Source organism: Scleropages formosus, chromosome 13, assembly GCF_900964775.1.
Source record: "Scleropages formosus chromosome 13, fSclFor1.1, whole genome shotgun sequence".
In the NCBI taxonomy this organism is placed as follows: domain Eukaryota; kingdom Metazoa; phylum Chordata; class Actinopteri; order Osteoglossiformes; family Osteoglossidae; genus Scleropages; species Scleropages formosus.
The window spans coordinates 28,123,360-28,184,883 of NC_041818.1; the positions used below are offsets into that span (position 1 = coordinate 28,123,360).

General features: G+C 49.9%; 1 protein-coding gene across 3 annotated transcripts; it reads left to right on the plus strand.

Annotated features, from left to right (window-relative positions):
- Window positions 1-14,713: 14,713 nt before the first annotated feature.
- On the plus strand, window positions 14,714-60,743 carry cplx2b (complexin 2b). Of its 3 annotated transcripts, none has more exons than XM_029257349.1 (4): window positions 14,714-14,836; window positions 38,858-39,014; window positions 51,788-51,963; window positions 54,332-60,743. In XM_029257349.1, exons 2-4 carry the CDS (start codon window positions 38,984-38,986, stop codon window positions 54,527-54,529), a joined length of 405 nt encoding a protein of 134 aa, XP_029113182.1. In that variant the 5' UTR covers window positions 14,714-14,836; window positions 38,858-38,983; the 3' UTR covers window positions 54,530-60,743. The 3 variants fall into 3 exon arrangements, with proteins under 3 accessions (XP_029113182.1, XP_029113181.1, XP_029113180.1); XM_029257348.1 differs by lacking the exon at window positions 14,714-14,836 and adding an exon at window positions 14,847-15,095; XM_029257347.1 differs by lacking the exon at window positions 14,714-14,836 and adding an exon at window positions 35,089-35,263.
- Window positions 60,744-61,524: the final 781 nt, after the last annotated feature.

The window sequence follows — 61,524 nt, forward strand, 5'->3', positions numbered from 1 at the left end:
GTTGCTCAACAAATGGAATTTTTTCCCACTTGTTCGCAATGGTTCAGTGAACTGAAAAATGCTGAAAACGCTTTTGGGTGAAAAACAAAAATAAATGGGGGGGTGGGGGGTGCAAAATGGGAATGACACTTGAGGAACTAAACAGTTCTGGCAGGAGGTGGCGTAGCGGTGAAGGCCTCTGCCGTAGACGAGAAAGAGCGAGGTTCAGATCCCACCTCCTGCAGCAGTTCTCGTGGGAGTTCAAGGTGCAAATGGCCCTGCTGTATGAATGCGTAAATCAGTGTAAGTCACAAAGTGTGAGCTAAATAAACAAAGGTCGATGTACGTGTAAAAGCTTCACTTCTGTGGCTTGATGGATTTGGATGCAAGATGCTATTTTGTGTTTGTGTGTTCTGTGGTCTGCGTGGCGATGAAGGTCCTGGGTTCGATGCCCTGCGATATATGGCCAGCAGGGGAGCAGTGCTGTACAGTGAGCTATGTGTTCTCAGTTCACACGGGAGCCTCTCCCTCTTGGATTTGCTCCGATTTGCACCCCCTGCTGCTGTTCCCCGATGGGATGCGAGACGTGACCTGCGGGAAGTGTGCGTGAGGATCTGGCCGACAGCAGCAGACTGTACCCTTCTTGTGTGTGTGTGTGTGTGTGTGTGTGTGTGTGTGTGGGGGGGGGGGGGGGTGTCACCAAGGGTGTCCCGGACCTGTCCCTCCGGCCCCACAGTGCTCCTCCAAAGTTGGACCTGTTACACTCCGCAGCTCACAAACACACACTGTAAGTGTGTGACGTGTGTGTTGTGCACAAGGATAAACAGCAAAACACACGTTCAGGTTGGATCTGGTTTCAGGTTCCATATTTGATCTTGGAGCAGAACAGTAAACCTGAACTGAGGAAAAACTGCACCTGCTGCAATGGGCTGTGTTTGGGAAGGTTTCAGTGGGGCCTGCGGGGGTGTATCACACTACAGGGACCTTAAAAAGTGTCGCGTCTGATGGTCTGATGGTTCCTCTGTTTCAAATCGGACAACGTGGTCTTGACATGAAATCTGATGAGCTCTGACCCCAGCGGGGGGTCAGGGGGAGCAGTCCAGCTTGGATCTCAATTCCTTCAGAGAATTTATGTCACAGCTGATGGGACAGCGAGGGGTTGTCGTCACCCCCCCCCCCATCCGTCCTTCTTCCTGCTGCCATCTCCAGTGGACGATGGACAGTTTTCCTTTGCCGCACTTTTCCGCCCCTCACGGACAGGAGTCAGGCAGCAACCTGCATCGTGCTCTCGCACCCTGAGCCGCTGCCTCCTTTGCTGGAATTCCTGCATTGCGGCCAATTCACTCTGGGCGTCATGCCACGCCACCCATGGAGGGAGGCGAACCTGACCCTTGTGGGACTGCGGTTCACCGAGGACATGCGCCACACCAGCAAACGGGGTCACTCTCCTGACACAGCCTAGCCTGAACCCCCCCAACCCCCACACTGCACCCCTGAGCAGCAAACACGTGTCACATGTTCAGAGCTCGCTCTCCCGGTCGACTCGTTCTGGGTCTTTCACACCATTTCAGCCCCAGCTAATTGTTCTGAACGCGTGTGACACTGTGTCACGGGACTAGAGACACGCGTGTGGTCATGACCCCGCGACCAGAGGATGGCCTACGGTGTAGCACCACTGCGTCCCGTCACCTGACGCTAGCGGCGACGTGGCGGCAGCTGCTTTACTGCACTGCACTGCACACGACCTCCTGTTTACCATGTTTACCCCGGGACACGCCAATGAGTCATGTGTCTCCACCCACGGCTCGTGTCAAAATCGCTGTGGGGACCTGGGTGCGATTCCCTCATGTGGATGGAAAGGAAGCTGCGAGAGGCCTAATTGGCCGGATCATTAGGCACCTGCTCGCCAGGCGGCCAATCAGGTGGCCACTTTGTTAGACTTTTCCCACCCATAGTGTGGGAAAGGGAAACACGGTAAATTACTGTGGGCTCTGTCTGTGGATTGTTGCTCTCAGAGGACATTTTGAAAGCAATTTCTTTGCGTCTGACACCTTGTCAAAGCTGAGCAGGAAGCCAGTAAACAGGCCCCTCCCATCACGAACACAGCTGGAGTTCTGTTCATAACTCAGTTTGTTCATAAATCAAAGGGCTCAATCAATAAGCCATCTCATTCAGTCACAATCAATAACAATTCCATAATATAGGAACCCCTCCTTTATTAACATGGTAAGCTTTTTGTAAAAGCCTCACATGTAAGTGGAGTAAATAAAACCTATTTTTTTAAATCCGTTTTATTAATTCTGAGCTACATGAAACTGTGGAGAAATTTTTAATTATTTAAAAATATGTCTCCACAAAGTAATATTCAACTCTGACCAGTTGATTGCACAATCATGTGCAACACTGTCCATATTTCAACAGAGCACCAGCAATCAGGGTGCCGGACAGCAGCTGTAAACACCGTGGAAGTGAATTGAAGTGGGGCGGTTTCTCCCCTTCCCTACTGCTATGGAGAACTTGCAGAGACGCAATTAAAGACTGGTGGCTCAGAAAGTAGCACCAGGGTGGTGCGAGAGGACGTGGGTTTGATCCCTGCTCCGTCTGTGTGGAGTTTGCATGTTCTCTGCGTGGGTTTCTTCTGGGTGCTCTGGTTTCCTCTCACACTCCAAAGACATGTTGTTCAGGTTCCCCTGTAGTGTGTGACTGACACTGAGAGAAAGTGTGTGTTCCACTGATGTATGGATGAGTGACCCAATGTAAGTAATGTATCTACCAGTGTAAGTCACTGTGGTGAATAAGGTGTATGGGCTGATAACACTACATAGAGTTTGTTGGAAGTTGCTTTGGAGAAAAGCGTCTGATGAATAAATGTAAATGTAACACAAATAAATAAACTGTAGAAAGTCTGCAGTCTCCAAAAACCTGTAGCTCAGCTCTTTGTACCGCAAGGAGCCGTGTGATTCCTCGTGGTGGAAACGGGCCAAAGCCGAGAGCCGCGTTCACCGGACCGCTCACGGAGGAGCTTTAGAGCCCATGTTAAACAAAGGGGGCGATGACTCAGACTGACAAACTTGAGCCTGACTTGGACGTCTGCCGTGGCTCTTCTCAGAAAGGGCAGTTTCAGGTTTGCGCCTGGGGACGTGACTCACGATCGGGCTGCTCAGGTCAGGAGCCGAGAGAAACTAACCTTCACGCTGCATAAAGGAGGGGAAACATGCGCGGTTAAAGCATCGCGCGTCTGAGCACCTCCTCCTGCACAGGTGCGACCTTAGTGGTCTTGGTCATCATCTCACCTCATCACCCGACTCACCTCCAGGTCCAGGTCTGGCGTTTCCTCCTCCCTTTGCCATCCGTGTGACGCCTCGAGCTCCCGAACCGCAGCCTCCTGCCTCTGGCGCGGGTGAAAACGAGCTTCCGTTGAGGATTCAGTCATCCGTGGGTGAGGTCATCACCCCGAGAGGTTCGCTCCGGGAGCTCCCGTTTCAGCAAGTCACCATTAACTGTTCAAACTTGCGATGAGCTCCTTTGTTCCCCCTGAAAACAGCACCTGGTCGTCGAGTCGGAGGACAATGAACCCACCTGCTTTTTTTACTCTGTTTGTTTGGGGTGGGGGAGGGGTTCATTAATTTAAGAGTGTTTATTGAATGGGGCTGTGGCGCTCGGTCTCTGATCGCTCGCAGCGATATACCGATATGTCAGTGATAAAGTTATGAACTTGCAAAGTCACTAAAGCTTTCCAGTTTATTTCTTTATTTTCTGCCACTTGTTTATCTTAACGCCTCTTTTTCCAACCTGTGTTTCCCCTCCCAGCCAACAGATGGCAGTAAAGTGCACCAAATGGAAGCAGGAGCGCAGAGCCGTCTCACAGAGTCTCTAACTATTTATCGTAGTTATTGATGAGATTTTCCGAGACCTCAACTCAACCGGCGAGTCTGGCGTTAGCGACGAAACAAGTTCTGAACACAACGTTCCTAAGCGACAAAAGCAGAGAACAAAGAGCTCTGTGACTCCTCTGTCCTGCGTAACAGGGAATTCCTTGGGCTCTAGAGGAACATTCTGGAACACATTTCAGCAACGGTCCAACAGAAAAGTCCAGTTGATGTGACCTCGTGTGGTTTGGAAAGCAGGTTCCGGGGGCCTTCTGTCCGTACTCCCTAAGTGCCAAGGCAGACTGTGTGTGTGTGTGTGTGTGTGTGTGTGTGTGTGTGTGTGTGTGTGTGTGTGTGTGTGTGTGCACATGCTAATTAGCACTTTCTTGGTCCCCCTCCTGGCCCGGCGTGGAGAGACTTGCACTCGCTCTCGTTCCACCAGGTGGCTTTGTGAACTGCGCCCGGCTGTGTGAGCGGGTCTGAGAAAGGAAAAACCACTTGGTAAGAGCCAAGTGCATCCAGGGTCACTGTCCAGTTGCAGATACAGCTTGATTACAGCCACCGTAACCATGGTAACAGAGCGCCGTATTACTGTACCTCCCTTATTTTTGCATCAGTGTAGTCAAGCAGTGACACACCTGATACTTGTGTCACTGGAGCAGTACTGTTCTTACCACTCTTCTCATCTTTGTTTCACACACTTTTTCCACATTCCTTGCTCAGTTTTTACATTTCCCACATTTTTATTGTTCACTCTTTATTACATTTATTCATTTTGTTGACACTTTTCTGTGAGGGGGCACGGTGGTGCAGTGGGTTGGACCGGGTCTTGCTCTCTAGTGGCTCTGGGGTTCGAGTCCCGCTTGGGGTGCCTTGCGACGGACTGGCGTCCCGTCCTTGTTGTGTTCCCTCCCCCTCCGGCCTTACGCCCTGCGTTGCCGGGTAGGCTCCGGTTCCCCGCGACCCCCGTATGGGGAAAGCGGTTCAGAAAGTGTGTGGGTGACACTTTTCTCTAAAGCATCTTACAATTACTTACATAGTTATACAGCTGGATAATTTTACAGGAGTAGGTTGGGGTAAGTACTTTGCTTAAGGGTACTACAGCCAGAGATAGGGATCGAACCTAAAACCTGCAGATTCAAAGACAGTAGCTGTAACCACTACACTACCAGCTACTAGCTCATCTCCCTTTACCTGGTCTCTATTTGTACACTATTATTTGATTCCTGGTGCCCCGCCGTTCCTTTGTGTCCCATGGACATTTCTAGAATGGCAAGTTTCTCTGTTCGGGAGGTCTTGGATGGTCTTCTGTGTCCTCAAGTAGACATGGAGCAGTTGGGGTGTGTAGGGACAGCTGAGGTGCGTAGGGACGGTGGGGGTGTGTAGGGATGATGGGGGTGTGTAAGGACAGTGGAAAAAGCGTCTGCGATCTGATAACATCTTGGGGGGGGCTCTGCAGAGCAGTAATAAACCATTTTTTTAATATTTTTTGTGCCTCGTTATTAAAACTCAGGAGACCTGAAACTGTGTGAAAAGACAGAAAGGTGTCCCTGGGTGAACACACTCGCCCCCGTTCCATCAGCTCTGACCACTGGCATCTTTCTTCCATCGGGGGGGTGCGGTACTGGTCCAGCGGTGGGGTTAGGGTTACGGTTACTGCTGGGTTTAGGGTTAGGGTTACGTTTGGGGTTAAGGTTGGGTTGGGGTTAGTCAATCACTTTACACACATATCTGACTCCAGAAATGGGTTCGCAGCTCGTTCTGTTTGTAACTCCAGAGTCGTATTTACCGCTAGGCTGCAATAATTAAAAGTTTGATGTCACATCCCTGCAGCTACTTACAGGTTTGGTTCTATAAAAGTATCATAAGAAAAAAAGCACCTTTATAGTAATTAAAGTGGAAAATGTTATACTGTCAAAATTTCATAACCAGCTGCCTGAAGCACGAGTGAACTTTGCGTACCTGCGGTGTGACGCTTCCGCCCAACTTGGCGCTCGCCATCGATCAATCCGCCGGGCAGCGCACGGCCATCGATCACTGTGAATGTGGAGCAGTCGGGTCACATGACTCCGAATGACCCGAAAACTCGCTCTCCTCTCCTGCTCTGCGTCACTTTCATTGATCTGGACCGATGAGCTCCAATAAGGCCCGTTCCGGAGGCGCGAATTAAACCTTAATCAGGATGGATTCATTCTCTCCGCCTTCACTCTGTGGATGAGGAATGAGGTGCAGCATCACCTGCCTGATGATCGAGAGCCCCGTCCCCCCCTTCGTCGGGCCGCGGGCTCACTTTCAGCCCCAGAATAGCAGCACTCTCTTGAGCCGTGCTGTGGCTGCTCAGCGGTGCCCCCTGCTGGACAGGACAATGATACAGGGGCCACCTGGTGTGACCCCCCCACCCCACCCACCGCTCTGCACAAGGCAGACAGGGACTGGCGGGTTTTGGACCAGCTGGAGGGAGCAAGCAAGCAAGCGGCAGAAGAGCGGTCAAAAATCTAGAAGCTCAACCAGAACGTAACTGGATCAAATCCCAGGAAAGAAGTCGGCTTTTGCGCCTCTGAGAAAAACAGAAGTACGACCCACTGAACACCAGTCAGACGCTGCCCAACGTGTGGGCTTTTTGTGAAGTGCTTCACACGATACGGTAAGAAGTGGCAGATTGTTCCATGATGGTTTGAACTGCTGCTTTTGGGCCCAGAAGGTTGCAAGTTCGAATCCCCCCCCCCTCCACCTTTGAGCAAGGTACTTACCCTAAATTGTTCCAGTAAAATTGCCCTGCTGCATAAACAGATGAATAAGTGTAAGTGTTTCTCATCAATAAGCATTTAAATGTTACGCAATATGTTCAGCCATGTTGTTTGATCATGTCCAAATATTGTGAGTTTTTTCCGGAACCTTCCCGCACACAGCATCCCAGGTGGCGCACTGGTGGAGCGCACGGTGCAAACAGCCTGCAGAGCGGTACAGACACGCTGCGGTGCGAGGGCCGCATAAATATGACTCGCATATGAATTATGAAATATGAAATATGCAGAGCTTCTCTCGGCTTTGTGCTCTAGTCAGACTGCAGAGCGAATGCAGGGCCTCATGTGACCTTAGTCTCTTTAGTGGTGGCTAAGTGGAGCCTTTGAGAGGAGGCGGGCTAATGCGACGGTGTGTGCGTGTGCGTGTGCGTGTGTGTGTGAGAAAAATACCAATCTACTGATGCAGGGTAAGTACCTTGACCAAAGGGACTACAGCAGGTGGTGGGATTTGAACCTGGCTATGTAGGCTCCAAAGCTGTAAGCGCTGTGCCACCTGCTGTCCTTATAAGGTATAAAGCACTTCATTTAACCCTTGGTACTAAGCAGCTTGTAGTGTAGTGTTAGGGCTGCTGCCTTTGCAGCCAAAAGTTGCAGGTTTAAATCCCACCTCCAGCTGTAGTACCCTAGAATAAGGTACTTACCATTAGTTGCTGCAGTAAAATTGCCCAGCTGTGTAAAGGAGTAAATAGGTACACCCCACCGATTCAGACCGCAGTACAGGGGACACGAACTCAACAGGAAGGAGGGTTTGGACCTCAACCACCCCATGTGGCTATAGAGATATTTACATTTGTTTGGCTGATGCAACTTACACTGACTGGCCCATTTATACAGCTGGGTAATTTTACTGGAGTAATTTAGGGTAAATGCCTTGCTCAAAGGTACTACATGCGGCAGGGGGATTTGAACCTGTCACATGGGAGTTTAAAGCCAGCAGCTCTAAACACGACACTACCACCCACCCCGGAAGATCAAGAGAATATCACTGTAATACAAGACCGAGTCCATTAGCAGTGGGCGCCGGTGTCCTGCGCGGTGCCCTTAACCGCGTCCTGCGGCGCCCCCTTTCCACCTGTCATGTGAGCGTGTTGTGGAAACTCACCTTTTACTGCGCTTTCCCCGGCGCCGAAGGCGGCCCGCTGGCCAGCTGCTCATGGCAATAAATCATTCATGTGGCCGCCTTTGTGTGAGTAAAGCAGCAGGGTAAAGATGCAGGGTAAATAGGAAACGCACCGGTGCTCCGCCCACCCGGGGCTCAGCCAATCACATGTGTTCTGCACACTGCTGTGTCCCGACTCTTTGTGCTACGTTAAAAAGGAGAAGCTACACAAATGACTCAGTTCTTAGTAAAAAAAAAAAAATACTTGGACTCTATCCTGTCCCCTCACTCACCCTTGGCCCGGTGACTCCAGGATAGGCTCCGGACCACCACGACCCCGAAAACAGATGGATTTATTCGGACTGAACTGAACTGAAAAAGGGACATGAAGACATTGCTCACAGAACACGAACGATACGCAATTTTCCGTCCGCAGGCTGTGATTTTACACCGTAAACATTACTAGTGTTCACAGTTCAGCAAAACTGTTAGAGTGAACTGAGGGCCGAAGGAAACCAGAGCAGAATAGCTCATAAAAAGCGTTAATTAACTGTTGAAAGTGCAGCAGAGCTGTGAGACCTTGGAAGAATGATGCTAATGCTAATGCTAGCAATGTGAGTGCGAATACTAGCTGTGGTCTATCTATCTATCTATCTATCTATCTATCTATCTATCTATCTATAGCTGTACACATATACAGTACATACACATATATCTAGATAAAAAAAACACTTCAGGGTGTCAAGGGGGGCATAAAGTTGTCTTGGTGAGAAAATATGAACATTATATAAAAAATAAATTCAACTAAAATAATAATGTATGTACTATAGTATATATATGTATATACACAGTATATAAATATACACACACACACACACATTTTCAGAACCGCTTGTCCCATACAGGGTCATGGAGAACCGGAGCCTACCTGGCAACACAGGGAGTAAGGCCAGAGGAGGAGGGGACACACCCGGACGGGACGCCAGTCCGTCGCAAGGCACCCCAAACGGGACTTGAACCCCAGACCCAATAGAGAGCAGGACCCGGTCCAACCCACTGCGCCACTGCACCCCCAACTGTAGATAGATAGATAGATAGATAGATAGATAGATAGATAGATAGATCTAAAAATGAATAAAACGACGAGCTCCGCAGTCCTGTGAACTCGCGCTGTGGTTCGAGAGAAGCCATTAGTGGCACTGCGGGGCGACCGGGGTCACGTAACAACAGCTCCGGCAGGCGAACAAACACGGCCCTCGGAGCCACGAAACAGGACACCGGGTCACGGCGATGTCTGCGTACCGGCTCTCCTGGAGCAGAGCAGCTGGGACGGGAATTAGACACCTGTAGGATGAGGTGACCTTCAACAGCGGAGGTAAAGGGAACGTGAAGGTCAGTCCCAGTGTATATTAATGTTTATACGCTGCATATTACATTTACGTTTATTTATTTATTCATCAGACACTTTCTTTCAAAGCGGCTTCCAATGAACTCTATATAGTGTTATCAGCCCACACACTTTATTCACCGCGGTGACTCACACTGCTAGATATACTACTTACACTGGGTCACTCATCCATACATCAATGGAACACACACACTCTCTCTGTCACTCAGGCACATATTAATGTCCTTACGCTGGTTTACGCATTTGTTCAGCACGGTTGTTTTTACTCTATGCGATCAGGTGAAGTACTTTGCTGAAGGGCACTAGAGATGGAGGTGGGATTCGAACCCAAGTCATTAGGCTGTAAGGTGACAACTGTAAGCGCAGCACCCCCCACGCAGGATCTGCTTGGCTGATGTTCCGAATGAAGAGTGACATATCAGCTGGGCGTCCGCGTCTGGGGGTTGGGGGGGGGGGGCAGGGTCCACCTACATTTGAACATCCCGTCACGCCGTCTGGGGAGGCTTTGCATCCTTACGATTGCCAGGGCTCCAGGTGCCCCGCCCACACGGCACGACAACCATTCACCCCCTCCCCCCCCCCCCCCCTGACCTCCTGTCCTCCACCTGCCAGGTGCAGCCGCCCCCCCCACAGCCCCCGGCCCACGTGCGCTCCGCTCCGGGGGAACGTCGAACCTAACGCAGACAGATTACCGCTGTCACCGGACGCCAAGCGCCTGGCGTGTCTCGGCCCGACATGATGGAAATATATAGGGCCGCGTTCCCACAATGCCGCAGGGGCCTCATTGCTTCTCCCCCGGCCAGTCGGGCTCCATTTGCCCTGGAAGGCCAGCGACGAGAGCGGGTCTCTTTCTGGAGCGTTTCGGGACCAAAATATCACTTCTCGTTAAGTTAATGAAAGGAGCCCGAATCTGCCCCGCGGATGAGAGTCGTCATTTCCTTCCTGTCGCACTCAAATAACTTTGGGCCTCCGGGACAGCTCCTCGTAATGTGAAGAGCTCCACTGGATACATACTGCAAGTGGCGACTTACATATAGATATACTGTATCTACAGTGGTTGCTCTCTGGTGAGTCTGGGGTTCGAGCCCCGCTTGGGGTCCCCGGTGATGGACTGGTGTCCCGTCCTGGGTGTGTCCCCTCCCCTCCAGCCCTATGCCCTGTGTTGCTGGGTTAGGCTCTGGTTCACCGAGACCCTGCCAGGGACAAGTGGTTGTAGACTGTATATACATATCTATTTGTATATATCTGCACGTATGTAAAAAGCACCTTGAATTTGTTACCTTTAAAACACCAGGACTGGCTGTACTTGAGATGTGTCTTGGATTTTTCTGAATAAACTCCAAAATCATTTTCGTTATATTCATCCTTAAAAATACCAGTTCAATTCAGTGGCCTTCGGTCGACAGTCGACAGTGTTCTTTGTGATGGCTGTGTACACTGACTCCTCGTTTATAAGCTTTCTAGTTACAATTTTCCGAAAAAGAAACATTTTCCAGTTTATTTGTGTTGTTTTTGTTTCGTTTCGCTGGAGCGGATTGAAAGCACCCTGTGTTTACCTGCCAGACCGATAGGTGGCGGTATAGAGCACCCAACCAGAGTAAGAATGTGGGACCACCTTTACTCAATTCACTTGCACGGTGTTTACAGCTCCTGTGCGGTGCTCTTCACGATCGGTGATGAACAATAAGATGAGGAACGTGTGAGGAATCGGTCAACAATGAGCTTTAGCTTAATTTCAGTCGTAATCAGTTGTCCTCAATGAAGCAAAAATGTAATTGAAAAATAAAATAAAAAGTCAGCATAGCTGTATCCAAGTTTTTTCTGGAAATTAAACACTCACTATGTCTCCGGTCACCTTTATTATCAGCCTTTTATTGACTGTGGCATCGCAGTAAAAGTGAATTTGGGGTTATGAACAAAACAAGTATGAATAGACTTCCAGTCTCAATTATGCTCATCAGCTGACAAGGCAGAATACCTGTAATTTTCAAAAGACATCCCCACCACCATGGTACGCTGGTAATTTTCACACTAGTGCAAATGCAATCAGCTGCTCTGAGGTATCAGAAGTGTGTGTCAGAGGCAGAGCGAGTGGACAAATGGCATCAGGTCTATATGCATGTAACCTTCATCTTTCAGTACAAACACACACACACGCGCGGACACACGCGGAGCGGCGCAAAGGAAAAAGCTGCAATAGGACACAAATATTGGATGTGGTGACCTTGAAACACACCCTGTGCTGTGAAATGATTGCACTGACATGTGGTCCATAATAAAGATTTTTTTTCCTCTTTCAGACGGGGGACAGAGATGAGATGGGTGGCGGGGGATGGGCTTTCCCTCGTTGGGGCCTTTCAGCCCTTCTCCTCAGAATTCAGCTCGCATTCAGTCTACGGTTGTGGCGCAGCAGCTCACAGACCAGGCGAATCCCCTCCTCTGTCAGCGATGTCGCGGAACAATATCGGTCAAACGTAGTGAATTAGAGGAGGTCGTGCCCCCGATGAGCATATTTTCACTGAGCAGTTCATCAGAGTATCTGTTGTTGATTAATAAATAACACATTGTCATCATGTGATTTATGTGGACCTACAGCGAACTCCCCAAAGTGTCAGGTCACCGAGCTGTTGTGCTATCAGTGATCCAAGTCCGCACGGGACTTCCTGGACCACTGGACTCAACATCGTCCGGTTTGAAGAGTAGCCGGGAGAGAGAGCTTCACTAAAAATGCATTGATCCGAATTCAACAGGAAGGATTCTGGCTGCAGGAGACATGAGGAACGACGCATCGGGGATCATTTCTGGCCTACTCTTCTCCCTCGATCGTGAGCACGCTCCACCAGGGACACACCACCCTTCCCTGTAGGCGCACTTTGAGATGACATGAGGAGAGTTGCATATTTTGGGAAGGTTTTGGGTCCTAGACAACCCAACACCACGGTTCTCAGTTCCGCTGCAAACGTCCTTTCAAAGCTCATGACATCGAGAGAGAAACAGGGTGAAGATTTTGGGGCGTTGGCTTATCCAGGAGGGACGGAGACTAGAGCGTCATTGTCCAGGGGCACGGGCTTCTCCTATTTAGTTGTCCAGGAAGTGCTGAGGTCTTGGATTTATTTGTTCAAGACGACTGAGGACTGAGGTTTGGTTGTTCAAGACGATTGAGGACTGAGGTTTGGTTGTTCAAGACAATTGAGGACTAAGGTGTGGTCATCCCAGAGTGTTGAGGACTGTGAATTAGTTCTCCTAAGGGGTTGAGGTCTTGGGGTTTAGTTGTGCAAGACGCTTGAAGCCTAGTATTTATTTCTCCAGAAGGTTGGCAAGAGTGTTGAGCTTTTCCTGTCCAGGAACTTTCGCGTTAGTCCTTCAGGCTGGTTGAGGGCTGAGCCTTGTGTCCAACTGTCTCCAGTTATGAATTATGGAAGTTGTTCTTTTGGTTGCTCTGAATGTTTAGTGTGAATGAGACATGTTGCAATATGAAACTCCGCCAGATGATTGAAAGACCAAATGTGTTCTGGGAAACGGAAACCCCGGTGAGGAGCTAAAGCGAAGAATTCCGAGCACCGTGTCAGAAGTTCCCACGACGCTGCGTAGAAGCTGTGGTGCGAGTGCAGACGGGCTCCCCGTCGTCCCCTTTCGTTGTCTGCGTCTGTCAACAAAAGCAAACGCTGCCAGAAAAACTATTCTTTGATATTGCAATGACAAATAAGCTTCTGTGCTGCTGCTGAAGGGCGTCCAAAGAGAGAGAGGCCTTGCCTCTCTCTCTTTGGACGCCCTTCAGCAGCAGAACAATTAACAAAGACAGTATAATAACATCGGCACAGATGGATTTGGGCTTTATTCCCGATGTGGCAGCTGCTGGCATGAACGATGCAAAAGCAGGATTCTGTGCGCACGTCATTATAAACACCAAAGTCGGCAGCAGACCGTCGACACACACGTTGTTCCAGTGCAGGAGAGAGAAGCGCAAGTTGGGAACGCGCGCGATACGAAGTCTAACCGAGTATGTGAGTCACGGCTCTGCTATTTGTGGCTCTGCTGTACAGGTGCTGCTGTGCAAAAACAGGGCCGCTCTCCTGCGGATGAGCCAGGAGGTTCCGCTCGTCGCTTGTGAGCAGAGTACTGCTCGCAAATACCCTGTACCGTGGTCATTATGTATCAGAACAGACCCCCCAGGGGTTGTGTATTAGTACACACGACAATCAATAATGTCATTTCTCGTTTACTCGGACAGCTAGTTACCGGAGCAGTTAGGCCTGTTGCCCCGGGATCGAACCCTGGCCGTAGCACAGTTGAGCAAAGCAGAGATAGAACCCGGTAGGTGTTGTTTAAGCGGGTCCTTCTTAGTGACCATGTTTCGCTAAACACACACAGTGCGCGTCACAAGAGGGGTCTATTCTACGGGAAAATTCGGCAGTGCACAAAAACCATTTCATCTACAATCCTTGCGTTTTGTAAAAGGTGCTTTTCCAAGAAAATGCTGTAGCGCTTTATGAAATAGCTGATATGGTTTCAGCCCACTAAGCGAGAGAGCAAGACTCACTTAAAGTGACAGTGCACCCTTAATAGCAAATATAATAGAGAAAAAAACAGAGCCCTTGGGAATAGAGCGCTCACATCTTAAAAATAAAGAAATTTGCTGAATGGGGGTTCACAAGCACACACAGTATATTTTACAGTACACCGCTGTCCCTGTTCTTTTCCCAGTCTCCCGTTCCCCGACATAACGCACATAGGCCTACAGCGCCCTCGACGACATGACCCAAATACAGTAACTGTTACCGGTTATTACATCACTAAAATACAGTAGTGATTTAGATAAGAAGAACGAGGTACATCTGGAATGTGTCTGATGTTTGGTCCCACGACAGAGCATCACTTTGCTCCATGCTTAATACTGGTGTCACAGCAGCACTGTGCTTTTCCACAGCACGACTCAACTCTTCATATTTCCTCCCTTCATTCCTGCCAGGTATTATAAAACGATGAGCAATCAGAAGGTGAGACCCCCCCACAGAGGAGCACGAGCTGGACAGGTGCGCGAGTTCATGCCCTCTGTTCATTGCGTCCCATCGGTCCGCATTGGCGGCGTTTCCCGCGATTCCTTACGGGAGAAACACACCTGTGTTACACGGCTGTTTCGCGATACGGTTCTTGAGTCCTGGGGTGCGAAGGGAATGACGTCACTCACGATATTTAACTACAGAAACAAGGGGGATTTTTTGACATAGTAAAGCTACAGGTGGCGAAGCCTCATTAACTTGAGAGTTTCACATCCATCTGTACGCGGGAGGTGTCCGTAGGACGAGTGTCCTCCCAGGCACGAGCTCGCGCTGCGTGGAACGTCCGCGCGAACCGCACGCGCGCCCGAGAATCCGCAGAAAGAAAGAAAGAAAGAAAGAAGCGAAGGCGCGCACGTGCCTTCCGCGTTATTTTTAGCACCTTCCTCCTGTGCGCGAGAAGTGGCGGAGAGCTGATGTTCCGGACGGGAGGAGGGAGTGGGGGGCGGAGCGAGAGGAGGGAGGGATGAGGGACGGAGGGAGGGCGGTTCGCCAGAGCTCGATGACAAGCAGGACCGCGCGCGAGCACAACGGACGGCTGCGGACCGCGCGCCCCCTCCGCCCACCAGCCGCCGCCCCGCCCCCCCCCTCCCCCCCTTGGACCGGCACGCTGTACCGAGGTGCGTACGAACCGGGCCGCCGCCTGCGTCTCATGGCGGATCCGTGGGCGTCGCTCGGGGGTGTCACATGCGTCTAAACACACACGCACCATCGCGCGCGCGCGCCCAGAACCCGCAGCCCTCGGCGCGTGGTGCAGAGCGCGGTGGGAGGGGAGGGGAGGGGGGTCTGGGGGCGTTGCGTTCGCGCTCGAGAACAGCAGGCGGTGCGGTGATGCGCTCCTTTCAGCACCACGGACAGCGGAGGTAAACCGCGGCTCAGGTAACCCGCAGTGCGCGCGCGCGCGCGCGCGTGTGTGTGTGTGTGTGTGTGTGTGTGTGTGTGTGTGTGTGTGTGTGTGTGTGAGAGAGAGAGAGAGCGTGTGCGTTTCCGTGGTTATATCGAACCGTGCGGTCGCCGGGGAGCGTACGCACACACACACGCGCACACACACCTGTGCTAGACGCATCCCCCCAACCCCGCTCCGTCCCCTGCTGCCGTGTGCACGCGCCGCGACACGCGTCGGGCCGCGCGCGCACGGGCGAGTCGATGGGGCGGCTGGACTCGGGTTCATTGGGAAGGTGGACGTGTCTTCCCGTGCGCCTTCCGGTCTCCTGCTCCACACACACTCTGCTCGCAAACGGACACGGGGCTCCTGTAGTGCTGCCTCTTCAACTGGTTCATCACGAAACATCCACGCGTGGCTTGTGTGTGTGTGTGTGTGTGTGTGTGTGTGTGTGTGTGCGTCTGTACGCTCCTGTTCACATTCAGAACTATGTATGTGTTCCACGCCTGTGATATAACCGGCATGGGAGGGGTTCCTGTGATCTTCTGCACTTCATGTCCACTGATAATATTCACTACAGACATATTCCCACAGTGGAGGCCTTGGGGGTGGGGGGGGGGGGCACTGCAGTCATGTTGTCTTTATCATATCCACTTGTGTGTTGTGACCAGGGGTCACTTTCGTGCTGCGCTGAAGAGATACGCGCTGTATTTTCACTGCCGCCCCCCCGCTCATATCCCCTCCTGCAAACACCTTCTGAGATGAAGAACAAATCAGCACGATCATCATTCTTCACCCTTTTCATCCTCTTTTGCCATCTTGTGGGGGGGGGTGCACAGTCTGGTCTTCGCAATGAATGCAAAATCTACATTATTAAGTGACTCAAAACTTCAAGAGAGGGAACGCCTTCCGTTCGAGTCCAGAAAGTTCAGGGCAGCTCGCCGGGAGGCCCACAGCTAAAACGAGTTCTTACAGATGTTGAGTTGACTGGGGCCTCTGCAGACCGGGGACCCTCGTCATAAACGTTCATATATATGTCGCAATATGAAAATAGGGGCCCTTCAGCTGTGCTGCTTGAAATGCAAAAGACAGGTTCTGTGCAGTAATTATTACCACAAATACAGTAAAAGATGCTGGAGTGGTCGTTTTATTGCTTGCGACATATTCATTTGGCGATTTTTAGGTGCGGTTTTTCCGGCCCATTTTTTCAGATGAGAAATGATGTTGAATTGACCTCCCATTCAAAAACACTGCCCTCCCCACCTCACAGGATGATTCCACAGAGCAAACTGGGCCCGTTAAGTGAGAAAAACCCAGATGTACAGGTATGTTAAGGGCTGCTTGAAAGTATGTGAACCCTTATGACCCTTACTTTTACCACGAAATGGGTATTTACTGAGAATCGGTGTTTCTCCTGTGACACAATATGGGTGTAATGATCAATTCCATGTGTTGTTTAGAGGAAATCGTGTGTTATGGAAACACACAACTAGTGTAAAGGTGTAAAAATAAGTGAAGCCCAAGTTTATTGGATAAACCAAGTAGGTAAGTAGAATCAGGGGTGTAAATCACAGTCTTTCATTCATTTTACACATTTATTTTAATTTAATACAAGAACAGTGGCCGTGCCTACAGGCTTCACATACTTTCAAGCACCACTCTACATTTATATTTCTCCCAGCTATTTTTTCGCTACGTAAGACTCAGCCTAAATAATTTACATAGAAGGGCTGTATAATGACTTATGCTTCACTGAAACTTTTGTGTAACTTTGGTGTAATTGTTTATATATAGTTATAATGATATGTGAGGCTGTAATTAGTGTAATCGCTCTGTCTGCCTTTGTGGAACAGTATGAATCACACGCCGGAGTTGTGCGTGGGGAAACGCCCTGAAGATAGAGCACTGAGCACGTTCGCTTTGCCGGGGTTCGCAGCCCCTCCTGTGGTCCCAGGGTCCAGGGACGCCTGATATGATAATGCCAAATAAGGACACGGTGGATGGGTGTGGAGCCCCCACAGGGTCCTCACACTGCATTTTAACAACACGCTATTATTTGTGGTCCACTTGTTCACATTGTGGAGTTGAGCTCATCGCACTGCTGGGGGGGCTGGGGGAGCAGCGCCGTTGAAGACTTTTAGTTCCGCGGAATATTCCCGTTCACGGTTCAATAGCCGCAGCAGGGAAAGTACGTGTTTACAGCAGACATGGGCATCTGTGGCACGTGCGAACAATGTTTCGGTGCGGTGGGTAGCGTATTGGTTAGAGCTGCTGTCGTGGACCCAAAGGTTGCAGGTTTGAATCCCACCTCCAGCTGTAGTACCACTGAGCAAGGTACTTACCCTAGAAATGCTCCTTTAAAGTTACCCAGCAGTGTAAATAACGGTCAGTTGCATTGGAGGGAAGTGTGAGCTGTATGAGTAAGTGTAGGTGTCGGAATATTATTTCCAGGAAGGGGGGGGGGACTCGGCGCCAACAGACAAACTGCCCCTTGGCATAAAGCTGCTTTTCCACCTCGGAAATTAGACTGATTAATAAATGACTAAAATGTGATTGCATTTGAATAGACAAGGTCATTGAGTAATTTGCTTGACAGTTTAATTGCTACAACAACCAGCTTTAATACGGTACCGCGGTAATATTTCCACAACACTTTCACGATGGCTTCGAAATGTTGTGCTGCGCCGTGTTCTTTCACCGCGTGCGTGAAGAAAAATCACATGTAAATCTCAGCGCGCACACCATCGGTGATGCAGCTTTGCCTGTGTGGTGTTTCTGCAACTGGCCGCATGCAGCTTGTTTACTGATTTCAAGGGCTGCGACTCCCAGAATTCCCTGATGCCTATTAATTTGTCCACTGAAACCACTCCGGCTGAAGTACAGCATTTCGTACAAATAAAACGTCACATTTCCATAAGCCTTTTGTATGGCAGTAGAAAAGCAGCCCGTGTGGTCATTTGTGACGAGCATTTGTGTCCTGGTGGTTGTTGGTTCGAGGCCCACTCCCTGTTACAGCGGTACAGTAATGGGGCTGAGCAAGATACTTACCTTAAATTACCACAGTAAACGGGTCGGATACTGCTTGTTGCTTTGGAGAAGAGCATCAGCTGAGCAGTGAATGATGAACGAGGAGCAATGAGCACAGTCCAGCACTGCTGCCACACGCTCATTGACCCTCCCCTGTCATACCTCAGATACGATAAGGGCCCTCTGATTGGTGGACGTAGTGGACCACAGGGGCTTGACCACACAGCCTCCCTGCGGAAGGTGGGGTCAGCACCCGACCCACCGTTCCTGAAAGGACGCAAAGCAACATTTTCTGCTTTGTATGCAGAGCTCATCCCTGCAGCCTCTAGTTCACAGGCGTCTCTCCATGGTCTGAGCCACTCAGCAGCCAGTTGTTCTCAGTTCTCTACCCACCGAAAGGTGGGATTTTCTGTGACAGCCCATGTTCAAGCACATCTACATTCACATGCTGTTCCTTCTGTAGCACAGAGCATGTTTGCCTGTACATTTACACTAATTTATCAGATGATTTTCTCTAAAGCAACTTCCCATCAACTCTATGTAGTGTTACCAGCCCACACACCTTATTCACCACAGTGACTTACACTGCTAGATACATTACTTACAATGGGTCACTCATCCATACATCAGTGGAACACACTCTCTCTCTCTGTCACTCACACACTCTGGTGAACCTAAACAGCAGGTCTTTGGACTGTGGGAGGAAACCAGAGCACCCAGAGGGACCCACACAGACACAGGGAGAACACACAAACTCCACACAGACTGAGCAGGGATCAAACCCATGTCCTCGTGCACCACCCAGCTGCTGTAAGACAGCAGCACTACTCGCTGTGCCACCGTGCCACCCCGCATACAATCTGTGTTGGCAATGTGGCAGCGTACAGGTGCAGCATGAGTAACTTCCGTTAACCAGATAAATATACAGTATATTCCTGCTAAATGTAAGAACTATGTTTCGTTGTTCAGGTCGACACCTGATTCTGTAAACGCAGATGATCCAAGCACTGAATTTTATTCCCCTAGAAAAATTAATATTTGCCCTGTGTGGAAACTCACGTGGGCTCGAGACGCCTCTTTGGACCGTGGACCTTTCGGACAACGGTACTCGTTCACACCTTTGCAACATTGCTCTTCTTTTGTAACCGCGGATGTATATGCAATTCCTCGTTTGTGCTCCAATGCTGCCGCGACCCACAGCTGCCGCTTTCGTTAAACAATAAATTTAAAAAAAAGACGGTGTAAAAATCGTCACGCGAGGAACGAACATTGCAGGGCTCTTCTGCAGCCGTGTGCCTGGTGCAGTTAAGGGTGTTTGGTCTGGACTGGGGTTGCTGAAGCTTCGCACCGACCTTCAGGGTGCTGCGTGTGTCATGTGCGCTGCGGCGAAGGAGCAGCAGAGCCGTCACCTTGCAATGTCAAGGATCTTGGGTCGAATCCCTGCCTCTTGCTGTTGGACCCTGAGTCAAGCTGCTTACCGTGGACTGATACGGTAAAAATTGTCCCGCTGTAGAACTGGGTGAATCAGCTCTTCTTCTTTAGAGGAAAGAATCAAAGAAATAAGTATCAATATTAATATTGAAGAACCTCCCTCCAGGTATTTCGCTTGGATGGAAACAAAACAAAGTCCTACAGGTAGGAGGGCGGTGGCGGTGGCAGTGGGGGCTCTCCTATCTGCCTTGTGTGTAATCGCACCAGATCCCTCGCCGAACCCGGTGCCACTTAGGGGTCACAGCTCCCCGATTCATTTAATCGAGGGTTTAAGTAACAGCAGCAGCAGCACAGCGTCTCCTCGGCATCTCCGCGGAGCCCCCCCCTTGTCTGTGTCTCACGCTCGTTGACCCGGACCTCAACAAAGCAGAGCCGAGGGCTCGGGGTCCAGCTGTGGACACGACCACCTCCAGCTGTGCGCTGTTGCCAAGCCTTGGGCTGTGTCTGACGCTGTGTGTTCCCACACACAACTGGTGCTCACTTCCAACACGGGACGTCTCGCTATAATTGTTCATATTCATAAAGTATTTATAACACAAGACCTCAACTAGTGTTGGTTCAGCTTTTTAACCAGCTTCTCTACTAGTTGTTATTACTAGTTCTGCACTTGGAATTGAGGGTCTATAGACATCATTTATCTGCAACGATGCCACTGTTCTGCTTGTGTGTGTGTGTGTGTGTGTGTGTGTGTGTGTGTGTGTGAAAAGTGTAAAACAGGAAAAAATGCCCTGCTGTACAAATGGATAAATCAGTGTAAGTCACTTTGGAGAAAAGTGTCCTCTGAATGAATAAGTGTAACTACACTGAGGGTTGCCTGTGTTACCAAGTTTTATTGATGGTGGCTTAGCGCTTAAAGTGAGTCACAAACACACACACACACACACACACACACACACACACACACACACACAGCCCTTCTCAGTGACAGTGGCTAATTAGACCTCACAGGGGAGCAGAGTCTTCTGTTAGACTCTGGGGAGTTCAGCTCACCTTCTCCTCAGCACCTTGCCGCCTCCACATTTCTGCCCCTGTGTGTGTGTCTGAGTAATAATAATAATAATAATAATAATAATAATAATAAGTAATGTTAATAATAATGTGTATCAGAGGTCTACCTGCTGAGGACATGTCAGCATGCGTGCTGCAGTCAGATGAGCTGCCGTGAGCATCCACAGGGGCTGAGGGCCACAGGTCAGAGAGGGGGTCGTCAGAGAGCCGCCAGCCCCAGCAGGCCCCTTGGAGCCCGCTGCTAAGCTCATTAGCGCAGGCCGGGGAGGCGACTACTCGCTCAGGGACCCAGGGGGCGCAGCGGCTCTGGATGGTCGCGCCATCGGCTGATCCCACGAGCCGCTTCCCCTCGCTGTCCTGCTACGTCCCATCTTAGAAAAGCCCGTCACTCCCAGGCCCGACGGCTCTCCCTTCTCGAACCGTCCCGGCCGAACATTTGGGCGCCCGCATGAGCCCCACGTGCCAGTTTGTAGTCAACATTTCAAAGCGCTTCTCATTTTTTCTGCATCCCGCTGACTTGTGGTCCAGTCAGGCATTCGCCTTGCTGCTGCCATGTGATGAAAGCCCCCCGCTGAAGCGAGCGCACCGCGACCACGACCTAACAAGCTGCTGCCTTTGCTGCTTGACGATCGGCACCTCGTCCATTGGCCGGGGGTCGTCTTCACCAGCCATGTGGCCCCTGAACGCACCTTAACCGCTTTGGATGTTTATTTGCAGAGGCTGCGAACCGCTGAGATCTTATCGGTGTATGTTGTGACGGTGACTCAGTGCTTATGACCCTTCCTCAGTGATCTATGACCACATTCTTACCATACTGCATGGTTGGTTGGGTGGGGGGGGAGGGGCTGAGCCATGAAGCTGCAGTAACGTCTTAAATAAATGTCAGTTTCGTCCGAACACTTGTCCATGCACCTCTAAAAGCAGGGAAATGTGGTAGTGTGGGTAGAGCTGCTGCCTTTAGGCCTTAAGGTTGTGGGTTTGAATCCTTCCTCCAGCCCTTGAGCAATGTACTGAACTTAAATGGCTCCAGCTGTATCAACGGGTGAAAAATTGTAAGTTGTTCTAGAGAAACGTGTCAATTAAGTATAAAGTTGAAAAAAAAAATCTGCTCTTTCTCTCTGTTTCCATCTTGGTTTAGCAGTGTGCACCCCGCCCTCGTGATCAGCGCCGTTAGTATCCCGGTGCCTCGTGTTACACATACAAACATTTTGCGTTTTATTTATTTGCATTTGGTTATCTGTTGTTTACTACCATGTGTCATTGTAGCTGAGAAAGCATGAGCTGCGTTTACCCGTCGGACCGCCTTCGTTCAACTCGCGTCCGCGGTGTTTACAGCCCTGTCTGATGCTGCAATGATAATGAGCAATGTTGCTCATGTTTCTGGGATGAATCAGCACTAAACAGGAGTTTGTGTTGGCGACATGTTTTTGTTTTCGGCCATTTCAAATTATTTTCAGTGTTAGTGAAGACTGAAGTCTCTAGAAATTTTACATTAAAAATATTTCAGAATATTTTTTTCATATTCATAGCTATATTCAGTATTTTCACAGAACCTAAGCTGTAAAGGATGTCTGGTTCTTGAGACTCTCATTCAGTTATTACTGACTGAACCAATTACTGCGTTTTTTTTTTTTTGTAACAGTGGAAACCAGAAGTCAGACCAGTGACGGTTACATGTCAGCAAACAGACTTATTAGAGCAGTGCCAGCCTGACCGCTCCCTGACCGCTATTTCTGTCCTTATTTGTACCTGCCGTCAGGGACTCCGTGTCACCAGTCTGCTGCCCTTTGCCTGACATTACAGGCTTGGTGGCAGGATCATGGTGAAATTCACCACAGCTATACCACAGTTACACCACAACTACCTGGCAGGACCACGATCACACGTGGAAATGATCGGGTGTATTTGCGTCGGACCGCAGCGATTTCAGGGTGGAGGTAGCGGAAGGAAATAAGCAACAGATCTGCAGCCGGTGTTTTAAGCACCTTTTATTCCATTGCTCACACCTTGGTCAGCAGTGGTCATCAGTTGTCCAGTCAACGGTGTTCACTGATGGTTTTCGTTGCCGGTCGTCAGTAGCCTTCGTCGAGTGGTCATCGGCTGTCCTCGGTGCTTGTGTTCATTGGCGGTCGTAATTGCTCATTGTTTGCCTGGGGGTGCGGACGGGTGCTGTATTTGCGGGTTTCGTTGTGGCTAAATGTTCCACCACACCTCGCCGTTTCCCTGGCTGGGAATATCCGGCCGTCGCGTCTCCGCGGCGCCATCGTAAAAACATACAGTCGTCTATCAGGACGAGTCTGGCCCCGCAGAAGGGTGCTGTTCAAGGTCAGCAATTCATCAGCTGCACGTGTCTCGTAATAACGTTTAGCTCCCCTACGTCATACGTGTTCAATTGCTGTTCCTTTTCATTGCCTTCCACCCAATTAATTAATGTGGGACAAATGGAACGCAAGAGGACCGCTCTGTTTAAAACAGCTTCTGCTGTGGAACTGGAACTCGAGTGAAATGAAAACTGGTGAAGCGCACAACCATTTCCTTATTTCATGTACACACGGGCTCCTCAGCTTACAGCAGAAAGTCAAGAAAGGAAGTCTGTTTGTAACTCGTTTTGTTTGTAACTATAAAGTTACTTTTACCATATAATGACAATCAGTAAAAGGGTAAAAATACAGAAATAACTCGGTATATTCATTCGCAAATTATTCATTGGCTGGGCTCAGTTAAAAAAAAAATTAAATAAAAAATAGATAGATTACATAAAATACTTTTATGTCAATATTGCTATTAACTTTGCACCATATTAAAATAAAAAATGAATTTTAAAGTTGACTGAAAAAAATAATTGTTTTCTGTTCAATTATTGACTGATAGCTGACAATAAAAATGCAGAATTCCTCACCATATTATTGATATCCATCCTTCCTGGGGGGGCAGTGGGCGGTTCGTCCCGCGAAATGAGCCAATCCTCAACGTGATTGGTGATTTTGCCACAACCGCCCTGTCACTCAAGGGTCAGTCAGCCAATCAGGGCACACATTTCCTAAAGCAAAATTTTAGACCCGGGAAGAGGAGGCGTTTGTGAAGCTACCTTCTGTCCTACCCGAGAGGAGGTGAGCCCACTGCTGGGACCCTGTGGAAGCTAAATAGCGCAAACATCCGTCATTATTGTGTAAAAAGGTAGGATTTAACAGTCATGACGGTTAAAAATCACTTTGACATGCTTGTATTCTAATATTTTTATTGATTCCAAGCTAAAATTAAAACAAAGTTAAACTGTGTGAAACGAAAAATACATTGTCTGCACAAACTCATATTCAGCATTTATTGTTGACCAGTTCATCCTACAAACAACGATCCTCAGCGACACTCAAGGACACCAGATGGGAGCGGTAAACACTGTGGCAGTGAGTTGAATGAAAGCGGTCCCTCACTCCTGTTCACCTTACATACTTCTTATTGCCTTTTACTGGCTTTTACTGGCATTGTGGGGGAAAACCGCTTGCCTTTGGTCAGCTACAAGCATTTCCACCGTACGAACTAATGTTCATCACACAAGTAGCTGCTTAAAACTCAGAATATCGACGATTCCTGGTCACCTTCCTAGTCTTTTTCTTTCAGCTCCATATAAACATTGACGTTACATTACAGGAGTAGCTGTGTAAAGGCATCGTTCGTGTTCTGGACCGAATTGGCACCGTTTGTCCCGCGATGGAGACGTTTCGCATTTCACTTACCCCACCGCCCCCATGTGCAGCGTCTCCGCCTGGCAACAGCAGCCCTGCGTCGTGCAAAAGCTCTGTTTGTCAGAGGGAGTCCACGCCAACACCGCCCGCGCTCCCCTCTTCTGCACGTGCAGCGGAGGAGGCATCAGTGCGCCCGCGCTGTCGAAAAAGACGAAGAAGTCGTGTGTGTGGCCTGTAAGCGTCGTGTCATCAGACGCAGCGAGAGCTCCAAAGACTCACTGTCTCAGCAAATCAGTTGCGAGCGAATCAATAAACGAATCGCACGTCGATGGCTCTTCCAGGAAGCGGTCAGGGAGCTTTCGTCCAGTAGCCCGGCGCACAGCCGTTGCCGCTCGGCTCCATTTTCTCGAACCCCGGCGGAGCTGCGCGGACCTCCGGTCTCCTGATCTCGTTATCAATTAGAGGCCTGCCCTGGCTGTCAGAGTCACTTTGCGAACAAAGCCGGGCTGTATTGAGCAGCGCTTCGCCGCAGCCCCCCCCACCCCATGCCGACGGGCCGTCTCCCGAAAGCAGCGTAGAGGAAGCCCTTCCGAAGAGCGGAGAACGATCGAGGAGTTCAGCGGAAGGGAGCTGCTGAGAGCGCCCCCTGGAGACTTTGGCCACTTTCTGCAATCATGCAGATGTCCTCACGTTCTTTTGATGAAAAAAATATGCAGGGAGCCCCAGCTGTTATCTTGAGCGAGGCAACAAGGAAACTCATACGATTAGATAAGCAATTAAATGCCACCGAACGAATTTAAGCTAGTTTCCGTGAGCGGTTCCGCCTCGGCCGTGAAGGTCAAAGGGGTCGGCGGCGGAACGGCTGCGTGATGAGCAGCTGCCTCTATTTGCCGCACTTATCTGAAGGCTTAGTGAGGGAGCTGGCTCGGAAAATGCCCGGGCGCTCGGATTAGTTTAGAGGCCTGCAGTGCCGGAGATAGCGGGTCCCTCGATGAACTTGTGCTGGTGTTGCAGAGAGACGGGGGCGTCCGTGTGGCAGCGGAGCAGCGCAAGGCCTGCCGCGTTCTTCCAGCTCGCAGTTCTGGTTGCTCTACGTCTCCGACAGAATGTCAGTAATACGGGCTTCTCTCGCCTAACGAGTGTCGTTCAGCCCCGAAGATCTGCGCGCAGCGTCAATCTGGTCTGAAAAGAACTCCTTGTTGCCCTTAATTTCAATGGAAATGGAGATTCCTGAGACGCAGAACCTGTTGAGACTGGAATTCGGAGCGCAGCTGCTCTCACACCTATGAGACACGGCGCCGGACCTTTTGAAGGAAAACCGGGGATTCTGGGTGATGTGGTTTATAGCAGCGCAATGAAAATTCATGTCTGCTGTAGCTTCCCTGTCCAGTTCGTGTGGGCTTACGCATCAAACGTGCTAAACCGCGGAGAAAATCCAGCTAGAATATCAAAACCGCTCTGGACACCTTTAAATCCAGACTTAAGACCTATATGTTTAAAATCACATACACGTAACACATGTTCTCCTTTTTATGGTTTAATTTAAGTCTCCTAAAGAGACAAATAATGTGAGTAACACTTACTGTTATACCCGCACCCCAATCTTGGCAGAATCAAAACGATCCTTTTTTCGCTATTGTACTTGGCGGTATTTGAAATGAGAAATACAAACAAGAGTTTTCCGCTTGCCTCTAGGAATTATTTTCCCTAATTGATGCGCTACTGAAGCGAAGGCTTTTTTTCGGCAGGTTATTTCTCCCCCGTGATTATGTCATCGCAAAACTCCACTTACTGTAAATGTCAGCTTTCATGTGCGGGCCTCTCGAGGCGGACGCCATTGTTTGCCGTAATTACATCTCTGTGCTTCGTCTGGGCGGATGCGGTGGGGATGTCAGCGCGGGCGCGTGAAGGGCTGCAGCCTGCCAGTCTGAAGACAATGGGGCCCGTGTGTGCGGAGGTGAGCTCTGGCCCCCGGCGTCCATCTGCGACCGCAGATCCCATTGTCCCGTGTCCGCCGGCTCTAACCCTTCCCGCGACCCAGAAAATTACACCGCTTTGCATTATTGAGCCCCTCGGCGGAGCCTTTTGTTGCGGTTTACAGTCGCACGCACCGACACAGCCGAAGCAGCTCGGGTTAAGTGCGTCGCTCAAGGGTACGACAGCAGGTCTTTGGGCGCAGGGGTACCAGCTGGCTGGGACCTGTGAAAGCGGGAGTGACTGGACCCCTGCAGTGTACCGTGAGACCGATCGGTGTAAAGCTTTGACCTGCCGCACTAGAGCTTCAGACTGCCTGTACGCTCAGACTCTTCCTTTAAAGCGTGTTTTGGGAAATGCTCCCAGAAACTGCCCTAAAGCCTTTTCTTCCAGGCTGGACGTTCCAGCAAGGAGCATAACATCTTCTTCTGAAACAGCCTTTTCTTTTCTTCAGGCTAAACCGCAGGGGATGGACAGAGAGGGGTCATTCCCCCTCTCTGTCCATCGACTTCCTGTAGCTGTCGTATCGTGTTTCTGCACCCTGGTTATGGCCTCCAAGACCAATAAACACCTGCTCCTCGAACCCTACAGGACCCGATCACTCCCTACACTCCAGCTGCTGATCTCCTCCACCTCTGGCTGCTTGGTGCTCCCACTCACAGAAGTCCATGATTTAGTCTGTAGATTCTCAGCTTTTGCTCCGGTGTGGTGGAACAAGCTTCCTGTGTCACTCAGAGCTGCTGAATCCCTCCCACGTTGAAGAAGTATCTTGAACCCGTCTCTTTGAGAGCCACATCTCTCCTGATGTCCTGACTGCTCCATAAATGAGTCCAACACCATCTGCTATGATCATCTATGTATTTGCTGTTTGAGTGTCACTTCTACAGGAGCTGCTGGAGCACATTCTGTGGTTCTGTGTTAAACACATAGATTCTGAACCACGTAGACATACCATGACTGGAAAACTGCCACACGGTCGTAGTTCATCTCAGGGTGGGTTTCCACCTGCTTTCTGAAATTTTGTTGTGAAGCTACCAATAATATGTCGCTGTGAATCGGCCAAAATGCTCCGTGTGACCTGGTGGAACAGAGGTTTCCACACCATGGCGCCCAGGACAGATGGTCCGGTTCGTCCTCCGGTTCGTCTCGCGAAGATGCAAGAAGAGCAGCAGAAAGGCCCTGTTTGGTCTGCTCTTCGTGAGCGGAGCACCTTTCTATCTGCTGCGAAGGAGCCGAACAAAACTGGCAGATATGTGACATATTAAGCGCTCAAAAAGCTGCTATTGTCACGTATACGGCTGAGTGCTGTCAAAGACGACAATGGAGAACACGAGGTCTGCTGTGACAGCAGATGGTCAGACCAATATGCCACCCCTCTGCCACCCCCACGCCCCCCACCGGTGCGTTGGCTCTGCGCAGAGCGGCACTTTCCAAGAGCTGCTGTTACGTCAGAGTGGAAACCAGTGGGACGGGAGACATGAAAGCTGTGATGTTCTTCAGCCGTCCCCACGGGCCCCAAGGGCAATTCCCCTGTGCACGTGACTCCTCCTGACTCCTGCGCTCGAGTCCCTCTTTGGCGCCGCACCGCAAACTCGGCCGTAGAAACAGAGACGCCTTTTCGTCCGTCCCGCTCAGAGGCCACGGCGCTTCCGGCGGCGCCATGACATTTATATTCACATTTACATGTATCCATTTATTCACCGTGCTCACGCTTTTCTCCAAGGCGGCGAGGAGCTCAGAGTAAACAAAAGTGCGTCAACGACAGACGACAGGTTTCGGATGCAGACACACGCACGCACGCACGCACGCCATTGTCGAAGCGGAAGTGCAGAACGAACGTGACATGTTGTTATGCAGATGCGTGGAGCTGTCAGGAGATCAGGAGAGAAGTGGCTCTCAAAGGGATAGGTTTGGAACCTTTCCTCAATGTGGGAGGGATTCAGCAGCTCTGAGGGACACAGGGAGCTCGTTCCACCACATCGGGGACGAAACTGAGAAACGGAAGACGGGGTTTGGGACCCTTGTCAGTGGGACCACCAAGAGGCCGGAGGTGGAGGGGCTCAGCGCTCTCGCTGGGCTGGGGGGGTCAGTTCACCTCCGTCGTTTGTCACGAAGAGCCATAATGATAAGTTATACTGAGCAGAGGAATGGCTGCCAGTGGGACGGATGGAATAAGAATACTGGACTTTACATTATTTGCATTATTCACTTGTATATTTCATGTATTTATGTGTTTAACCCCCCCCCAGCCTGCCTGCTGCAGGGGATTTAAACTATAATGTCAACTAAGCAGAAACTGGTATTTAATCCAAGGGTCGATGGAATGGAAAGACTGAGAAAAACACTGTTTTGTGGCTATGATGTTTTCCCAGTGACAGGTTATGTCTGTGCTTTTTGTTCATGTGAAAATCGTTGTTCTCTCACAAATGGCGTTAGTTACATTTTCCCCATTTATTAACTATTAGTCATCAATTAAAAATTAATACTGGAATTAATTGGAGCCCCAGTTTTCCAGACTCTCGCGTGAGGTAAAAGTACATGTACTTATTTAGCACACACTTTTGTCCAAAGCGACTTCCAGTGAACTCTATATAGCGTTATGAGCCCACACAGCTTATTCACCGTGGTGACTTACACTGCTAGATACACTACTTACACTGGGTCACTCATCCATACATCAGTGGAACACACACATACTCTCTGTCACTCGCACACTATGGGGAACCTGAAAAGCATGTCTTCAGAGTGTGGGAAGAAACCAGAGCACCCAGAGGACACCCACACAGACACAGGGAGAACATGTGAACTCCACACAGGCTGAGTGGGGATCGAACCCACATTCTCTTATACCACCAAGGTGCTGGAAGAGAGCAGCGCTACTCGCTGCGCCGCTGTGTCACCATGCCACCCAGGTAAAGGTAAAAGCCCAGGACCCGGGCTGAGTGCACACGGGTGCAGACATGCAGTATACATGGCCCATACGTGTCCTGCATGGTGACCAGCGCTGAGTGTCACGTCGCACAGGTGACTCTCCTCAGTCGTTAAGCTGCGGTCAGTAACAAACAGGTTGTCCCGGTTTGCACGTACAGGCGGCAGCACACACACACACACAGCACTTACAGTCTTCTGTTTTCGGTTTATTAGCAGATCAGAAGATAGCAAGACCCCCGAGGGACTTGAACCTGGTCCACATCCTTAACCACAATTAATAGCAAACCGTTACATGAACCTGCAGCCTTTTGGCTGTCCAGTTCTTTTACCACTCTGCTCTCTGGGAAGCTCTGAGAAAACAGGGGAACGAAGATAAGTGACAGCAACAGCATCCGCTGGCGTCACACAGGCCAAGCCTGGGGCACCAGACATGGTCACATGACCGCGATCGCCCTGGAGACGGTGTCGGGGACACGCCGGGGAGATTTCGCCCAACTCGGGCTGACTCCCTTTGCTGTCGCTAATTAGAGCGGCGCATCATTTGGCCGTGACTCACGCAAGTCCTGCAGCGATGGGATCGTCGAGCTGAGAAAAATCGTCCAGAGACGCTTGTTATTTCGGAGCCGTGGCCTCGTGTTTGTTCCAGCGAAACACGCCTCGCTGGGATGTGAACCGTGGGCTTTGCGCCAGTGTCGCTGAGCTCCGTCCCACATCTCCACACAGAGGGAGAGGCCGGCTGAGCAAAGGCAGCGCAGGTTTGGCGAAGCCACGCCCCTTTCGCCGACTCGCAGCCAATCAGGGCCGAGGGTTCCTTAATGAGCCTGCGTTCACCATTTTTAAATGCAAGGGAGAGGATAGAAATAATGTGTTTATCAGGAAAGTTCAGCAGTTTCTTTCCCAACTACTTGATGAGAAGTCGATAAGATTGAACTGTTTTGAAGGAACTACAACTAGAGGTGGGATTCAAACCCATGACCTTCAGAGACCTTCAGAGACACTAACCACTACACTACCAACAACGAACAGCTGACAGTGCAGCGGTCACAGCTGAGCAAGGTACTTACCCTAAATTGTTCAGATAAAATTACCCTGCTGCATAAATGGGTAAATAACAGTAAGTAGCTTAAAAGTGAATTAAAATTGTAAGAAAAGTGTCAGATAAATGCAAATAAGAGAGAAAAATAATAAATCTGATGAACTGGATCCACTTGAAGTGATATTTCAATCTTGTTTTCATGGAGCCCTTCTCCACAGCAGCACTGAACGAAGGATCCGACACAAACGCAAATAAAAAATAATCAAGTAGAAGTGTAGCTGTACGTTAACTTACTACAATAAACATGTAATTATTAAAACTGTAAGTATGCCTACTGGCCTCGGGGGAAAGGAACAAAAAAAAGTCCCAACCAGAAGGCAAGGCATAAAAAACTCTCGGGGGTCCAAGTGCCAGTGGCTGCCCCCCCACCCCCATAGGATATTCAACATGTAAATTAAAAAAAGACCTATCCATTTACTGCCATTTACGACATCATCGCTAAATTCTAATATTTATTTCATGTTTCTCAGCTACCAGATAGAGTTTCACAGAGAGGATGTGAAGGATGTGTTTCTGTCTGAGGGACGTTGAGGAATTAACCCTGTTTCTTACACTTTTTACCCCTCGTGTGCACAGAGCCAAAGGGCCTTTTCCTGTCTCTCTCTGCACCTGCCATTTGGACAGCTTTGCGTTATTCAATGGGGGGGGGGGATAATAAATCCCCTGGTTGCTGCCATCAGTCGCTCGCACCCGGTCGCTGAGCGACGCAGACACACCCCAGCGCGTCACGTGGTTGCGACTCGTTGGCTCAGGGCCCGGATCCTCTCCCCACATGTCCCTGAAAGAGCCTTGGGGTGAAATGTGTTTGCAGCTCCTAGTTTATTGCACCCGGAGAATCAGGTTGGGTTATAATAGCACCTATAATGGACACACGGACCCCCCACCCCCCACCCCGTGTTGCTGTTTAGTTGGGCAAACGTTACATTATAAAATCTCTTTTTATGGTGCCCATGGGCCATAAGCAGTCATCTTGTCAATGTATTTACTGGTAAGAAAGATAGTTTCATGGGCCTCTTCTAGACACATAAAAGCTTTATTGATCCCGAAGGAAACGACAGCAGAAGTACAGGACCGCGGTACAGCAGCGGAGCCATTAGGACACTTATGGAGCCAAATCGCAGTATATCTGTCACATCACATTTCCATTACCTGCTAATGCCAGGCCTTTGTGTGTTTATTCCGCCGTCACTGGAGGATAAAAGCACGCTGTTGCCGTGTCGAAACGTCAGCACGAAGTTCGTTTCAAAAGCTTTCAACTCGGCATCATTTGCTCAATTCACATGTTTGCATGTGATAAAAAGAGTGGTACATGGAGAGAGCTGAAGTGTCCAGCAGAAGAGCCCTATATGGGGCAGAAACAGGTTGAGCAGCAGGCGGGGCAGCGCTTAGAGATGCCATTGGAAGCCCCCTCTGCTACAGGACCCAGTACAGTACTGTACTAATGTGTAAATCAGTGTAACTCACTGTGGGACTGAATCAGTGAAGGTAAAAGTACACACTTTAGAGGCACAGAGCTGTCAGCACACTGTCTGGGGGAGGGAGAAGCTGCACTCCCCCACCCCCTGTCTCTGCCATCCGTGTTGGAGGCGCGACAGTGAAGAGCGCACGCCCCCTGCGGGTTTGGGGGAAGGGGGGGGTCAAGGTCACGGAAGGACATCGGCGGCGGGCGATCGGAGGCGGACGGTTTCCATGTCGTGGCCCAGCAGGTGTTCGCCGCTGAGCTGAGCAGCGTTGACTGCGAACTCCAAACACGGGAGAACCACCGCGGCGCGACACGTCCACTGCGAACCCGTCCCCAACCGGCGCCGCTCCTCCCGCCGTGAGTCCCAGCAGAGAGAATGCAGCACCGCCGCCGCTCTCTTTTATTTACCCGCAGAGAGAGGTGCTCTTGGGTTCAGGGGTCGGGGGTCGGAGGCAGCAGGTAGATCGGTGGTCAGAGCCGCTGGGTTCAAATCCCACCTACTGTGGAATCTTTGATCGACATAGTGAGTTACTGATGCGGAAGGAATTGCCCTCTTGATGAAATGGGTAAATCAGTGTAAGTGCCGGGAGGAGGTGGGGGTCAGGGGTGCGAGGAGGAGGGACCGACCGGGTGCGGTGCTGTTTGAGCCACTGTCTCTGTACCGATTCTGTGAAGGCAGAGGACGCGATCAGATGGGCTCTCAGGCACCGCCTGAGCGCTTCTCTCTGAGCTGCGAAACGTTCGCTCGGCCTGCGGGTGTCCGCCCCCCCGAGGATTCTGGGAGAGCCCATCACCGACGCAGACTAACCTCGACTCCAAATACGGTGGCCGGTGCAGAGTTGCGAGACGGTGTGCGCCGGGCTCCGGTCCCTCGGCTGAACGCTGCCCTCTCGACGGGCCCTTTAGAGAAGCTGCTTCCTAATACTGCAGCATAAAAGGCTTTAACGGTCAGTGCAGAAAACGAGACGCTTCCGAGCGGCGCCTTTACGTCACCGAGGGCCGCGCTGCCCATCGCTTTTCCTTCGCGCCCTTCCTTTCCATTAGCGCTAAAAAGCAGAACCGCGATCGCCGAGGGCACTTGAGGCCGTTGTTTATTACTCTCCTGCCTCGTGCTGAACTCTTCGCATCGTAAATTGCTCATCCAGCGTCGATCGCCGAAGCCCCTTTTTGTCTCGGCGCCTGTTTAAATAACCTCGGACGTCCATAACTCATTTTTCCTAGGGGAACGCCCCCATCCCTGCCCCCGCGAGTGTCGCTGTGAAGGGCCGTCTAGGGAAGAGCGCCTTGGCCGTGACAGTCCTTCACGAAGACCTCGGTGGCCTGAGCGAGCATTTTACCGCGGTGCAGGCATGTCGTACCGAAGAAATGACATTTGACACCTGAGACCCATTTCCTTCCCTGAAAGAGTCACTCCGTTTCCTTGAACGGTATGAGTTGATTGAGTCTTTCACTTCCGCTTTCACTTTCGTTTTCTGGCCTCTGGGTAATTGGGTGCATTTTCGTAATAAAACCGAGGGCTGTGGTAACTAGGTGAGTGTCACATATGTACCGTCGCATGTTATGTATGAAATGTTAGCAACGGCACTCGAAGAAATCACGCAAATATCGGGAGGGGGCACAGTAGACGTGGCTGGACATTTTGGGGACACCTGTGGCCTGAAATGATCCCTGTGAAGTGGTACTTGATGAAGCTCAAGAGATTTAATAAAGCGACACACTTATTCTTGACGCGTGACAGTTGGTTCCTGGTACCCAACTGTTGGCTGTGAACCTAGTAAAACAGAGTACAGATCAAACTGCGGACCAAAGGTGGAAAAGCAAGACATTGTCGTGATTTCGTAACGCTATCCACTGATGGGCGGGGCACCGGACGTACACTCTCACACACGTCCCCTTGCAATATGAGTGGACGAGCTGCGAAGTTTCAGAACTTGCAAACGTTTTCTAGTTTATTCGTCCGTTTTTACTGCATTTTCTTCACCGTTCCCTTTTCTAACATTTTCGTGTGCGCAAACGTGACAGGCGTTTCCATGCCGAGCCAACAGAGGGCACTAAAGCGCTCGGACACAAGGGGCGCGCGGGACCGCCTCGCTTCGACTCGCTTCCACAGTGTTTACAGCTCCGCCTGCTGTTGCTGAGTGTCGGTGATTAACCATGAGTTGAGGAATCTTGTATGTGACTGTGGGGCAGCTGACAGCGTAGTGGGCAGAGTTGCTCTTTGCAGATCTGAAGTTTATAGGTTCGCATCCCACCTGGTGCTGTAGTGACCTTGAGCAAGGTGTTGATTGTAGAATTAGCCATCTCTAAAAAAGGTTTAGTGGTTGTAAGTAGCTTACCGGTGTAAATCACCTTGGAGAACACTGTCCGCTACATGAATGAGCAAAATCGAACCGATAAGTTGGTCGTCACTGGACAGGAGCTTTTACTTTCATCTTCACTTTCTTTTAGTTTCAGTGCAGCTCAAAGCTACAAAAATATTACCGTTACAAAAAATGTAGTATTCCGAACCATTTCTCATGTATCGCGGTTATTATATACAGTAAACTGAGACTTTCACGGAACGGACCTTGTAAATAAATGGAGGGAAATCTGTGTCATTAAACTTCCCTTCGATGTGAACCGGTGGGAAAAGTGACTTTACAGGCAAAGCAAGTTGCAAACAGGCTTCCGGTGCCAGTTGTGTCTGTAAGCTGAAGATCCAGATGTGCGGTATACAGCACCCCCAAGCACCCCCCAGCACCCTCCAAGCAACCCCCAGCACTTGCTGGAGCATGAGAGCGTGGTAAAGAACTGTGGTCCACTGAGGTTATTCATATAATACTTTGGCCTGCAGTGTTGTGGCTTCACACCAGACCGCCCCCCCCCCCCCCACCCACCCCGGAAGGTTTGCGTGATCGGGGGAGGGGGTGGGGACCGTCTATGAAGTCATTACTGATTTAATAGCACCACAATGACTAATTTATGAACTCCTGAGAGCTGGAACCAGGACTGGCAAAAGAATCGCTGCTCTGCTGCTGCTCCCGCGCCGAGACGCGATTCATTTTAGACGCCCAGCAGGGGAAAGCAAACGGAATGAAGAGGCTTGTTAGGGACTCGGGTTCGACAGAATGAGCAAACGGGGCCAACGGTGGCATTGGTGCGTTAACCATCACTGGGCATTGCTGGAATATCTGTGTGTGTGTGTGTCTGTCTGTGTGTGTGGTTCGAGGAAAGCAGAACTCCGAGAGAGAGAGGGAGCAGGGAGAGAGCGGGGCGGGGTGGTGAGGGGAGGAGAAATGTGAGAGAGTCGGGGGGGTGGCGAGAGAGGGAGAGGGAGAGGGGAGGAGACAGACACGGAGACGGCGAGAGGACCGAGGAGGGGATCAGAGGTTTCCGTGCTTCTCTGCTGCTCCCGCACCCCGTCGCTGCGGTTCCTTTGGGTCCGAGCCCCACGCACACAGGACGCCGAGAGCAACAGGAGGAGGAGTAACACTGGGGGAGGCGCCTTTGAAGGTGTGTGTCTGTGTGTGTGTGTGTGTGTGTGTGCGTGTCGTAAAGACATCCAGGGTTCACCTGATGTGCAGTTTGTAGTAAAAAAATAATGAGTGTTCAGCCTTCTGCTGCCTTACATCGATTTCAGCATTGTGTGTTTATTGTCATTGTTATTGTTGCTGTTCTCATTATATTGTACCTCAGCAAGTGAAAAGGCATCTGCACTCTGTCATGTGGGTTGGGCTGTACTGTACGCGCACACACACACACACACACACACAGAGCAGGGCTGGCCAGTGGGCAGAGCTCTCCTTGGTCCTGAACTGTGTCTCTTCTCTCTACTTGGTCCTGATGTGAGACCAACGTGAACATGTGCAGTCGATGCTGTGACATCCTTTACCGCGTGAGCAGGACACACTTCACACGCTTCAGAAATCACCTGAACCCTGACCTGTGTCGTTCTGCTGTGTGTTCACGTTCAGTTCGTGTCGGTTTAGCGCACCGGGCTGCAAAAACTCATGGACAGACGCAGAAATGTTAAGAATGAGCTTCAGGAGTCATTTCTGTCTCTAAGTCCAGCAGGGAGCTGCACAGCGTCCTCTTGCCGCTCGAACCCGACGCTCATCGTGCTACTGGGAGTGTGCAGTATGTGCAGGATGGGAGGCTCCTTGCTGTCCGCCTTTGCAGATTTGCTCATTAGTACAAGTTGTTATACATCACACTATGAACGATTTTTTTTCCTTTCTTGAATTTAATCCAGTTAAAAACACTGACAAACATACGTCTCCGGTTTACACTACATACTGTCAGGGTTTACGTGATGTGGACACAGATGCCTCGAAAGGGTTAAATCCGTTTGTAACTCCACCTTTTCCACTGACAATCAGTAAATAAAATTATTCTCTGCTTAGGTCCTGCAGAAATCTCAGCTGCAGCTATTAATAAAAATATTCTGCAGGATTTTTAATTGCAAATGTTTTTGTCTATGTTGAGCTACAGCAAAATTTTAAATTACTGAAAAAATAAAAAATGTTGTAAAGTGTTATTTTATTTTATTTTTTTGTTTTTATTTCATTGAATTTTCACTTTATAATTTTATCATTATTACAGCCACTACGTTGCTACTGGTGGCTTTTTAGTTGCTGCGACTCGTGTTGTGCTGAGCAGCTCTTTACTGCCACCTAGCAGCTCAGCCGGTTAATGCAGTTTGCCTTCTCCCGTAAAATTCTAGGTAACTGCATGAAATTGCGCTCAGAAAGAAATGAATAAAACCAATGTAATAATTAATTAATGACTGATTAATAAAACCAATTGGAAAATACTTATGTCCTCAGTCAAGCGTAGCATTTGAGACCGAACGTGATGTTGTGTCGATAACTTACAAAAACACGTTCATTCTTCTCAGAAAGTGGCATGAAATGTGATGCACGGGGCCGGCTGCCCTGGCTCCTCTCCTGACACCGCGTGTGGACAGAGGGAGATTTGCAGGACGAGCCGCGGGGATGCGACATCGTACTCCCGCCAACGAAAATAAACGCATTTATTCTTCATTCTCCGCGCTGCTCCAGACGTCCACAGAAGTGCGTCTCGGAGCAACATCGTCGGTGGCTTTAAGGAGACAAATACACTGAGCGCTTAAGATGACTGACTGAACATGTTGGCGCTGAGGGGCTTAATGTCGATAACAGCCTGTCGCCACATTGATTTTGTTCACCTGGTTGTCCGCTCTGTCCGATCACGGGGCCCTGGGGGGGAGTCACTCCTCCCATTAGTGGTACTGACTGGGACCCTTGGCTCATGGGATCCAAAGCAGAGGGAACCGGAAAACACAGTTCACTAGGTTCGACCTACAGTCTATTGCAGTATACAGTGTAATAATAATAATAACAATCATAACAATAACAAATTATTGTTGTTGTTGTTACTCTTATTATTAGTATTAGTACCCATTGTTTCCCACTGTCTGTAAAATATGCAGTGTATTCCTTTAGCACAGGCTGTTCTTTTTTGAAGTGTAGTTGTTACTCAACAACTTTGTTCTTTAGTTCTGTTACGTTCAGGAAAATCTAATTAATTCCAGTTTTGCCCAGCAGCAAAAGCAGTAATTTGACAAGAGGAACCAATGCAGAGCACGCAGCGGAGCACCTCAAAAAAGTCGGTGACATTTTTAAATTGCAGGAGGCAGCGGAGGAGACGTGCGCCGTGTGAGGAGAAGGGCGGCGTTAGGAAGGGGCATTGCGTTCATATTCGTCAGACACACCAGTAATAAACAAAATACCACTCGCACTGTCCATTTCATGTTTTTATTGCACAAACCAGCTGTGGACACTGCACAAGTGAGCCGAATCATTCTGGTCACACGCAATATTTTTCAGGCTCTTTACTGCCACCTACCTGCTGGGCGAGGAAATGCAGGTGGTGCTCATTTCACCACAAGCGAATCGTAGAAGATGGACAAGTGAAGGAAGTGACTTTAAAAATAAATGAATTACCTGGAAAATGTCTGTTGTTGGAGAAGCGGCTCGTTGCTTGACCACCTGTGGAATGAGGAGCGTGAGCATCGTTAGGCTACGTACGCAACAGCTAGCGTATGTACGGTGGCTAAGGTACTGTTCAGATAGGGGATGTTTCAGGTGGGGGGGGCATGGTGGTTCGGCGGGTTTGACCGGGTCCTGCTCTCCGGTGGGTCTGGGGTTCGAGTCCCGCTTGGGGTGCCTTGCTACGGACTGGCGTCCCGTCCTGGGTGTGTCCCCACCCCCTCCGGCCTTGCGCCCTGTGTTGCCGGGTTCAGCTTCGGTTTGCCGCGACCCCACTTGGGACAAGAGGTTCCAGACAATGTGTGTGTGTGATGTTTCAAGTGAGACACGGAACTGGCAACGTCGCACAGCTCAGAGACGCAACACATCCTACATCCACTCATCTCCGGTCGTAAATAATGCGGAGGGGTAGCAGGGGATAAAGAGTATTCTGACAGCAGCCCACCCATTTTACGCTTGAATTTGTGCATTCGGCAGACCCTTTTCCCCAAAGTAGCGCAGAGCAAAGCGAAGTAAAAGGAAGTAAAGCAAAGTAAAGAGAAGTGTGTCAGGCGCAGACGGAATTCCATTACGATACAGCCGCTCTCATAACACACACGTTCCAGTAGCTACTGAAATCACGTACGAGGAGGAAGGTACGATGAACATGGTGAAACACTGACTAAGGTCAGGAGGTCAGGAGAGAAGTGGCTCATCCATTATTTCCCTCAGTGCCACCCCACCTTTCGGGCGCGTCTCCGAGGGACGTGTCCCCATCAGTAGTTCATGCCTTCGCACCGGCAAGACCCCCTCAAGGATGCCGAGCCAACGGCGGCGGACGAGTGCTCCGACGCTGCGTTTTCGTTGTTCACCTTTAAAAATGCATCTGATTGGCTGCTTTGGCCGCGATCTAAAAATAAAGGCTCCGAATGCCGGGTGGGATTGCGAGGCGAGACGAGACGAGAGGAGAGAAGATAATGTCGATTTACTTTCCATCTCTCTCCTTTTCTCTCTTTGGCTCCTTCCTCGCTCTGCTATTTGAAGAGAAGAGAAGAGACCTAACTGTCCTGCGCCGTGTCTTCGCTGTGTTTCCCCGCAGGTCTGAGAAGCATCTGAAGGGCGACACGCAGAGCGCCGGAGCGGCAGGAACGCGTTGACAGACGGAAGGGTGGCTGCGCACACACTCCTCTTCGGCTGCGAGAAGACCTGAGGAGCAGAGAGCACCATGGATTTCGTGATGAAGCAGGCTTTGGGTGGTGAGTGTCTGACATCTGCGCTCCTCCCATTCTGCCAAGAGGCCGTCATTCTCGGCAAGTGTCCCCGCGGCGCGGCGCGGCCTTTCTATCTTCATCTGTCCTGGCGCTCACGCGCTTCCGGATTTACTCTTGCATTTACATTTTCCCGTCTGGCAGACGCGTCTCAGAGAAGTGCATTTCTGTGTAAATACCATGTTTTGCCTCCACACGGTACACGAGTAGCTGTGCATAGAATCGATAGAGACCGTTTATTTTTTTTAGCAGAAACTGTATTAAAAGCTTATGGAGCAAACAGGAGGTCAGGAGAGAGGTGGGTCCAAAAGAGATGGGTTTTGAGACCTTTCTTGAGTGTTGAGAAGGATTCAACAGCCCTGAGGGACACAGGGAGCTCATTCATCCGCATCTGAGCCAAAAGCAAGAACTTTCACACCTTCATTCCGCACCTCTTGTGAGTCGGACCAATAAGCGGTTGTAGACGTGGGAGCGTAGCTGTCTGGTTGGGGTGTAGTAAGCGATCAGGTTCGCTGGGAATCTAGGAGGAGATCCACCGACGGTCTTGTAATTGAACCTGATACGGGCAGCGACGCGGATATGGGGTCTGCACTTTTCTGCCATGGCGATGACCTCAAACGGGAGGATGAAGAGCTCCAGCGTGGACAAAGTGCTCGTATTATTATTTATTCACTGGTGCAACACGTTTCTGCAACGATATGTTTGGCTACTGAGATCCATAATATTACAGAGGCTACTTAAATAATGAATGGTCAAGTTACACTTTTTCCAAAGTTACAAACTTATTTATTTTGAACGGCATCTTCACTAAAATTTCTCTTTCCAGTGCAGCACACCAGACTGTTACCGTTTACGCTCCAGGTCGGGTTCCATTCAGCACTAAGATTCCGCCTTTGATTAGCAAAGTACGTCCTGCAGTGAAGACCAGGAAGCATCGGTACTGAGCCTCTTCGTCTTACAAACTTTCAAAGATACAAACACTTTGCAGTTTATTCAACGGCATCATCTTCACTTATTTGTCTCCTGGGTTGTTGTGAAGAAAACGCGTCCTGTGCTAATCTGCCAGCAATGAAAGAACTTTATTCTGAGACTGTATTAATTCAAATCACTTCCACGGTGTTTACAGCTCGTGTTCCTGGTGATCCCGATTCCGGTGATCAATAATAATATGAGGAATCCATTGACATGTTTATGGGACAAATCCATCAACGATCATCACTGAGCCGTGATGATCCAGAGTCTATCATAGTATCCAATACCCTACAAAGCATTTTTTCTTATTATAGATGTATGACTTTTGCTGACGGTGACCTTGTGGTAAAAGAGACTTCTGAGTTACAAACAGATCTACATTCCAACTGTTTGTAACTGAAGGAGCCAAAGTGTGGAAATGTACATTACATCCGCATAACAAGTGAATGGAGCCTCAGTGTTGTGGGTTCGAGGGAAGTTCTCCACAGAGGGCGCGTTCAAAGTACTCTGTTTGTTCCCCACGTCTCAGATCACTTCTGACCACGGGTTCGGTTGGAAGGCTCCTTCAGCTTCCCCCACATTGAGTGCCTTCCAATCGATAGCTGTCCTGTGGTGAAGGTCACGGCTTCCTGAGAGCACCCTCCCCAAAACCCCGTTCTTGGGCGTGGAGTAATCAGCCAGATTACTACGGGCAATAAAAACAAGATTCACACCGTTCTGTCCAATTCTTCTAATTGCTTCCCAAGCGGTTAATGGACATCTCGGGTCCCCCTGGGGGGCATCGCTGTTTGACAACTGTTTATGTTTCTCATCTCGCTGGAGTGGCATCTTAATGTGATTGGGTCTCAGCAGCAGCCCCAGGCTCTGGGCTTCTGGAAGGAGGCGGAACCGCGTTCCTAAAACGGACCGAAGGAGCAGCTGGAGAACAGAGGTTCTGCTTTCGGGTTTTGCACTGGTTCCCGCAGGTCTCCTGCTACGGCTGCGCAGCTGCAGGTTCCAGTCGAGCGGCGGGGGGCGGGCCGGCCTGCAGAGAGGCGGCACCGTCGCCTCGGGTGCCCGAGGAGTGTCCGCAGCCCCTAGCAAGAGCCCTGGGCTCGGATCAGAGCGTGGCGGAAAGCGCTGGAAAGTCTCTGAGGGACGAGAAGGGCGCAAGGGACCGCTAATGGCGTAGCAGGCTGTGAGCGTGGCACGGGTCCCAGTCAGCCGACTGACAGCACCGCCGGTGGGTGTGAGGTCGCAACTGCTGCCAACCGCAAGCTGGGGCTTAGCCTGAGCATGTATCCCATCGTCCATCTCTCCAGCATGTGCCAGGCCTGAGCTTCGGATGGGCATTGGCTCCGTACTTGGGACATTGGAGAAGAGGCATGTGACTTATCTGCTCTGATATGATCTGCATGAAGGAGCAGAAGGAGTGAGAAACACACGTCGCCTGGTCTCACACACAGCCTGGATGGAGACACGTGTGCAGCTCTCAGTCAACGTGGTCAGCTCTGAAGGTTGTCTGGTATGGCGTCCCACGTGGACCTGCTGCACAAGAAGGGTCTCCTCCATCACGTCCTCTCACACTTTCGATACCTCCTCCATCATCTGCTCCAACTCCTTCATCACCTCTAACACGTCCTCCTTCAGCTATTCATCCATCATGTTCTTCAACTCGTCCATCACCTCCATCATCACGTCCTCCAACGCTTACTCATCACCTTAACTCCTCCATCACCTCCTCCACCTTCTGCTCCTGCTTCCAGGCTCTCTGATCTGCGCAGGTGTACCACATGAGCAGTGATGGCTGCTCCTAGAAGATCCCTTGAGCTCACCGTGGAAAGCAAGAGATGACGACAGACTCGTGCCGAGGCTCCCAGACTCGACTGGTCTTTTTTGAGCTCCGCTCTCAGGCTCCGTACAAACTCAACTCTCCTGTCTTGTTTGACACACCTGCCCCGTTACAGCTGAATTCTGTCATATGGAGCTTCTAGGGAGGAGGCTCACCGAAGACCTCCGTCCTTTGCGATGCCTGTTTGCAGATACATCAAGACAATGCTTTTATCGCAACCTGCTCGCACACAACATGAAACTCCTCTTTGTTTGCTTTTTGTGAATCAGTAAACAAATGCATTCTACATTTTGGAACTGTAGTTGTTTCTAGAAATGGTTTCTTCTGTTCAGTTCTTCTGCTTGTGGATATAAATACAAAACAGGAAGCGCGTCCTTTCACCTCGTTTGACTCGTTTCTTTTCGCCTTGGTTATTTCCGCACCACAACGATCGTTTTGTACGCGACGAAGGAGCGTAGGGCTCTGTTTCTATTGGTTCCTCTGGTGGAATGGATGGAATCAGGAGAGGATGTGCTAATTAGGGAAAGGGGTTCGAGCCGTTGGCTGAGATTCAGAAAGGCAGTTCTCTCTGCGGTTCTGCTCTGCGGTGTTGCTCCGCATGAACAGAGCTCCTCTAAACCGAACTGGACTGGAGGGAAAAGAGTACAGCAGAGATGTTTTAAGTCCCGCTGCTGCAAATCTGATCTCGTATAAAAGGGGGATTTAATGGTTCACAGCAATTAATTTTATTATTTTCGGAACGATAAAATCAATTTTTAATTTACATGAATTATGTAAATGAGGTCATAGACAAGGGTGGGTCACAAAGTATGTGCAGTGTTTGTTGCCGATACTTTTTGACCAGTCCTCATAATTTTGTCAAATGGATTATTTTTTTTCCACCTCTTCTGGGTAAGCGGCTTTCTTAAAGGCACAGCACTGGAGTTCCCTCTGGCACCTACAGGTTCTATTTCACACCCGCTAGGCCCCCTGTTCCTGTTTGCTCTCTGCAGATACCCGACCCGAAGAGACCAGTTCAAGGAGCTTTAGATACCGGATTGTGCAGAGGTTGGTTACGTCCTCCCAGCCGGTTCCCGGTGGACCCTGCGGTTATATAAAGCACCAGACGAGCGAGACGGAGCAGAAACTCGAGAGGAATGGGCACCGGGCGAACGCCTCCCGGGTTACATAAGCCATGTGGCTCCAAAGGGGCCGTTAATGAATGTCCTGAAAGGCCAGCTCCAGAGTTCCCTTTGAAGCCGTCGGAGACGTCGGTGAAGACGGCGCTTTTGTGAAGGGGCTTAACACCCAGCTCTGCGAGGATCACCGGGCTCTGCGGCGGAAATGGACTTTCCGACATCTTAGCAAAAGAAACTCGCCGATGTCATCAAGTCGCTGTCAACAGGACTCGCAAAATCAGCGACTTGTGCGTGAGAGCTGCAGAGTGTGACCACAACTCGCCGTGTGTAAGGAGTTACTCTGCTCCATTGCGTGAGCTGGCGGCACCGTGGTTAAAGAACTGCCTTCAGCACCAGAAGACCGTGGCTTTGAAACCCAGGACTGCTCCGAGGACAAGAAGGGATCTTTGGAGACTGCGGCAAGTTATGCAAATATGTACCTGTTCATTACCTCTCTCTGGGTTTCTGCTGAGCTAATAAATGATAATGGAATAATCCAGATATTAGGTTGACTGCCAGGAAATAACAAAGGATTAAAGGGGATCAAAGGGCATTGCATCAGAACTTTTTTTCAATCCCGGAGATTAGCGCTGTTGTTTCCCTTTGGCAATTTGGTTCGAGCACTTAGCCGTAATTTCGCGTCGATGGACGGGCTCTGCGGCGAAGCGCTAATTGAGCAGCCGGGGAGTCACAGGTTAGCAGCTATTACATCTAATGATGCAGCGAGGTGAGAAGGGGCTAATTCGTTTGCGAATGAAACGTCTAAAATTTGACGCCCAAAGAAGCTAAACGGCGAGTCCAGCGCTGCTTTTTTCTCCCCTTTTCTCTCGGCCTTTTGTGTCCCGTCCCCTGTTTCAGCCGCTGGAAGAAGAGAGCAGCAGTCAGCGCCCACATGAGGGATGCCTCCCCCAGAAGCTGACGCTTAATTCCTAATTGTCTGCGCGAAATCCCTTCAAGCGCCCACTTATCTCGGGGCCCTCAGATGCTGCGTTCGCAGAGGTGATTTCGCTCCCTTTTTTTAACCCTTCTGCGACCCGTGTTTCCAGTTCCCCTCTCCGCCACCCAGTGTGGAGTGGGGGTTCCACAGAGAGGCTTGAGCTTCGCCTGCAGTGGCTCGAGGGCCACCGGGGAGCGTTGTCGGCCCTTTTTCCCACTTCTGTTCCTAGAGCAGGTGTCACGGTTTGGGAGCCTTGTGGGGGGGGGTCCCCACTGGGAGTGGACAGACTCCATATTCATTCCATCAGGGCTGCTGGTACATCACTCTTCCCCCTTCCCCCGCTTCACCTGCCTCTCCTGCTTCTCAGCTGTCAGCTTCGGTGGAGTCCAGCGCCAGCCTGCCCTGCTCTCCACACGTCCGCGGGAGGTGATGGGCTCACCTGGGGAAGGAGACCAGACAGCACGATGCCCCCAGTCAGGCCCGTGTGCGCTAATGACCTAGCGCTCCAGCAAGGTACCGCGGTACAAAGCAACTTGTGCAAGGCTGCTGGAGAAGCTGTCACATTATGTGCCCAACTCTTAATTCTAGCAGCAGCCCAGAGTCAATTACCAGAGCGCACCTACAGACAGTGTCTCCTATTGTTTGCAGTGAAGTGTTCGACTGGGTGGCATTTTTAAATTGGTTTCGCCGCCCTTGCGGAGCAGCGACAAAGAGAATCTTTGACAGGGAACCCGTGCTTTATCGAGATTTCTAATAATCTTAATCAAATCATATCACTTGAGCAAATTTGCTATATTGAATATGATTCGCACAGTTGGGCTCCGTAATGAAGTTGCCAAACGCACGTAGGATTCCGCCGCTAGCATTTTGGATGCGAGGGTAAAGTGGGCGGGGTCTGGAGGCTCCACCTCTTGCAGAGGTAACCCCTCCCCTTGAGCTCCCATTGGATCTTGTGGTTCCGCCCCTTGCAATCTCTGCTCGCCCCAGTTAAGGTTTCTATCACAACAATCTGTTCATCGAGGCTTGGAAAGGCTTTGCGCTACACTTCCATTTACTGTTTTTGAACGCTTTTCTCCTAAGCAGCTTTCAACAATTCAGTCATTTATACAGCCAGTAAATTTTCACTGTAGCAATTCGGCGTAACTACGTTAGTGAAGCGTACAACACCGCAAGTGCAGTTCGAATCTGCGTCCTTTGCCCAGAAACAAATGTAAAAATGTGTCGATGTAAACAGTCCTACAGGCAAGCAAATGCATTGTGTGTTTGCAGCGCTGTTTGTACAAGTTCGCAGTCACAAGGACTACGGAAGCTGTGCCAGATGCCGTGTCCATTACTGCCGAGAGAGCAAACATTATGGCTGCTAAAGGTTACCGCCCCGCCTCATTTCGGGACCGTTTCGCCTTTTCCCCAGCAGCCGCAAAACAGAGCAAATGTAAATGTTTCTCCCTCGATCCTGTGTCAGCGGGGCTATTAGCCAGCGGGCTGGACCACTGCCAGGCCAGTCCTGCGCCTGTGAGCCAGATCAATAGCCAGACGAAGTTCTCGATCCGCCGCCAAATATATAATTCATATTCACTCAGGCGGCCCTCTATTTACCATCGACCGGGTTGCCGCAACAACAACACAATCAATATAACGGGGAAAATGGCAGCTTTCTACTGGGAAGTGCCACGTGGCAACGGCGCGCCGACCGGAGTAACCGGGTCAGCTGTAAAAGCGCGACAGCCCTCCACCTTCCGTCTCGCGTCGACGTTTGGCCGCTAGGACTGCAATAGTGAAGATGCTCGCGATTTTGCCACTTGTGAAAATCGCATTTTTTCCAAATATGTCATTTGAAGTGATTTCCCTGTTTACCTCCTGTGTGAGTTGTAATATTCAGGAATCTCAGTGTGACACGCTGACAGGTTGCACATTGTTCTTGTTTTTTTCTCAGCACATTAGCAGTGGGTTTTACTCCTGCAGCAAGTGTTTCCCCCGTGGAGCACGGATGATACACGAGAAGCTATTAGCGCTCATCCGTGCATCCGAGGAGCCGTGTGCAAACGGGCGATGCGGGAGGCACGGCTGACATCTCTTCCCGCACTCACTGGCCCTGGGTTCAAAAAGCAGCAGCACACCCAGGATCTCTTTACATCCGGTTTGTGTGAAAGAACAACAACAGACACGTACATCCCACTCCAAGATCCTGCCACGTGCTTTGCAGTCGAATCATACCTGGTTCGCTGCACTGCTGCATCTCCTTTGTTGTGGTTCTGTCTCCTTCTGTAGCGCTGATGTCTCTCGACACTGAATACCAACGAGGAAACTGTCAATCCACCTTTACAGATCGCTCCTACCTTGCTCTACATTTCATTTCCCATCATAACGGATTTCTCGTTTATTGTCATTAATTCTTGTTTACCTGACGCATCAGCGCAAGGTGACTTACAATACGGAGTTTGTGCGCTAACTGCTTATACTGATTTACCCCCTTGTACACCTGGGTAATTGTTACTTTATCAGTTCAGGGTTACAACCTCAGTCGAGGGAAGTACAACAAGAGGTGGGACTTGAACTCAGACCCTTCGACTGCAAGTCAACGACCTAACTCCTACCTGCTGCACCTGTATATTTTTTTTCAAGTACAAAAACACATCTTTTAGAATCCTTTACTTACTTACACTAGCTCTCAGAGCCACGCTCGCCTCCATCTTACCATCATCCTCTTCTCTACTATCTCTCGCTCATGCAAAGTCAACATCTTGGACACGCTGTCTGAAGCCGCTTGTCCCGACACGAACCGGGGTCTAGCCCGGCGACACAGGGCGCGAGGCTGAGGGGGGAGGGGACACACCCATGACGGGACGCCAGTCCGCCACAGAGCAGGCCTTGGTCAAACCCGCTGCGCCACCGTTGCCGCCCCATCTATAACACAAGATTATTATTTAAAACCTGATCTCCATTAATTAAAAGCAGGAGATAAAGGGCAGCTGACAGAATAGTGCCTAAAGCTGCTACCTGTGAGTCCGAAGGTTGCCACTTCAAATCTTACCTCCAGTTGTACTAAATGTAAATAGTGTAATATAAATGTAAAACACTCATTGTACAAAATAAAAATGAGGATAGTTGCTACTGGGGCCTCTCCTCCCTTCATATCATCTTTGCTTCCTTCTGATCATGATCACGACACCACCTGGATGTCTGGGATCCACAGCAGCTGTGTCTGATCGAGCCGTAAGTCCTTTGTAATGAAGTCATGTCCAGGATGTGTGCTTCCGCAGTCTCAGCTCAACATGGCAGGATTTAGGGAAGCAACACTTCACCGGGGGGTCCAGACAATCCCAGACCACCAGCTCTCGGAGCCATGCTCTCCTCCATCTTACCGCCGGCATCCTCTTCTCTACCGTCTCCTGCTCGTGCAAAGTCAACATCTTGTTACTATCTGACACAGAACAGTCCCTCCTTTTGCACCTTTTCCTTCTTCATAAGACTAACAGCCAGTGGAAATACCATCTTCTTCGAGCTGTGCTTCTCCAGGTTGCGTTTAAAGGAAGGTCCGTGCCGTGAAGGCTCATCTCTGACCTTGAGGTCACGGTCGACGTTTGCGCTCAGTGGTGTGGTTTCTCTGCGAGAACGTGAGGAACGTTCTCTGGAGAACACTGGGGAAGAATCGAGCTAACAGCAATAAGCTATGACGACTCGCACTTAGCTATCGTCGTTAGCGATTAGCCGATAACCATTAGCTTTAACTGGTAAATGTTCACTTTCGTTTTCAGTTTATTAAGCTGTATTTGCTTGACAAATTTCCATACACTTGAAATGCCAAAGAAGAGGTTGAGCAATTGTATACAGGTGTATCTAAATTTGCGAATTTGCTGCTAGGATCACCGTTAGCGATTAGCGAATGGCTAACGGCAGCTAGCAGCGGTCCACGGCCACGCTCTCCTTCCTGTTCGGTCTCGGGCTCCTTCTCTCGCAGTCCACTGGCAAACGCTATGGAACGTGACCTGGATTGCGTGGGATGTACTGTGTTTGTTTGCTCCGGAGAAATGGAACGAGAAGGTTTTCGCGTATGCCTTCCTGCTTCCAGTCTCTTTGTGCTGAAGTTAGTCGAATAAATGCAAATGTAGGTGTCGCACAAAGAGAAGTGGGCAGCGGCAAGCGAACGAATCGGCTTTTTTCTAAGTCGGTTTCGTATAGACTTGTGCTAAATTCTGTTTAATAATCTGCTAATGTTAATCTTGTGTTTCTTCAGGGCTACGGAAGTCTTTATGCAGCGGATTTAGAAAACGCCTCCGTTTTGTGGTAATTTCTTCAGTCACATCATGGCTCTTTTTCCCATTTATTTCCGGCGGTTAATGCCTTGCGAGACGCCTCCTTTGTTTGTGGCCCCTATTCGAAATACCTCCAGGCTCCTGATATCCGTCTTCTCCCACTGCGAGGCTGACTCACGCGCCATCTCGCGCACGCGCAAGCCCCCCGCTCAGCAGAGGGCGAGAGCCTCCGTGCGCCAAAGCAAACGAAACGAGGGGCGGTAGCAGCTGCATTTTGTATGTCCGGGTGCGAGGTGGCGGGACGCTCGAGAGCGGGGTGCTTCCTTCGAGTCACATGGACCGCTTTTGCCTCGTCATCATCTGGTTCTAGTTGTTTCGATTTGTCGTCAGTTTCATTTATAACCTGTGCTGGCCAGCAGGGGGCGCAGCGGTTAGAGCCACCGCCTCACACTCAGAGGACCCAGGTCTCAATGCCACCAGGGTCAGGGTACTTACCCTGAATGGACACAGTAAGTACCCTGTGGTATAAATGGGTAAATCATAAGCTGCTTTGGAAGAAAACTAAATAAATAAGTAAAATGACTAAATAAATAAAGGCCAACCCTCAAAGGAAAACAACCTCATTAAATATTTAGTTCGGCCTGATAAGACTCGGTATGTTTCAGCAGTATTAAAATGGTCGTGTCAAGTCGTATGTAATATAATAATATTCCCTCATTATGCCATGTGCTCATGCAGCAGATAGCTGAAATATTAATTTGTTGTGCATTACATGTCACATATTTGTTCTTGTTTGCCCAAAACGCCTTGGCATTTAGCACGACCCATTATACACGATGACATTTTCATTTAAGACCTTCAGGCCAAGTACCTTTCTTAAAGGTTCAGCAGCAGGCATCGTCCCCAACCACCCTGCTCTCTCCTGCGCTCCTACATTATTCATTTTCTCGGCACATGGTCATGATCCGGCGGGGATTCTGACTCCGCAGAGTTTCATCTGCCTCCCCACCGCCCGTCCAACTCGTCTGACGTGGAACTGGAACACGTCTTGTCAATTTTCTGAGAAACATATGGCAGCAGGGCCTCAATGGGCTGGATGCGTGACAGCCGTGCCCTTGGAGAGCGTCAAGCACGGAGCTGCTCCACAGAGGGATTAGGACCCGCCTACCAGTGCTTCCTGAGCCGGGAACATTGAGTCCGAAGGGCGGCCTCGGGATGCCCCCGCGCAGCGCTGGCGGAATCGCGTGGCTTGTAGTAACACTCAGAGAGGTGGCCGAAGGGTCACGCTGGGCTCGAAGTGGCCCAATGCTGGCCACAGCCCAAGCCGCACAGATGGCTGCACGTGGGGGGGCGCCGGAACGTTCCGGCAGCCATGTTGCCCTCCAACTGGCCGTGCCACAGCGACGTTACCCTACGTGCTTCTTCCCGGCCTGCGCCAGGCCATCGCGTTATCGTGGATGTGATCTGCCGCGGGGTTTCCCTGACGGCAGCAGGGGCGCAAGGCCACGGGACCGCGGGACGGTGGCTCTTCTCGCCTCCTGTCCTTCCACACCCCTGAGCACCTTTGCAGGGTCTGTCATCAGTAAGGTTGCAGGCTTTAATCCCACCATGGTCCTATATGTGTTTTACCCTTTCTTACTAACCCCAGCTAGCAAACTATACACTTTCCAGCTACAACAGAGGGAGAAACTGGAAGCTCTTTGAGCTCTGGATCAAAGTGTCTGCAGAGCTGCTGAATGTGGATGCTGCTCAAACGTGGTTCTGGCCGTGCCGCTGAAGGGGTTGGCGACCGCATGGGCTACCGGAAATGTGTTCCCGCAGGGCGGGACGTGACGATTCCCCACCTTTTGTCACTGCCATCCACTGGTCACCATTCACGCGCTTCTTGTCAACTCTTCTGCGGCAGAGCTCCTCAAAGCCTTCTGGGCAACTGGGTCTCGGAGCAAATCACCGGCCCGGCGAACGCTCGACCGTGAACACCCGACGCTTCATCTTGAGCGATTCGATATTCCGCAGCACGTCCACAAATGTTCTCATGACCTTCTGAGCTCTGCAGCTGGACGCTTCGTGGCCGTTTGTCCTTTTCAACACCTCCTCAGGTTGCGCTAGCGATGGGATAAAAACAACGGAAACTGAGTACCTAACGTTCCCAACCGCTGCGACTTTAAACTTTCGGAACCGCGAGCCGAAGCCTTACTGTGATTTTTCCTCCAGTTTATTCTTTTGAATTTGCAGTGAGCACCAGTGTCTTCCCCTGCAATTATGTCATACATTCAACAGAATATGCAGCCTGCAATTGACATTATCAAACTGATTATAAATTACGCTGAAATTGAATTGGGTAGCAAGTCAGTCAGACTCTATTTACCGTGGTGCTGCTCGTTGTGGAGCTGTTGGGAGCATAACAACAAATACGATTAGAGGAAATATCGGCGATAACAATGCAACGCGAATGGAAAGTCATGAGCTGGAACAGTGGTAGGAAGGGAAGTCAAAATAATGACATTTGAAATGATAAACATCTCAAAACAAAATTAAGAGCAGAGCGCAGAGTGACGCTCGGCGGAAAAGTGCGGTCTAAGGCAGCAGCAACCGCATGGAAGGTATCAAACCTTCGCCGAAACAAATGCACAAAAAAATTACGGTAAATTCTCGAAAGTGCAATGAAAATCCAGGAGAAAATGAGAGCCAAGCAAGGCAATATCAGTCCTTAAGTGCACAGTGAAAAGGGAGGCAGTGACAAAAAGCAATTTGGCTGCTATTTCCTCTGCGAGAACGTCAGGATACAGAAAGCTGCGGGCATTATGGCTTTTTAGCGCAATCTGGATCACCCACAGAGACGTAGTGGAGGGTGCAGGAAGCGTTCTGCCCTTTCCGCTCACTGGGCTGGGAAACGGTCCAGTCGCTGACAGCTTGATTCATAGAGGTCATTATAGGATGCTATGTGTGTTTGCACAAGTCGCGGTGCGCCGCGCCGCCCCGGTAACAGCTCGTTCCTCAGTCTCACGGCACGGCGCATTAAACCTGCAGGGGAAACCGGTCGGGACCAAACGTTATCTGTTTTTTGTAATACGCACCCGCTTTATTGGTCAACTCATCCCTTATTGGGCAGCTTTCTTTATTGGCCATAGCCAGTCGGTTAAGGTAGCTGGGTAGGCCTCTGCCTTATTGGGCAGCTTTCTTCACTGGACACAGCCAGTCGGTAGAGCCACCTCAATATGCTGTCCGACATATTGCTCAGCTTTCAGGATTGCATTGTCAATCAGAACAGTTTGGCAGGTTATCCTTCTTATTGGCCAGTTCTCAGTTCCACAGAAAGCATTTGTGTCTTTCTCTTTGGCTGATTTCTCTCTGATCCGCTGTTTGTCTTAGAACAAGAAAGGTCTCATCTTCTGCTTGTGTTTTTGCTGGAAACAGAGAGCTCTTTGGACTTGATATTTGTCCTAAAGGCAATAGCAATATCTTTCTCTTGTACATATCGCCCGGTTTTCGGAACAGAGGTCTCTTTTTCAGCAGCCGTTTGTTGTTGGCGTATTAGAAACGTCTCTCTGATCGGCTCTTCACCTTACAGGGAACAGAGATCCTTTTCTTATTGGCTGTTTGTCTTCCAGGGGCCACCAAAGACATGGGGAAGATGCTGGGAGGCGAGGAGGAGAAGGATCCCGATGCCCAAAAAAAAGAGGAGGAGCGGCAGGAGGCACTTAGGCAGCAGGAGGAGGAGCGCAAGGCAAAGCACGCCCGCATGGAGGCAGAGCGGGAGAGGGTCCGGCAGACCATCCGGGACAAGGTGAGCCGCCGCGAGGGGCTTGGATGGGCCTGTTGGGGTGGTTGGCACGTGCACAAGTCAGGAAGCAAGGATGGTTAGTAGGTAACCTCCTTCTGAAAGGGGGGGCTGTACAAACCCCCGTCCCAAAGATGGATTCCGGAAAGTCCTACACATACATTAAAAGCATATAAAGCATGGCGCTGCCGAGGCTTATATTCCGCTTTCATCTTCCCCAGCAGAAGGCAGATTTATTTCTCACAGATCTTTACTGCTCTCTCGTTCCTTTGAAGTGCTTCCAAGGAAAACATGGTCGTCCTGAATTCACACCCACATCAAGACCAGTCTGTGCCGAACCCGCGTGCACGTGTCTCACAGCGCAGCCACCGATGTCTGCGCCCGAACCCCAGCCTCGACGATGAAGAGGAGGCTTGGGAATCGTTTTCTTGTCTTAATCAGTCATGGGCTTGTGTTTTTATGAAATGAATAATACAAATGAAGTGCATGCCGATGGGGACGGTGGCACCAGCGGGGACTGGCTCAGTGCCCCTGTTTGACTGGGCGCTCTGATCCCGTGGATGAGAAGGGGGCGATTGCCATTTCTTTGGAGAAGAATAATAATAAAATAAAAGCATGAGCTCCTGTGGTTTTGCTTCAGGTGAAAGAAGGGATTTTTTTGTTATTACTTATACATGGTCTCTCTGAACTGGTTTCAGCCCCACTTTTCCCGGTGTCTCATTTCGCAGTAACATGTCACACACGGGAAAGACCAGACCGACTACAAAGAGCAAAGCATTAGTCTTCCTTCAAAGCGCTTGAACCCTTTGCGCTGCTCATTATAATGGTGCCGCGCCGTCGCCGAGACCACGTGCAGTTTGCGCGTAGCTTTTACACGCAAACGTTTTAGACCAACAGACGTGCTTCGTTTTTGTTGTTCAGGTGGCAGCATTTTGCATATTGACGTGAAAATTTTTTTCTTTCTTTCATTTTCTTTCTTTTCTTGTTAATGATGACGAAACAGGAGAAAACACGCCATTTGCAAAAGCACTTTTCGTCATCATTAACATCAGATTGAGACATTAGAGCGTTAAATAAAGTCACTGCTAATTGAAATGGGCTTGAAAAAAAATGAACGCGATATCCTTGTGCAGAATCACGTCACGTCCACGCCCACAACGCAACCGACCTCACCCGATGATGCTCCTGCACCTGATTGATCACTCACCCTTTAAAAGACCCTCCTCAGTTCCCATACCTTTGCGGAATCTCGTCAGGGACAACCGCCCTTCTTCGTGACGCTTCGCTCACACACTTCGCTAACTCTCGGTTCACGTTGTCCGGTTTTCGACTCCTCGCTTCGTTTCCCGACCACATCCACGGATCCTCGTTCCTGTCCTGTTCGCTGCTCGACCGACCCTTCGCTAAGTCCCTGACCTCGCTCATGGATCTTCGCTCTGACCCCGACCGCCGATCGACCGACCCTTCGCCTGTCCCCGACACCGAGAACTTGCCTCTTCCCTCGACTCCGGACGAACAAGGCTGCACTTGGGTCCAGCTGTCCCGGCTTCCTATGTTTCACGTGACAAATCGCGGGCAGGAATGTGTCTGTGACTGCAGCACGTCCCCGAAAACATCAGAACTGATCTCCATATTTGTATAGTCGGGATGTCAAACGCAGAGTCTGGCAGCCGAAGGCAGGGAGGCGCTGGGCGGCCCCACCGTGAGCCACTTCAGCACTCGTTAGGACTCATCGATGCCATCCAGAGCTGCTGCTCCTCCTACACCCATAGGTCAAAGGGCCGGGGCAAGACGGGCAAAGGACCAGTCCCTAGCAGAGCTCTGGGTGCGAGAAAACCCTGGTTGGTTTGGTGATCTACGTCTGTGTGTTTGCAGGACTGAGTCCACCAAGAAGGCCATGCAGTCATAGCCTCTGCCTGTTTTCTTCAATCAAATACCACACACAACATAAAAAGTACACGTATTACACAGTCGAGCATTATTGTACACAAGAAAACTTGTCAACTATGTAAGTAGAAACACACACCTGTATGTAGTGCAGTAATACCTTTCCTGCTGACTGCTTTGTGTGTTAGCGACATGCTAGCAGAGTCTCCCGGTGCCCTGTTTTCCGAGGACAGGAAATTATTCTTCTTCTCATTCGTAGGCTATGCCTTACCAAAACACACAGTAGCTGCTATTGCATTCAGACGTATTTGGAGAAATGTTCTAATCAACGAATAGGCAGGATGAATTAGAGACATTCTGCGCGGAAGCTGCAATCCCTTGGTGAAATGGTCATTCGGCTGCACGGTAATCGGGGGTCAGCAGATCTCGTTATCACCCGCGTAGGGAAAAGCCTGCGGTAACATCCCGTCCTCCTTTCTTCCGACAGTACGGCCTGAAGAAGAAGGAGGAGAAGGAGGCGGAGGAGAAGGCAGCCATGGAGCAGCCCTGCGAGGGCTCGCTGACGCGCCCCAAGAAGGCCATCCCTACCGGCTGCGGCGATGATGACGAAGATGACGAGGAGAGCATCCTGGACACCGTGCTCAAGTTCCTGCCCGGCCCTCTGCAGGACATGTTCAAGAAGTAACGGGTGTGAGGAGCAGTCCGGGAGTCTGGGACTGGGGCTCAGGGGCATCGGGGCACTTGGGTGGGGCAGCAAAGGGGTGTCGGGTTTGGGAAGACTCCACGGCCACGAAAGGCCTCCTCTTCTCCTTATTTTATACTGCCAGAGAAAAACACACACGCACACACACACACACACACACACACACACACACACACACACACACACACACGCACACACGCACACACACACACTTCACACAGAACACAATGAAAACCACATTGCATTTGGTTGCTTCATAGCTGGTTGAGATAATACGTGTCCTTTTCTACTTCTCTGTGTTACTTTTTCTTCTGATAAACCTGGGATCTCAGGATCCACATGCTGAAGCGCGCAGGCATGTTGAGGGTGATTCGCGGAAACCAAGCTCTGCTGAGCGGCGGCAGACATCGAGGTCAGGAGAACACCACGTCAGCGTGAGCGCCGCCGGCGCTATCGACTACTTCGGTACTCAGTCAGTGAGCTGCGGTTCTCAGCAGAGACTTCCTGATAGGTCTGCAGAGCTGGATTCCTTTTACCGTAAAGAAAAAAAGAGCAGTTTGATGTGGACCGTTCCTTCAGGTACCTTCTTCCCAAGGAACCTTTGCTGGAAGGATGGATGCTGTCAGATCGGTTCAATGACCTCGCAGTCAGCTGAACGGCAACGGGTTTTTATTTACCTGCAGCTCCAGTTGCTGCTGCATAAGTGTTGTGTGTAGAAGACTGGAGAAAAACGGTAGCTTTGTGCAAACTGGGGAAAAACATGGCAGGACTGGATTTGGAGGGAAACTCTCTTGGGCTCCAGAGTTCGTTGGCTTTATATGACAGCTGTAAGTCCTTTCATTTTCTCACGGGTGTTATTTGTTTGCATCATTGAGGCTGCTGTTGGCGGCGAATCGGAGATGACGTTCTTCTCCGTCACCTTCGTCATCAGTGCCATTCCGCACAGCCAGTGCTTTAAAAAAAAAAAAAAAGCTTGCTAGATGGCAGAATTATTTTCATTTGCCTTCAGCTTCATGTGCTACAACAGGATTATTCTTTGTTGAAGATCCTTTTCGTTGCCTTTTAACACCAAAGCGAGTGCTAAATTAATCGCGGAGAGGCAAAAATCCGCAAAATTTCCATCATTAGCAAACCGCTAGCTTATCGTCGTACACTTTGCGTAAAACCGATACATTCCAAGCAGGAAGCGCCGCAACACGAAACACAAAGTTCGGCGACTTGACTTCTAGAGTGTCAAAGAGTCACTCGGGTACCAAAATTAGTAGGTTTAAAAATTGCGATTGCAATATTTGAGTAATACAGTTGCGAAGGCCATTTCGAACATAGCGGTACCTGCTGCACATTGGGAGGGACATGAGCACGAGAGGGATCTCCTGCGTACTGTAGCTGCCTGTAGTATCGTCTCCAAGACAATCAACCTGCGCCACTGCATCTTTAGTGGTAGTAGCCACTGTGGGATGTCATTCTGCATTTCAACTGCCAAGTTGCTTCTGTGTTTGTGAAAACGTTTAAAGTCGTAGGTTTAGAGACAAAAGATGAGAAATGCATGCTGGGTATTAGGGGCAGTCAACCTGTGTGGAGAGTAGATACTTTCCGAGATTCGTGGACCAACACCTTAAGACGACTTTAGTAGATTTCAGTAGTCGTGCGTCTCGCGGATTCCGTTAGCCTTAGAGCGACCCCGCCGAGTTCTTTTATTGTCTTACGTGACCACTTCTCCGAGGCACGGAAGGGTTGCATCGAGTGAGATTCCGCGATGTCCGATGACTGCCAAAACAAGGAGTGATGACTGTTAGCATTTGTCCTTCTGCTGCCAACACTTGATAGGACATCGTATCCCGCGGGTTCGCGTCGCGGACCAGTTCCCGTGTTTGGCGAGCGAACGCGAGTCGCTGCAGAAGGACGGGCTCGTTCCGTCACACCCGGCGTAGCGACGTTGCTGTGCGGTTGCTATGGAAATGTTTACAACTGCACCACCGCCAATCTTTGAGGTGAATGTTTACATGCAGCCACGCACCTTTAAGAAGAGGACGTCCCCACCTGGGAATCGTTTTTCGTTCGTTTTGCCATCTGCCGTTTCTGCTCACTTTTTCAGTATCGAGGTTGCATTGAACTACAACTGTACGTGAAGCTTATATACTATTAACATAGCTAAGTATGTATAAAATAAGAAAGAACAGATAGTTTTTTCCATCTTTTTCCCTCTTGCTGTTGTCCCAGTTTTACAGTAGTTTTCAACTTACAGGTAAATGTTTTTCTCAGAGTTTTCTATATGGAATTCAACGACTTGTTGTTGCCATATATAGCTTTTTTGTCAGACATATTTTACAGCAAAAGTAATACCTATAACTCATGAACTGTCCTGCTAATGAGTTTCTTCGTGTAAACAGCATCTCTGCTAGAGATGCGGAAGAAAAAAGGAGTCAGTGGTTTATTGCTCACGGTCACCTGTTGGGTGACTGACTGTCCACTGTGCGTCGCGGAGCGCGGCGGCGGCTGAGGACGCTCACGGGTCCGAGTCCATCGACACCCGGGCCAATTGACCGCGAGGCCTTTCTCGCGTTCGCACAGCGGGCGGTGGGCTCCGCGTAGACCTGTACCGAGAAACGGGACGTCCTTTACGAGACCTCAGGGCCTGGTTCTTGTGCGAGCGCTCAGCTTCGTCCTGCGCCGCCGCTCGCCAGAAACCGCGGACCGTCCCGTTGGACGGACGCATGACGTTACGGTTATTGCTTTTGGACGAAGAGTCGATGCATGCCGAATGTAAGGATGGACGTACGAGGACCGCGGTCTGCCCTTTATGGCTGTCGTGTGAGAGCTCCGCTGTGTCGACGAGCTTCGGAGGCGTCGCCGTGGGAACGTCTCGCTTTGTCTGCAAGCAGAGTCGCCGCCGGAGCTGCGTCCCGCACTTTTGGAAAAGCGGCCTGCGTTGCAGCTCTCCGAGCCTCTCTTCTCACAGCGCCCTCCGCAAACTGCACCTTTAGCAAAAATGATTCGCATCACAAACTTGTTGGAGTGAAAATACACAAAAAAATATATATATATTTTTCAATTTGAAGATCAGTGCATCGCAGAGCTTTCTGTCGGGAATAACTGCCAGATACTTAGAAGGAAATACCGTTTGGGCAAAAACATCTGTTGAAATGTTAATTGATTTATTTTTTGCTGTGTGGAACTTTTCACTAGGTAAAGCCATATTATTTAGACTGCAATAATTTATTAAAACGGTAAAAAGGGTAATTCAGTGGGGATTTTTTTTTCTGTAAAAAAGAAAACCTCTATTGATAATATCTACTTGTCCATCTAACTTTCTTTTATTAAATATTGTAACAATGTATGTGTACATATACATAAAAACACAACAAATAAATAATGTGTAAAAAAAAGTTTGTAAACAAACTGCCGCCGTGACGTTCTCTCTATGTACCGTGGGTATAAATGTGTGTCTAAATGTTGACCTGTGATGTGCAACGAGCTCAGATCTTTGCTTCACGTCGTCTTTGTTTACGTGTAACTTGTTTCGCCCGACTGACCTGCTCGACCCCCTGACCCCTGACCTCTGCTCTCCAAAAGGGTCACGGAGGGGCAGACTTACATATGACACATCACGACCTTTACAGCTCCAGCTCCAGTGTCACAGCTGTAGGAACACAGCGATGTAGGTTGTATGTAGAGGTTATAACAAGAGCTCATGGCAACGGGAGCCTGTGTGTATCGCAAATAACGTTACACTGAGTTAAAGAAGTGCAAAATGGGACATTATTGTTATTATTATTTTGTTTGACTTTTTTAAATGATTTAGATATGAAGACTCATGAAGGACTTTCTCTGTTCTATGTAAACAAACACGGTAGTTTGGCCGAGACATTAAACGAAGGCTTTAGGAAACCTGGGTGGTGAAGAAGTGCCCCCCCCCCTTCCCATGTGCTTAACCGTTGTTGTTGTTGCTGCTTTCCTCTTTATAATTAATGTGATTAATTAATGCGAAATTGCTGAGAGTTATTCAGGCGAAATTAGCCAGCAGGTGTTGGCAATCAGCAGCCGGTTAGGAAACTGATTGTTCGCACCGCGGCGGCATTGAGGTGATTTATGTTTTAATTACCGAGTGAAATGGCAATCGAAAGCAGGCGGACTGGTTGGGGCCTCGTGCGACAAACGCGCTGTTTGGCGGAGCACGGAAACTTGGATGGCGGTTTTCACCAGCGGCGTGCACGGCCGTTCTCGGCACCCGCCGTCCGTCACCGATTCGTTCGTTGCCTCCACGACGGCGCATCCACGCGTTTCCTCATACCTCCGACATACAACATCCGGCCCATTCCGCCACAGCCCGTCTCATGTAGGGACCGACCGTTCCCGCAATTCACCGTGTTCGCAGTGCTCTTGTGAGACTGACGTGGTGCCACAGACTCATGACTTCATCACCAGCGTTGAACCACAGTCTCACAAACGGGGGAATAGGGCTCATTGAGTGGTGCAAGAACACGCTCCGCTGTTTTCGGAGTTTTCCCGCTCAATACCGACTCGATGCTCACCTTCCATACCATCTTAAGGAGGTCGGTGGCAAAGAGCAGCACAGCTAACGAGGCACCGCTGCTGCGAGCTGTTGGCTTGAGGTGCAATCGGTACGAGGGAAGAGGTCTTCACGTCCGGTAGACGGACGGCTGCGGCAACGGGTCCTTTTCGTGGACACGGGCAGCATGAAGCCGAGTTCCTGCGTGGATCTCGAAATGCAGCTCGCAGGTCGCCGAATCCCTTCCGCCCCATGGCTCCTTTGCCATTAACAGCAGCTTCCGGCAGGCCATTCCGCTCCATCCTGGGTGGTCGTGTGCAGAAACAGCCACAGGAAGTGTCCATCCGTGTGGAGGGGAAAGTGCCAGGAGGGCACCAGAACCCTGGCTGATTGTGACCCATCATTATGGCTGCTTGCTGTGTTCCACTGGATGGAGAGTAAATGATGATATATTTAATTTGTCACATTTTTTAGCACAGCTGACATCTCCAGATGATCAGCATAGACACTGTGCTAGTGCCAAACAGTCCTCTCTTTCGTTTTTGAGAGATGACTACGTACTTGTAACCCGAGGACAAACTTGGCCGTCCCTTCGCACACCTTTCAGAACGAGGCTGGTTTTGAAGCGGCAGGGAAGGTGGGCCGGGGTCCCGTTCTCGCTTCTATGCATCAGGGTTCGCTTTGACGCCATCGTGGACTTCCGTGGCTGCGTTGATTAAAGAACTCTCCAACCGCAACCCCAACCGCAGCGTTCCTCTAATGTCTTCGGTGACGCCGAGTTCCCGCTACGCGTGAGCCGAGCGACGGACGCGGAGACGAGCACTTCCCCGACGACCTCGGTACCTGCCATCTCCGTGAGGCATCGCGCCAAGTGAAGCACATTTGTGAAGGGCTAATAGCATCACGTTTCCAGGACACGCGGTCGTCATTCCGCTCATTGTCATGTGAAAGCCATCCATGTTTCGGTGCACTTAGGCGGGCGAGGGTGAGGTGTGGGATGCATGTGGTGGCAGCGTAGGCTGCGATCACCTCTTATTTAGGGATCAGACACGTTTCTGGTCATGAGGACAAAGACGGTCGAAAGCCTTTCGTCCAACAGCCGTGGTCCAACACTGGGTCCCGTCCAGATGGTGGTCGTTTGGATGTTGCTCTGTCCACGTTGCTGTTGTTTTGCCCAAATCCTCCTCGTATGTAGCGTTTCGTTGGCAACTTTTGTAGCAGAAAGAGAAGGTCTCTGTGTTGTCTGGCAGGTGGCGGAATAAGGGAGGAGATACTGTCTGTCCTCCCGTAAAAAATTTGTGTTCCTTTGCAGTTCTGAAAAAAGTTGTACAGGCCCTATAATGAAGAGGTGGCATCTCTACACCTCTGTGAAATAAAAGAATGCCTCATTTATAACACATTTGCTGTCAAACTGTGAAGATTCCCATTAGTTTGAGATTCTTCTGAAAGGGAACATTGACAAACATCTGAGATGTTGATTCCTGGTCTCAGTCCTTCAGACATGTTGTCCAGGAAGACTTTGGAAAGTCTGTATTTCTTTCCAAACCATTTGCGTGAACATGTGCTCTTCCAGCTATTTAAGGCAAATGTCCGACTCCACTTATCACCCAGTGCCGTCCTGCATGTAATTCAATTCATTTCAGCTCAAATCAATTCAATTAAATTCAGTTCAGTTCAATTCAATTCTAATTCAATTCAATTCAATTCAATTCCAGTTCAATTTAGTTCAGCTCATTTCGGTTTGAATCAATTCAATTCAGTTCAATTTGATTGAATTCAGTTCTGTTCAGTTCAGTTCAGTTCAATTCAGTTCTAATTCAATTCAATTCCAATTCAATTTAGTTCAGCTCATTTTGGTTTGAATCAATTCAATTCAGTTCAGTTCAGTTCAATTTGATTAAATTCAATTCTGTTCAGTTCAATTCAATTCCAATTCAATTCAATTCAATTCCAGTTCAGTTTAGTTCAACTCATTTTAATTCACGTCAGTTCAGTTCAATTCAATGTATTTTTCTAGAGTTCTTCTCACACAGTGACACAGAGCGCCGAGCAAAGGATCAGGAGACATAAATAAATTGAATTCAATACAAATATAACTGAAGGCATCGCCGAGAAAAGGTTTGCTATCTAGCGGCACTCAGTTAGAAACTTAAAAACTGGAGAAAGTCCAAAGTTCCTTTTTCTGCAAGCTTTATGTCACTAAGAAATAACCAAGATTAATAATCAGCATTTTACCGTTGAAAAAACCATTCATTAGTATTTGCCTTAAATGTCTGCAGTAGCCGCTAAAGAAAAGTTAAAGCCGCCAAAAAATAAAACCGGATGTGTTCATTTCTCTCTGGTCACGGTCACAGAATGGGCTTTCTATGAGTATTGTTACTGATGTTGCTTTTGTTTGTTTGTTTATTTATTTGTGCTGCGTTGTCTTTGAAGGGATGAGCTGGAGCAGGCGAGTCCAAAGCCCGTC

What these genes read in the sequence shown, in the direction of transcription:
- cplx2b (XM_029257349.1), top strand. Translation starts at nt 38,984, where the DNA reads ATGGATTTCGTGATGAAGCAGGCTTTGGGTG. An exon ending in GATGAAGCAGGCTTTGGGTG is followed by an intron (nt 39,015 to 51,787) that starts GTGAGTGTCTGA and finishes TTTGTCTTCCAG; the next exon opens with GGGCCACCAAAGACATGGGG. An exon ending in GGCAGACCATCCGGGACAAG is followed by an intron (nt 51,964 to 54,331) that starts GTGAGCCGCCGC and finishes TTCTTCCGACAG; the next exon opens with TACGGCCTGAAGAAGAAGGA.